Genomic DNA, 72,089 nt, shown 5'->3' with positions numbered 1-72,089 from the left:
GAATCGTCCGGATCAGTGTCAAAGCTTGCATCAATGTAACCTTTTACGGTGAGCTCTTTGTCACCTCCATATACGAGAAACATATCCTTAGTCCTTTTCAGGTATTTCAGGATGTTCTTGACCGTTGTCCAGTGATCCACTCCTGGATTACTTTGGTACCTGCCTGCTAAACTTATAGCAAGGCACACATCAGGTCTGGTACACAGCATTGCATACATGATAGAGCCTATGGCTGAAGCATAGGGAACATCTTTCATTTTCTCTCTATCTTCTGCAGTGGTCGGGCATTGAGTCTTACTCAATTTCACACCTTGTAACACAGGCAAGAACCCTTTCTTTGCTTGATCTATTTTGAACTTCTTCAAAATTTTGTCAAGGTATGTGCTTTGTGAAAGTCCAATTAAGCGTCTTGATCTATCTCTATAGATCTTAACGCCTAATATGTAAGCAGATTCACCGAGGTCTTTCATTGAAAAACTTTTATTCAAGTATCCCTTTATGCTATCCAGAAATTCTATATCATTTCCAATCAGCAATATGTCATCCACATATAATATTAGAATGCTACAGAGCTCCCACTCACTTTCTTGTAAATACAGGCTTCTTCGAAAGTCTGTATAAAACCAAATGCTTTGATCACACTATCAAAGCGTTTATTCCAACTCCGAGATGCTTGCACCAGTCCATAAATGGATCGCTGGAGCTTGCACACTTTGTTAGCTCCCTTTGGATCGACAAAACCTTCCGGTTGCATCATATACAACTCTTCTTCCAGAAATCCATTCAGGAATGCAGTTTTGACATCCATCTGCCAAATTTCATAATCATAAAATGCGGCAATCGCTAACATGATTCGGACGGACTTAAGCATCGCTACGGGTGAGAAGGTCTCATCGTAGTCAATCCCTTGAACTTGTCGAAAACCTTTTGCGACAAGTCGAGCTTTGTAGACAGTAACATTACCATCAGCGTCAATCTTCTTCTTAAAGATCCATTTATTCTCAATTGCTTGCCGATCATCGGGCAAGTCAACCAAAGTCCATACTTTGTTCTCATACATGGATCCCATCTCAGATTTCATGGCTTCAAGCCACTTTGCGGAATCTGGGCTCACCATTGCTTCTTCATAGTTCGTAGGTTCATCATGATCTAGTAGCATGACTTCCAGAACAGGATTACCGTACCACTCTGGTGCGGATCTTACTCTGGTTGATCTACGAGGTTCAATAGTATCTTGATCTGAAGTTTCATGATCATTATCATTGGCTTCCTCACTAACTGGTGTAGGTGTCACTGAAACAGTTTTCTGTGATGTACTACTTTCCAACAAGGGAGCAGGTACAGTTACCTCGTCAAGTTCTACTTTCCTCCCACTCACTTCTTTCGAGAGAAACTCCTTCTCAAGAAAGTTTCCGAATTTAGCAACAAAAGTCTTGCCTTCGGATCTGTGATAGAAGGTGTATCCAATAGTTTCCTTTGGATATCCTATGAAGACACATTTCTCTGATTTGGGTTCGAGCTTATCAGGTTGAAGCTTTTTCACATAAGCATCGCAGCCCCAAACTTTCAGAAACGACAACTTGGGTTTCTTGCCAAACCATAGTTCATAAGGCGTCGTTTCAACGGATTTTGATGGTGCCCTATTTAACGTGAATGCGGCCGTCTCTAGAGCGTATCCCCAAAATGATAGCGGTAAATCAGTAAGAGACATCATAGATCGCACCATATCCAGTAAAGTACGATTACGACGTTCGGACACACCATTACGCTGTGGTGTTCCGGGTGGCGTGAGTTGCGAAACTATTCCATAGTTTTTCAAATGTACACCAAACTCGTAACTCAAATATTCTCCTCCACGATCAGATCGTAGAAACTTTATTTTCTTGTTACGATGATTTTCCACTTCACTCTGAAATTCTTTGAACTTTTCAAATGTTTCAGACTTATGTTTCATTAAGTAGATATATCCATATCTGCTTAAATCATCTGTGAAGGTGAGAAAATAACGATATCCGCCACGAGCCTCAATATTCATCGGACCACATACATCGGTATGTATGATTTCCAACAAATCTGTTGCTCTCTCCATAGTACCGGAGAATGGTGTTTTAGTCATCTTGCCCATGAGGCACGGTTCGCAAGTACCAAGTGATTCATAATCAAGTGGTTCCAAAAGTCCATCAGTATGGAGTTTCTTCATGCGCTTTACACCGATATGACCTAAACGGCAGTGCCACAAATACGTTGCACTTTCATTATCAACTCTGCATCTTTTGGCTTCAACATTATGAATATGTGTATTACTACTATCGAGATTCAATAAAAATAGACCACTCTTCAAGGGTGCATGACTATAAAAGATATTACTCATATAAATAGAACAACCATTATTCTCTGATTTAAATGAATAACTGTCTCGCATTAAACAAGATCCAGATATAATGTTCATGCTCAACGTTGGCACCAAATAACAATTATTTAGGTCTAATACTAATCCCGAAGGTAGATGTAGAGGTAGCGTGCCGACCGCGATCACATCGACTTTGGAACCGTTTCCCACGCGCATCGTCACCTCGTCCTTAGCCAATCTTCGCTTAATCCGTAGCCCCTGTTTCGAGTTGCAAATATTAGCAACAGAACCAGTATCAAATACCCAGGTGCTACTGCAAGCATTAGTAAGGTACACATCAATAACATGTATATCACATATACCTTTGTTCACCTTGCCATCCTTCTTATCCGCCAAATACTTTGGGCAGTTCCGCTTCCAGTGACCAGTCTGCTTGCAGTAGAAGCACTCAGTTTCAGGCTTAGGTCCAGACTTGGGTTTCTTCTCTTGAGCAGCAACTTGCTTGCCGTTCTTCTTGAAGTTCCCCTTCTTCTTCCCTTTGCCCTTTTTCTTCAAACTAGTGGTTTTGTTAACCATCAACACTTGATGCTCCTTTTTGATTTCTACCTCCGCAGCTTTCAGCATTGTGAAGAGCTCGGGAATAGTCTTGTTCATCCCTTGCATATTATAGTTCATCACGAAGCTCTTGTAGTTTGGTGGTAGTGATTGGAGGATTCTATCAATGATGCAATCATCTGGAAGATTAACTCCCAATTGAATCAAGTGATTATTATACCCAGACATTTTGAGTATATGCTCACTGACAGAACTGTTCTCTTCCATCTTGCAGCTATAGAACTTATTGGAGACTTCATATCTCTCAATCCGGGCATTTGCTTGAAATATTAACTTCAACTCCTGAAACATCTCATATGCTCCATGACGTTCAAAACGTTGTTGAAGTCCCGATTCTAAGCCGTAAAGCATGGCACACTGAACTATCGAGTAGTCATCAGCTTTGCTCTGCCAGACGTTCATAACATCTGGTGTTGCTCCAGCAGCAGGCCTGGCACCCAGCGGTGCTTCCAGGACGTAATTCTTCTGTGCAGCAATGAGGATAATCCTCAAGTTACGGACCCAGTCCGTGTAATTGCTACCATCATCTTTCAACTTTGCTTTCTCAAGGAACGCATTAAAATTCAACGGAACAACAGCACGAGCCATCTATCTACAATCAACATAAACAAGCAAGATACTATCAGGTACTAAGTTCATGATAAATTTAAGTTCAATTAATCATATTACTAAAGAACTCCCACTTAGATAGACATCCCTCTAATCCTCTAAGTGATCACGTGATCCAAATCAACTAAACCATGTCCGATCATCACGTGAGATGGAGTAGTTTCATCGGTGAACATCATTATGCTGATCATATCTACTATATGATTCACGCTCGACCTTTCGGTCTCTGTGTTCCGAGGCCATATCTGTATATGCTTGGCTCGTCAAGTATAACCTGAGTATTCCGCGTGCGCAACTGTTTTGCACCCGTTGTATTTGAACGTAGAGCCTATCACACCCGATCATCACGTGGTGTCTCAGCACGAAGAACTTTCGCAACGGTGCATACTCAGGGAGAACACTTCTTGATAATTTAGTGAGAGATCATCTTGTAATGCTACCGTCAATCAAAGCAAGATAAGATGCATAAAAAAGATAAACATCACATGCAATCAATATAAGTGATATGATATGGCCATCATCATCTTGTGCTTGTGATCTCCATCTCCGAAGCACCGTCATGATCACCATCGTCACCGGCGCGACACCTTGATCTCCATCGTAGCATCGTTGTCGTCTCACCAATCTTATGCTTCCACGACTATCACTACCGTTTAGTAATAAAGTAAAGCATTACATCGCGATTGCATTGCATACAATAAAGCAACAACCATATGGCTCCTGCCAGTTGCCGATAACTCGGTTACAAAACATGATCATCTCATACAATAGAATTCAGCATCATGCCTTGACCATATCACATCACAACATGCCCTGCAAAAACAAGTTAGACGTCCTCTACTTTGTTGTTGCATGTTTTACGTGGCTGCTACGGGGGGGAGAGTGTTGTCTACGTACCCAACGCAGACCGACTGCGGAAGCGATGACACGACGTAGAGGAAGTAGTCGTACGTCTTCACGATCCAACCGATCAAGCACCGAAACTACGGCACCTCCGAGTTCGAGCACACGTTCAGCTCGATGAAGATCCCCGGACTCCGATCCAGCAAAGTGTCGGGGAAGAGTTCCGTCAGCACGACGGCGTGGTGACGATCTTGATGTACTACAGCAGCAGGGCTTCGCCTAAACTCCGCTACAGTATTATCGAGGAATATGGTGGCAGGGGGCACAGCACACGGCTAAGGAATAGATCACGTGGATCAACTTGTGTGTCTAGAGGTGTCCCCTGCCTCCGTATATAAAGGAGTAGAGGGGGGAGGCTGGCCGGCCAAGGAGGAGGGCGCAGGAGAGTCCTACTCCCTCTAGGAGTAGGATTCCCCCCCCCCAATCCTAGTCGGAATAGGATTCGCGGAGGGGGAAAAGAGGAGGAGGGGGCCGGCCACCTCTCCTAGTCCTAATAGGACTAGGGGAAGGGGGAGGTGCATAGCCCATCTAGGGCAGCCTCTTCTCTTTTCCACCAAGGCCCACTATGGCCCATATAGCTCCCGGGGGGTTCCGGTAACCCTCCCGGTATTCCGGTAAAATCCCGATTTCACCCGGAACACATCCGATATCCAAACATAGGCTTCCAATATATCAATCTTACGTCTCGACCATTTCGAGACTCCTCGTCATGTCCATGATCACATCCGGGACTCCGAACAACCTTCGGTACATCAAAATGCATAAACTCATAATATAACTGTCATCGTAACCTTAAGCGTGCGGACCCTACGGGTTCGAGAACAATGTAGACATGACCGAGACATGTCTCCGGTCAATAACCAATAGCGGGACCTGGATGCCCATATTGGCTCCTACATATTCTACGAAGATCTTTATCGGTCAGACCGCATAACAACATACGTTGTTCCCTTTGTCATTGGTATGTTACTTGCCCGAGATTCGATCGTCGGTATCCAATACCTAGTTCAATCTCGTTATCAGCAAGTCTCTTTACTCGTTCCGTAATACATCATCTCACAACTACCATATTAGTTGTAATGCTTGCAAGGCTTATGTGATGTGTATTACCGAGAGGGCCCAGAGATACCTCTCCGACAATCGGAGTGACAAATCCTAATCTCGAAATACGCCAACCCAACATCTACCTTTGGAGACACCTGTAATGCTCCTTTATAATCACCCAGTTACGTTGTGACGTTTGGTAGCACCCAAAGTGTTCCTCCGGCAAACGGGAGTTGCATAATCTCATAGTCATAGGAACATGTATAAGTCATGAAGAAAGCAATAGCAACATACTAAACGATCGGGTGCTAAGCTAATGGAATGGGTCATGTCAATCAGATCATTCAACTAATGATGTGACCTCGTTAATCAAATAACAACTTATTGTTTATGGTCAGGAAACATAACCATCTTTGATTAACGAGCTAGTCAAGTAGAGGCATACTAGTGACACTTTGTTTGTCTATGTATTCACACATGTATTATGTTTCCGGTTAATACAATTCTAGCATGAATAATAAACATTTATCATGATTATAAGGAAATAAATAATAACTTTATTATTGCCTCTAGGGCATATTTCCTTCACTTGTATCATCAATGCGAGAGTGTCAAATGAGGAATCAAGCGATCTCAGCAATTTCTTCACCATCACATGGTCAGTGATGTCAGTGGCACCGAGTGCTTGAAGCTCATTTGAGATGTCAGTGAGGCGATCGAAGGTTTGTTGAACATTTTCATTGTCGAGTCTTTTGAAGCGGTTGAAGAGATTGCGAAGAACATCAACTCGAGAGTCACGCTGAGTTGAGACTCCTTCATTCACTTTGGACAACCTGTCCCAGATAAGCTTCGCTGTTTCCAAAGCACTCACTCTGCCATACTGTCCTTTGCTCAGATGGCCACATATGATATTCTTCGCTTGAGAGTCGAGTTGCTTGAATCTCTTCACATCGGCAACATTCAGAGAAGGTGTGACTGAGGGAACACCATTTTCCACAACATAACAGAGATCGTTATCAATTGCTTCAAGATGCATTCGCATCTTATTCTTCTAGTAGGGGTAGTCCGTCCCATCGAAGGTAGGACACCCAGCAGAGACCTTGATCATACCTGCGGTCGACATAACTAAAACTCCAGGTGGTTAAACCAAAATCACACAGAACAAGGGAGTACCTTGCTCTGATACCAATTGAAAGTGCGTTATATTGACTAGAGAGGGGGTGAATAGGCGATTTTTATGAAATTCTTCACTGAGGAATTTGCCAGTGAGGAAATTCCTTAGCGAAGAACTACTAGCAGCGGAATAAGTACTCAAAGGTAAACACAACAGAATACAAGCATAGTCATCATGATGAAATGAAGACAGGCACAGAGTACAGGAAGCGTAATCACAGGATAACACAGGATGAAGACAAACAGACTGAAGAAATTGAACTAAGGAAATTGAGAAAGTCTTCAGTCAACGTCTTCAAACACAGATATGAACAAAGATACAACAGAGTTATGAGGAAATGAAAGAGTTGAGGAAATAGAACCAGTAAGCTCGGTGAAGACAATGATTTGGTAGACCAGTTCCAACTGCTGTCTCAGTTGTACGTCTGGTTGGAGCGGCTGAGTATTTAAACTCGAGGACACACAGTCCCGGACACCCAGTCAAGGACACTTAGTCCAAGACACCCAGTCCTCACCGTATTCTCCTTGAACTAAGGTCACACAGACCTCGTCCAATCACTCGTGGTAAGTCTTCAGGCGACTTCCAAACCTTCACAAACTTGGTCACTCGGCGATCCATAATTCCTCTTGGATGCTCTAGACCATGACGCCTAACCATCTGGAAGAAGCACAGTCTTCAAAGGTAACAAGTGTCGGATCCACTCAGGATCAATCTCTTAAGTGATGCTTAATCACTTGGGGTTTGTAGGTGTTTGGGTTTTGGGTTTTTGGTTTTTCCTCACTTGATGATTTTCGCTCAAAGTCCTCAGAGGATGGGTTGCTCTCAAATGACAAGTGTCAGTTTCTCTCGGAGCAGCCAACCAGCTAGTGGTTGTAGGGGCGGCTATTTATAGCCTAGGGAGCAGCCCGACATGATAAGACATAAATGCCCTTCAATGATATGACCGTTAGGTGGATAGATATTTTGGGACAACTAGCGCATAGCACAGCAACGATCGGAATTTTGAGTAGTAGAATCCTTAGGGCTATCATGTTCCTCACTGTGTAGGCAATCCGCACTGACGAATTCCTAACTCCTCAGTCAGGACAAATTCCTCAGAGACCAGAAGAACTTCGTCTCTGTCACTGAAGAAATTGGCTGAACTGTATGAGATTTCCAATGGCTTCACTCGAAGGGATTGGTAGGTGTAGGATTTTGAGTTGAGCATCACATGGAAATTTTTCCTTAGTATTTCCTCGACCCCCTTTAACAGTACGGTGTTTCCTATGACTCAAGAAAGAGAAAAACAAAACTATGGAAACTAAAGTATTCAAGCTTCATATTCCTCGCATGGATATCAAGTCTTCACGGACACACCAATTTCTTCACTTTCAAAGTCTTCATGAAAGTCTTCAGAAATACCAAAATCTTCAGTCGAAGATGTTCATTTTTAGGGGTCGACTTTTCCTGTAAATATCAAACTCCTCATAGACTTATAGACCTGTGTACACTCACACACGCATTAGTCCCTTAACCTATAAGTCTTCAATACACCAAAATCACTAAGGGGCACTAGATGCACTTACATCATCCAGAAGTTGTAGCACTACCAAAGAGAATGTTTGGCTTCCATCTAGCTTCAGCTTCAAGAATGAGAAATTTGGTGGAAAGGATCTATTTGATTGGTTGAGGGGGGAGAAACGAAGGGGTATCCACTTACTGGTGGCAGTGGTGGGTAATTTCCACCCAACTCCAGCTTCTATAGTTTTTTGGAGCACCCCCTGAAGAGCTTCATAAGAAACTGGGAGTTGCGCCTTAGATTCTAGTTTTTTTGTGGAGCGGCATATCGTGGAGCTACCCCGTTTGGCTTGTGTTTCCTGAAGCAAAGCTGAATTTTAAGGAGCAGAGCAGTCCCAAACAGGCTCTTAGTTTTATCATTATCATTACCTTCCCACTGCCCTGAGCTCCAGATAGTGCGACTACTCCCATTCCACATTAACTTTCTGATCTTTAAAGTTTAAACCCAGCAAGAAAAGAATCTGTCGCAGAAAATGCGTGTGACGGAGGAATTGAAACTTGTTGGCTTTTGCCCAAGAATCAACCTCACTCACACATCAAAAATAGAGCAAATTTGGGGCAACTTTTTCTCTACCCTTTTCTTCAAGTCCAAGGATTATTACAAGACTTAGGTTTATGTTGTACCCACACGATACATACAGACTGAATGCTCAACTTTATGAATGCAACTTGTCTTGGATTCTTATTCAACCTGCAATTCAAACATTGCCTTGACTCTGAAAGTACATACCCAAACACAAGCATCCAAACACTACCAGAAATATATTAAGTTATTAACTAATTTGGCAAGAGTCCTAAAATAGTACAGTGTAATAATATTTTCTAATTCGCAGGACAAGGCAGTACCATACATGGTGAGTCACATACATTGTGCTACTCAAATGAAATGTTTTTCCTCCTGATGCACCCGCTTCTTGCTTCCTACTGTAAGTTGTGGTGCTTGCATCTTACAGCTGTTGGGGAACGTTGCAGAAAACAAAAAATTTCCTATGGTTTCACCAAGATCCATCTATGAGTTCATCTAGCAATGAGTGATCGGATTGCATCTACATACCTTTGTAGATCACGCGCGGAAGCGTTCAAAGAACGGGGATGAGGAAGTCGTACTCGACATGATCCAAATCATCGGAGATCCTAGCGCCGAACGGACGGCACCTCCGTGTTCAACACATGTACGGTCAGCGTGACGTCTCCTCCTTCTTGATCCAGCAAGGGGAAGGAGAGGTTGATGAAGATCCAGCAGCACGACGGCGTGGTGGTGGATGCAGGGGTCACCGCAGCAGGGCTTTGCCGTTCTACTGCGAGAGGGAGAGGTGTAGCAGAGGAGAGGGAGGCGCCAAGACTCAAGGGTGCTGCTGCCCCTCCCTCCCCCCTTTATATAGGCCCCCTAGGGGGTGCGACGGCCCTAGGAGATGGGATCTCCTAGGGGGGCGGCAGCCAAGGGTGGAGTGGCCCCCAAGGCAAGTGGGGCGCCCCCCACCCTAGGGTTCCCAACCCTAGGCGCATGAGGTGGGCCAAGGGGGGTGCACCAGCCCACTATGGGCTAGTTCCCCTCCCCACTTAGCCCATGGGGCCCTCCGGGATGGGTGGCCCCACCCAGTGGACCCCCGGGAACCTTCCGGTGGTCCCGGTACAATACCGGTGACCCCCGAAACTCTCCCGATGGCCGAAACTGCACTTCCTATATATAATTCTTCACCTCCGGACCATTCCGGAACTCCTCGTGACGTCCAGGATCTCATCCGGGACTCCGAACAACTTTTGGGTCACTGCATATTCATATCTCTACAACCCAAGCGTCACCGAACCTTAAGTGTGTAGACCCTACGGGTTCGGGAGACATGTAGACATGACCGAGATGGCTCTCCGGTCAATAAACCACTGCGGGATCTGGATACCCATGTTGGCTCCCACATGCTCCTCGATGATCTCATCGGATGAACCACGATATCGAGGATTCAAGCAACCCCGTATACAATTCCCTTTGTCAATCGGTACGTTACTTGCCCGAGATTCGATCGTCGGTATCCCAATACCTCGTTCAATCTCGTTACCGGCAAGTCACTTTACTCCTACCGTAATGCATGATCCCGTGACCAGACACTTGGTCACTTTGAGCTCATTGTGATGATGCATTACCGAGTGGGCCCAGAGATACCTCTCCGTCATACGGAGTGACAAATCCCAGTCTTGATCCGTGTCAACCCAACAGACACTTTCGGAGATACCCGTAGTATACCTTTATAGTCACCCAGTTACGTTGTGACGTTTGGTACACCCAAAGCACTCCTACGGTATCCGGGAGTTACACGATCTCATGGTCTAAGGAAAAGATACTTGACATTGGAAAAACTCTAGCAAACGAAATATACGATCTTGTGCTATGTTTAGGATTGGGTCTTGTCCATCACATCATTCTCCTAATGATGTGATCTCGTTATCAATGACATCCAATGTCCATAGTCAGGAAACCATGACTATCTGTTGATCAACGAGCTAGTCAACTAAAGGCTTACTAGGGACATGTTGGTGTCTATGTATTCACACATGTATTACGATTTCCGGATAACACAATTATAGCATGAATAAAAGACAATTATCATGAACAAGGAAATATAATAATAATCCTTTTATTATTGCCTCTAGGGCATATTTCCAACAGTCTCCCACTTGCACTAGAGTCAATAATCTAGTTACATTGTGATGAATCGAACACCCATGGAATTCTGGTGTTGATCATGTTTTGCTCTAGGGAGAGGTTTAGTCAACGGATCTGCTACATTCAGGTCCGTATGTACTTTACAAATATCTATGTCTCCATCTTAAACATTTTCACGAATGGAGTTGAAGCGACGCTTGATGTGCCTGGTCTTCTTGTGAAACCTGGGCTCCTTGGCAAGTGCAATAGCTCCAATGTTGTCACAGAAGAGTTTGATCGGCCCCGACGCATTGGGTATGACTCCTAGGTCGGTGATGAACTCCTTCACCCTAATTGCTTCATGTGCTGCCTCTGAGGCTGCCATGTACTCCGCTTCACATGTAGATCCCGCCACGACGCTCTGCTTGCAACTGCACCAGCTTACTGCCCCACCATTCAAAATATACATGTATCCGGTTTGTGACTTAGAGTCATCCAGATCTGTGTCGAAGCTAGCGTCGACGTAACCCTTTACGACGAGCTCTTCGTCACCTCCATAAACGAGAAACATTTCCTTAGTCCTTTTCAGGTACTTCAGGATATTCTTGACCGCTGTCCAGTGTTCCTTGCCGGGATTACTTTGGTACCTACCTACCAAACTTACGGCAAGGTTTACATCAGGTCTGGTACACAGCATGGCATACATAATAGAACCTATGGCTGAGGCATAGGGGATGACACTCATCTCTTCTATATCTTCTGCCATGGTCGGACATTGAGCTGAGCTCAATTTCACACCTTGCAACACAAGCAAGAACCCCTTCTTAGACTGATCCATATTGAACTTCTTCAATATCTTATCAAGGTATGTGCTTTGTGAAAGACCTATGAGGCGTCTTGATCTATCTCTATAGATCTTGATGCCTAATATATAAGCAGCTTCTCCAAGGTCCTTCATTGAAAAACTCTTATTCAAGTAGGCCTTAATGCTGTCCAAAAGCTCTATATCATTTCCCATCAAAAGTATGTCATCTACATATAATATGAGAAATGCTACAGAGCTCCCACTCACTTTCTTGTAAACGCAGGCTTCTCCATAAGTCTGCATAAGCCCAAACGCTTTGATCATCTCATCAAAGCGAATGTTCCAACTCCGAGATGCTTGCACCAGCCCATAAATCGAGCGTTGGAGCTTGCACACCTTGTCAGCATTCTTAGGATCGACAAAACCTTCCGGCTGCATCATATACAATTCTTCCTTAAGGAAACCATTAAGGAATGCCGTTTTGACGTCCATTTGCCATATCTCATAATCATAGAATGCGGCAATTGCTAACATGATTCGGACGGACTTCAGCTTCGCTACCGGTGAGAAAGTCTCATCGTAGTCAACCCCTTGAACTTGTCGATAACCCTTAGCGACAAGCCGAGCTTTATAGATGGTCACATTACCATCCGCGTCTGTCTTCTTCTTAAAGATCCATTTATTTTCTATGGCTCGCCGCTCAACGGGCAAGTTAGTCAAAGTCCATACTTCATTTTCATACATGGATCCTATCTCGGATTTCATGGCTTCCAGCCATTTGTCGGAATCCGGGCCCGCCATCGCTTCTTCATAGTTCGAAGGTTCACCATTGTCTAACAACATGATTTCCAAGACAGGGTTGCCGTACCACTCTGGTGCGGAACGTGTCCTTGTGGACCTACGAAGTTCAGTAGCAACTTGATCTGAAGTTTCATGATCATCATCATTAACTTCCTCTCTAGTCGGTGCAGGCACCTCAGGAACATTTTCTTGAGTTGCGCCATTTTCCGGTTCAAGAGGTAATACTTCATCAAGTTCTACTTTCCTCCCACTTACTTCTTTCGAGAGAAACTCCTTCTCTAGAAAGGATCCATTCTTGGCAACAAAGATCTTGCCTTCGGATCTGAGGTAGAAGGTATACCCAATAGTTTCTTTAGGGTATCCTATGAAGACGCATTTTTCCGACTTGGGTTCGAGCTTTTCAGGTTGAAGTTTCTTGACATAAGCATCGCATCCCCAAACTTTTAGAAACGGCAGCTTAGGTTTCTTCCCAAACCATAATTCATACGGTGTCGTCTCAACGGATTTCGACGGAGCCCTATTTAAAGTGAATGCGGCAGTCTCTAAAGCATAGCCCCAAAATGATAGCGGTAAATCGTTAAGAGACATCATAGATCGTACCATATCTAATAGAGTGCGATTACGACGTTCGGACACACCATTACGCTGAGGTGTTCCAGGCGGCGTGAGCTGTGAAACTATTCCACATTTTCTTAAGTGTGTGCCAAATTCGTGACTCAAGTATTCTCCCCCACGATCTGATCGCAAGAATTTGATTTTCCTGTCACGTTGATTCTCAACCTCACTCTGAAATTCCTTGAACTTTTCAAAGGTCTCAGACTTGTGTTTCATTAAATAGACATACCCATATCTACTCAAGTCATCAGTGAGGGTGAGAACATAACGATAACCACCGCGAGCCTCAACACTCATTTGACCGCATACATCATTATGTATGATTTCCAATAAGTTGGTTGCTCGCTCCATTGTTCCTGAGAACGGAGTCTTGGTCATTTTACCCATGAGGCATGGTTCGCACGTGTCAAATGATTCGTAATCAAGAGACTCTAAAAGTCCATCTGCATGGAGCTTCTTCATGCGTTTGACACCTATGTGACCAAGACGGCAGTGCCACAAGTATGTGGGACTATCATTATCAACCTTACATCTTTTGGTACTCACACTATGGATATGTGTAGCATTACGCTCGAGATTCATTAAGAACAAACCATTCACCATCGGAGCATGACCATAAAACATATCTCTCATATAAATAGAACAACCATTATTCTCGGATTTAAATGAGTAGCCATCTCGTATTAAACGAGATCCTGATACAATGTTCATGCTCAAACTTGGCACTAAATAACAATTATTGAGGTTCAAAACTAATCCCGTAGGTAAATGTAGAGGTAGCGTGCCGACGGCGATCACATCAACCTTGGAACCATTCCCGACGCGCATCGTCACCTCGTCCTTCGCCAGTCTCCGCTTATTCCACAGCTCCTACTTTGAGTTACAAATGTGAGCAACTGCACCGGTATCAAATACCCAGGAGCTACTACGAGTACTGGTAAGGTACACATCAATTACATGTATATCACATATACCTTTCGTTTTGCTGGCCTTCTTGTCCGCTAAGTATTTGGGGCAGTTCCGCTTCCAGTGACCACTTTCCTTGCAATAAAAGCACTCAGTCTCGGGCTTGGGTCCATTCTTTGGCTTCTTCCCGGCAGCTTGCTTGCCGGGCACGGCAACTCCCTTGCCGTCCTTCTTGAAGTTCTTCTTACCCTTGCCTTTCTTGAACTTAGTGGTTTTATTCACCATCAACACTTGATGTTCCTTTTTGACTTCTACCTCTGCTGATTTCAGCATTGCAAATACTTCAGGAATGGTCTTTTCCATCCCCTGCATATTGAAGTTCATCACAAAGCTCTTGTAGCTCGGTGGAAGCGACTGAAGGATTCTGTCAATGACCGCGTCATCCGGGAGATTAACTCCCAACTGAGTCAAGCGGTTATGTAACCCTGACATAGTGAGTATGTGCTCACTGCCAGAACTATTTTCCTCCATCTTATAGCTGAAGGACTTGTCGGAGACTTCATATCTCTCGACCCGGGCATGAGCTTGAAAAACCATTTTCAGCCCTTCGAACATCTCATATGCTCCGTGTCTCTCAAAACGTTTTTGGAGCCCCGGTTCTAAGCTGTAAAGCATGCCGCACTGAATGAGGGAGTAATCATCGGTACGTGTCTGCCAAGCGTTCATAACGTCTTGTTCTGCAGGGAGAGCAGGTGCTTCACCTAGCGGTGCTTGTAGGACATAATCTTTCTTGGCAGCTATGAGGATGATCCTCAGGTTCCGGACCCAGTCCGTATAGTTGTTGCCATCGTCTTTCATCTTGGTTTTCTCTAGGAACGCGTTGAAGTTGAGGACAACGTTGGCCATTTGATCTACAATACATGTTGTAAAGATTTTAGACTAAGTTCATGATAATTAAGTTCACCTAAATCAAATTATTCAATGAACTCCCACTCAGATAGACATCCCTCCAGTCATCTAAGTATAACATGATCCGAGTTAAATAGGCCGTGTCCGATCATCACGTGAGACGGACTAGTCAACATCAGTGAACATCTTCATGTTGATCGTATCTTCTATACGACTCATGCTCGACCTTTCGGTCTTCTGTGTTCCAAGGCCATGTCTGTACATGCTAGGCTCGTCAAGTCAACCTAAGTGTTTGCATGTGTAAATCTGTCTTACACCCGTTGTATGTGAACGTTGGAATCTATCACACCCGATCATCACGTGGTGCTTCGAAACAACGAACTATCGCAATGGTGCATAGTTAGGGGGAACACTTTCTTGAAATTATTATGAGGGATCATCTTATTTACTACCGTCGTTCTAAGTAAACAAGATGCAAAAACATGATAAACATCACATGCAATCAAATAATAATAGTGACATGATATGGCCAATATCACACAGCTCCTTTGATCTCCATCTTGGGGCTCCATGATCATCTTGTCACCGGCATGACACGATGATCTCCATCATCGTGTCTCCATGAAGTTGCTCGCCAACTATTACTTCTACTACTATGGCTAACACGTTTAGCAATAAAGTAAAGTAATTTACATGGCGTTTCTCAATGACACGCAGGTCATACAAAAAATAAAGACAACTCCTATGGCTCCTGCCGGTTGTCATACTCATCGACATGCAAGTCGTGATTCCTATTACAATAGCATGAACATCTCATACATCACATATATATCATTCATCATTCATCACAACTTTGGCCATATCACATCACAAAACACTTGCTGCAAAAACAAGTTAGACGTCCTCTAATTGTTGTTGCAAGTTTTACGTGGCTGCAATAGGGTTCTAGCAAGAACGTTTTCTTACCTACGTGAAAGCCACAACGTGATTTGTCAACTTCTATTTACCCTTCATAAGGACCCTTTTCATCGAATCCGCTCCAACTAAAGTGGGAGAGACAGACACCCGCCAGCCACCTTATGCAACTAGTGCATGTTAGTCGGTGGAACCGGTCTCACGTAAGCGTACGTGTAAGGTTGGTCCGGGCCGCTTCATCCCACGATACTGCTGAAGCAAAATAAGACTAGTAGCGGCAAGAAAGTTGACAACATCTATGCCCACAACAAATTGTGTTCTACTCGTGCAAAGAGAACTACGCATAGACCTAGCTCATCATGCCACTGTTGGGGAACGTTGAAGAAAACAAAAAATTTCCTACGGTTTCACCAAGATCCATCTATGAGTTCATCTAGCAACGAGTGATCGGATTGCATCTACATACCTTTGTAGATCACGCGCGGAAGCGTTCAAAGAACGGGGATGAGGAAGTCGTACTCGACGTGATCCAAATCACCGGAGATCCTAGCGCCGAACGGACGGCACCTCCGCGTTCAACACACGTACGGTCAGCATGACATCTCCTCCTTCTTGATCCAGCAAGGGGAAGGAGAGGTTGATGAAGATCCAGCAGCACGACGGCGTGGTGGTGGATGCAGGGGTCACCGCAGCAGGGCTTCGCCGTTCTACTGCGAGAGGGAGAGGTGTAGCAGAGGAGAGGGAGGCGCCAAGACTCAAGGGTGCTGCTGCCCCTCCCTCTCCCCTTTATATAGGCCCCCTAGGGGGTGCGCCGGCCCTAGGAGATGGGATCTCCTAGGGGGGCAGCGGCCAAGGGTGGAGTGGCCCCCAAGGCAAGTGGGGCGCCCCCCCAACCCTAGGGTTCCCAACCCTAGGCGCATGGGGTGGGCGGTATCTGGATACCCATGTTGGCTCCCACATGCTCCTCGATGATCTCATCGGATGAACCATGATGTCGAGGATTCAAGCAACCCCGTATACAATTCCCTTTGTCAATCGGTACGTTACTTGCCTGAGATTCGATCGTCGGTATCCCAATACCTCGTTCAATCTCGTTACCGGAAAGTCACTTTACTCGTACCGTAATGCATGATCCCGTGACCAGACACTTGGTCACTTTGAGCGCATTGTGATGATGCATTACCGAGTGGGCCCAGAGATACCTCTCCGTCATACGGAGTGACAAATCCCAGTCTTGATCCGTGTCAACCCAACAGACACTTTCGGAGATACCCGTAGTATACCTTTATAGTCACCCAGTTACGTTGTGACGTTTGGTACACCCAAAGCACTCCTACGGTATCCGGGAGTTACACGATCTCATGGTCTAAGGAAAAGATACTTGACATTGGAAAAACTCTAGCAAACGAACTATACGATCTTGTGCTATGTTTAGGATTGGGTCTTGTCCATCACATCATTCTCCTAATGATGTGATCTCGTTATCAATGACATCCAATGTCCATAGTCAGGAAACCATGACTATCTGTTGATCAACGAGCTAGTTAACTAGAGGCTTACTAGGGACATGTTGGTGTCTATGTATTCACACATGTATTACGATTTCCGGATAACACAATTATAGCATGAATAAAAGACAATTATCATGAACAAGGAAATATAATAATAATCCTTTTATTATTGCCTCTAGGGCATATTTCCAACAACAGCTTATCGTGTAGTCGTAGTAGGGTGGTATGCGAGACCTCCATGCAAGAGCCCCAAATCGCTCATGTGGCGATTGGGGGCCGTCAGTATCTTCCATGCTAGGTGGGTTATTCTCACGATGAGTGGACTCCTCTCATCATTCACGATAAATTTTCTTGGGGCAATCTTCACAACTTAATTGGAGACCCCGAAGCTTGCCTGGAGCTTTACACCACAATGATTGAGCTCCGCAACACGACCAACCATCTAGGGTGCCCAAGCACCCAAGAGGCACAAGCTCTAGGGTGCTGAAACACCCAAGAGTAATAAGCTTCTAAACTTTCACTTCCACGTATCACCGTGGAGAACTCGTATCGATGCAACTAATACAATGGCAAGAACACACGAAGTGCTCAAGTCCCGCATTCTCAAATCCCACCAATGCAATGAAGCTATGGAGGAATATGAGAGGAAAAACAAGGAAAACACAAAAGAACTCCAAGATCCAGATCCACAAGGTTCCCCTCACTTAGAGGAGATATGGATTGGCGAAAATGTAGATCTAGATCCTCTCTCTCCTTTCCCTCAAAAAGATGCAAGATTCATGGGAGGATTATAGAGAAAACAAAGCTTTCGGAGGTCGATAATGGAGGAGAAAGCCTACAAATAAACGCTGGGGCAATGGGGAAGAAGACCCCCTTTTATAGAGGGGGCTCAAATCCAACCGTTATGCACATAGGTCGTGCACCAACGGGACTACTGCTCGGGGAAGCAGTACTACTGCTTAGCCCGGTCAACACAACCCAACGAGTACTGAAGTACTAGAATGGTAGTTTCGTTAGAACCAGCATAGCCAATACATCACCAGAGCGGAAGTACCGCATGAAGAGGTACTACAATATAGTGCTAGCAATACTACCATAACTTGGCAGAGAGCATACAGAAGACTCAACTCAAGCGGAAGTAGCTGCGGTACTACCCAGCAGAAGTACCGCTTAAGTGGTATTACCGCCATAAGACAAGCGGTACTACCGCGAGTAGTCGAGGGGCAACTGAAGACTCCAGCCAAGCGGAAGTAGCGCGGTACAAGCCAACGGAAGTACATCCGAAGTTGTACTACCGTGGGCACCAGTGGTACTACTGCTTGGTCTCTGCCAAAAGACCAATGCACAACAGATGAAACAAGTAAGATCAAAACTATCATAACTTCTGCAAGTGAACTCTAATTTTGACGAACTCAAGCTTGATAGAAAGCTAACGATAAGAGCTGTCAAATCATGAATTGAAATATGCCAATGATATAGAAGTGTGAAACCTCCACCAGTGAAGAACCGACAAAAACTCCAACATTGAAAATACAATAGATGATGCATATAGGAAATCCGTTTTGGATGAACTTGAGCTTGTCATGAAGATGACCACAAGCTCCAAAACTCACATAGAGAAAAGCCAAACAAGAACCAAGAAAGATGATGCCAAGGATGCAATGGTTTGAGCTCTCTATGAACGATACAATCTATTCACTCGAGAGCCCCCCTTGATAGTACGGGAAACAAACCTATAACCCGGTCTCCCAACTAGCACCATGAGACCGGTAAAATAGAAAACCTATCAAGGTCAAACCTTTCCCTTGCGCATAGTTCACTTGAGGTAGATGATGACGATCTTGACTTCCTCAAGTTGGACCACCTTTATTGATAGCGTACACTCGATGAAGACTACTAGATTGCTCCCACATACTCCAGTATGAGTGAGCCTCTCTTAGGCACATCTTCACATGTCCATTATCATGAGAATGGATGGCAAGCTTCAAGTCCGATCTCTTCGTGATGCTACACTTGAATTTGCACACCGCAACCTTGATGATGATCACCACTTGATGTCATCCTCCATGGGTTATATGATATGTTTTTTTATATATCAACCTTGATGACACCTCAACCTTTCGCGTCCAAAGCACGAAAAATCCCAAACTAGGTCATAAATGGAAGTTTATTCGCCATGCACCACCTGTGTCCGCGTTCCCGAGGGCACCCGTCTCTTTCAAGAGGATTCGCGGCATGTCAAGCCCTGGTGAATATTGCGTATGATAAATAGATTTATTTTAAGGGAAAATTTTGTTTTTGTCACTCTAGATTTTGCCAATTTTCCTTATGCCACTCTAGATTTTGACATTTCACTTTTGCCACTCTTAGTTTTTGATAATTATCACAATTGCCATTCAGTTGCAAAAGCAAAATAATTTTATTTTGTTTTTGCTACTCTTAGCTTTTGACAATTATGACAATTGCCACTCTGAAAATTTTGATTTTGCCACGGGAATGACAATTGTGATAATTGTCAAAAACTAAGAGTGGCAAAAGTGAAATGTCAAAATCTAGAGTGGCATAAGAAAAATTGGCAAAATCTAGAGCGGCAAAAACAAAATTTTCCCTTAGGAAATAACATTTGGGCTGGGCCGGTCCTGGCTCAACTTGAGATTCTCAGACGTACATTTTTTTTTTAGAATCAGACGTGCATTGTTTAGCCCGGCCCGGGGTATGATCAGGTCAAGGTCCACCTAAAGCCCAGCCCAAAGGAAGGGGAAAAGGTCCAACTTCCTGCTGACTCTGGCTGGTACCTACTCATTTTATTGCTCACCGCCGGCGACAAATCCCGCGCGGCGCCGGCGGCCGGCTCGCACGCCCTCCAACCCATGGCGCACGACCTCCTCAGCTAGCACTTGTGCGTTTGCACGGCCGGCCCTCCTCGATGCCAGCATAACCCACTTCGGCGGACCCGGCATTCCCGCCGCTGACTGGCCGCTGACTGGCTCCCGCCCCCGCCCACCAACACCCCCACACTGCTTCTCCAATAGCCAATCTGAGTATTCCCTGCAGTTCTCATTGCTGAACCCTTGTTCTTTCAGTAACATTCCATGGGGATTCTTTCAGTCCTGTGTTCAATATTCAGATAAATTTCAAGTACTTGCCCAATATTTAGACAACTTGTTTTTGACTCTAAACTTGACTCTGAAAGCACAATGTACTACTACTACATGCCTGGTGTCTACAAATGTTCTTTCTCGTGATATTTTGTTACCCAAAATATTGTTTTGTCCGAGTCAAAAGATACAAAATGCAGCTCAGTTCATTGGATGATATACAAGAAACCAACAACTTAGTTTTATCTTTATCATTACCTTCCCACCGCCCTGAGCTGCAGGTAGCGCTAATACTCCCATCCCATTCCAGATTAACTTTCTGATCTTTTCACCCAGCAAGAAAAGAATCTGTCGCAGAAAATGCGTGTGACAGAGGAGTTGAAACTTGTTGGCTTTCGCCCCAAGAATCAACCTCACTCACACATCAGAAACAGAGCAAATTTGGGGCAATTTTTTCTCTACCCTTTTCTTCAAGTCCAAGGATTATCACAAGGCTTAGTTTTATGGAGTACCCACATGATACGTAGAGACTAATAAGTGCTCAACTTTATAAATACGACTTGTCTTGGATTCTAATTCAACCGGCAATGCGAACATTGCCTTGACCCAAACACAAGCATCCAAACGCTACAAGAAATATATTAAGTTATTAACTAATTTGGCAGGACTCCTAGATGCAGCGTAATAATACTTCCTATGATGTGAGCCACAGACAACATGGTTATTCAAATCAAATGTTCTTCCTCCTGATGCGCACGCTTCTTCCTTCCCACAGTAAGTTGTGGTTCTTGCATCTTACAGCTTACCATGTAGTTGTAGTAGGGAGGTATGCGAGACCTCCATCCAAGGGCCTCAAATTGCCCACGTGGTAGTGTACCACCATGTCCTAAGATGATGTCCTGCACACTGATCTTCGGGACTTCCTCACTGGAACCTAACTGACAAGTGTTGCAACCCAAGAAATATTTGCTGCTGCTCGCCAATCTCCAACCATACACCGGTGCATCTTCCCGCATACGAAGGTATGGGTGCTGGCCAAACATAAGGAGATGTGTCTGTTTAAATGCTCTCACACAATCAAGAATTGTGCTCCAGAATTGAGCATTGAAGTTATCTCGCAGCATCCCAGCAATGATATGCGCGCTTGCGAAACACTGTTTGTGTTCCAAAGCGATCTCCATGGCCATCGATGCCAGTTTTGGCTCTTCATCAGGGCTTCTGCTTCCGAATGCAAGCGACTTGAAATAATGCCAATAAGCTTCCTGAGAGAGATAGTCCAGTCGAAGTGCTTCTGTTGTTCCCAGATTCACTACTCTATCCGAGCGACTGGTGATTATGATTTTGCAGCCACTGCAAGGTGTGATGAAGGTTGCGGAAGATTTCAGGCTTCTCAGTGTTTCCTCGCTAATGCCCTCGGCTATTTCAACAATAATCAGCAACCTGTTTTGAGAAGCAAAATTCTCATGTCTGACTAGACTATTCATAATGTTCCCTTTCAGGTCGACCACTCCTTCATCCTTGAGACTGCCTTCTGGAAAGAACATGATCATGGAGAAGCCATCACGCACACTCTCATCCCTACAGATGTACTCAACAAGGGTGCTCTTCCCTACTCTTCTTGGACCAATGATCGGAAGTACAGCCAAGTCTGAAGTAGCACTGGGACAAAGCAAGAAATTCAGGACCCGCTCCCGTTCCGTTTGGCGACCAAACATGCAATTGTCCAATACCAAATATGTGCCATAAGGTTGGCGGTGTATCCGGGGATATGACTCCAAGAAGAAAATAAACTCCTTCATGCCAGACACGGTCTCTTCAAGGGTATCAACCATCCGTTGCAGCTCTTCCCTCATGTTGCTGTTTGTGCCAAACAACAGCGCTTCTCTGTTGCTGCTGCCACTGCCGGCGCGAGAGAAACAGAGCCGTTTGGCTGGACTATATTTACAGAGCGCAGATGATGAGTGGCTTACCTCCTCGTCGAGGGCCGCTTGGAATCTCGAGGCATCAAGAACATAGCGGCCTCTGTACATTCCTTGCCTCAACATCTTGAGCTGACGGAGCATCCCCTGGTTGGTGATGTCCCGCGCTTCGGCCTCCTCGGCGATGATGTCGATTCTCAGTAGGACTCTCTGTAGCCTCTGTTGAATCTTGTTGAGGTCAGGCTGCTGCTGGAAGTATTTGCTGATCATGAACGATGCAGACCTACTGATGAAGTCACCTACGATTGCAGAGACGAGGATATCCATTGATTGCAAACCACCTTGACTCAGAGCTCAAGTGGTGCAATGGAAGAGGGATAAAATTAGCAGTGAGTGACACTAGCTACTTGGGAGTCAAGCCATGGGGGTGTTGCTCAATTTTGACTCAAGACCGAGCCACCAGGGTAGGTGTTGTGGATGGAAGATTTCAAGGTTAACCATGGCAAAGTAGTGTGAGTCACTGAGACTACTGCTGGATATTATATGCTGTGGTGGTGCCCTGGTAAATTTTTGAGCGAGTCTTGGGCTGCCATGTGAATTGAGTCTGACTTGACTCGTTGCAAAACTATGCCAAAACAACACTGCTTTTGTTTCCTTCCTTTACATTTATCTTATTTTATACCTCTGGGGCATCTGCATCTAGATGATAGATGATGCACACAAGCATAATTTATTACTCCCTCCGTTCCTAAATATTTGTCTTTCTAGAGATTTCAACAAGTGACCACATATGGAGCAAAATGAGTAAATCTACACTCTAAAATATGTCTATATACATCCGTATGTGGTAGTCCATTTAAAATCTCTAAAAAGACAAATATTTAGGAACGGAGGGAGTACAAGTCAAGATGTCACATCAGAACTAACTAACTGGTGCCCTTTTTCCTTGTAGAAATTTCTTCTTGACAGGTTATACAAGTTGGACTTAATTTGGGTAGACTGTTCTACAAAGTGCTGGTTTAGTCAAAAACCATAAATGAGACATGAGAAAAACCATACCGTTTATTGACCGGAGGGTTGAATTTTGATAAAAGACTCAGAAATGGGTGGCAAAACAGTCTACAAGGGATTTTGGCCTTTGGCTCCAGGAATAGTTGAATTTGCTTTGGTTTCTACTGTTCAGTGAGAGAAATATCGTCAGATACCAGTTCTCCTTTTACCGCTGATAGTAGTATATTTTTTTTGCCAGGACACTTATACTGTAGTTAGCAGTAACTTGGTAACTAAACCGAGTTAACGACAACAGCAGCAAACTCAGAGGTCCGTTAACCCCATCCATTCTTTCTTTCCGTTAACTGAATCTGCACCTGCACCTTCAGTTTCAGGTGTTGATATGTTCAGATTAGGGACAATTCCATTTCTCCCCCTAACTTGAGCCACCACCTGGCATTTGCCCCTAATTTTCAGGTATGCTAAAAAATACCCCTCTTCCGTCAATTCACCTTATAGAAATGCCATTGCCGTCCGGTCAAAGGGCTTTGACCATCTGGTGAATAGTAACATGATGAACAGTAAATTCGAGAAAAATAGCAAAAATATCAAAAAAATCTGAAATTTTGTGGGATCGAAGATACTCAAGGGCGCAAGGTGCATGCAAATTTTCCTGCTATTTGGACATTCCAGGAACTCGTGGCAAAGGAAAAAAATATAAATCTATACGCTATGAACAGTAAATTCAAAAACAATAGCAAGAAAATTTTAAAAAATATGAATTTGTTTGGCATCAAAGAGGCTTGGGTGCGCAAGGTGCTTGCAAATTTTTGTGATCAAATGACATGCGAGGTGCTCTAGCAAAAAAAAAACAGTGCATTTTTTTCAAAGTTTTTTTCTGTGCCAGATTTTGTTTTTTTCTCCACGAGCTCCTACAGTGTCGAAACACAACAAAATTTTGCACGCACCCCAGCCTCTTTGATGCCAAAAAATTTCATATTTTTTTGAATTTTCTAGCTATGTTTTTTGAATTTACTGTTCACAGCGTACATTTTAAAGTTTTTCCTTTGACACAAGCTGCTGGAATGTCCAAACTACGCGAAAATTTGCAAGCACCTTGATCCCTTGAGTATCTTCGATCCCACAAAATTTCAGATTTTTTTGATTTTTTTTTCGAATTTACTGTTCACCATGTTACTATTCACCAGACGGTCAAAGCCCTTTGACCGGACGGTAACGACACAGAAGGGCATTTCTGTAAGGTGACTTGACGAAGGAGGGGTATTTTTGAGCATAACTGAAAATTAGGGGCAAACGCCAGGTGGTGGCTCAAGTTAGGGGGAGAAATGGAATTGTCCCTTCAGATTAGCGGGAGCTGCACCACCTGGCCTCCAGGTAATGCCACTACTCCTGATCCAGCTTATCTTTCTGATCTTTAAATCCAGCAAGAAAGGAATCTGTCACAAAAAAATAAATGTGACAAAGGAATTGAAACATATTGGCCTTTTGCCCAAGGATCAAACACACGCGTACATGGGAAACAGAGCAAATTTGATGCACTTTTCCTTACTCTTTTCTTCATGCCCAAAGATCAATACATGTGTGATAGCAAGGCTTAAGTTTATAGGTTATATATAGTATCCTGATCACTAGGATACAGACTCAAGCACTCAACTTTATAAATACATTTTGTCTTGGACTCTGATTTAACCGGAATGCTAACACTGTATTGAATCTGAAAGTACAGACTTATGCTACGAGGATAGAAGTCCGGCATGCCTACATGTTAATAGACATATATGTTAACTAACTTGGCAAGACTCCTGAGTAATAATATTTCCTAATTCACAGGACAACATGGTAGTATACATGATATGAGTCACAGACAGTGTGCTGTTCAAACAAAATGTTCTTCCTCTTGACGCACACGCTTCTTCCTTCCTACTGTAAGTTGTGGTGCTTGCATCTTACAGCTTACCCTGTAGTTGTAGTAGGGCGATATGCGCGACTTCCATGCAAGAGCCTCAAATTCTCCACAGGGTAGTTTACCACCAGATCCTAAGACGATGTCCCTCAGATTGATCTTAGGGACATTCTCACTGGAATCTGACTGATGATAGTTGTGAATCAAGAAATATCTGCAGCTCTTCACCAATCTCCAACAATACACCGGTGCATCTTCCCGTAAACGAAGGTTTGGGTGCTGGCCAAACATATTGAGATTTGTCTGTCTACTTTCTCTTACACATTCAAGAACTGTGCACCAGAATCGAGCATTAAAGTTATGTCGCAATATCCCAGAAGCGATATGCGCGCTTGTGAAACCCTGTCGCAGTTCCAAAGCGATCTCCATGGCCATTGTTGCTAGTTTTGGCTGCTCATCAGGGTTTGTGCTTCTGAATACAAGTGACTTGAAAAAATGCCAGTAAGCTTCTGGAGGGAGAAAGTCCAGTCGAAGTGCTTCAGTTGTTCCCAGATTCACAATTCTATCTGATCGACTGGTTATTATAATTTTGCTCCCACCACACGGTGTCATGCCGGTTGTGGAGGATTTCAGCCTTCTCCATGTTCCTTCATTAATATCCTCAGCTATTTCAACAATAATCAGCAACCTGGTCTGAGAAGCAGAGTTTCGATATCTTACTAGACCATTAATATTGTTTCTTTTCAGGTCAACCACCCCTTCATCCCTGAGACTACCTTGTGGAAAGAACAGGATCATCGAGAAGTGACTGCGCACACTCTCATCCCTACAGACATGTTCAACAAGGGTGCTCTTCCCTACTCTTATTGGACCAACAATCGGAAGTACAGCCAAGTCTGATGTAGCACCAGGACTAAGCAAGAAATTCAGAACCTGTTCCCGTTCCATTTGGCGACCAAACATGCAGTTGTCCAATAGCAAATACATACCATAAGGTTGGCGGAGGATCCGAGGATACAGCTCCATGAAGAAAAGAAACTCCTTCATACCAGCCACGGTGTCTTCAAGGGTATCAACCATCCGTTGCAGCTCGTCTTGTATGTTGTTGTTTGTGCCAAACAACAGTGCTTCTCTGTTGCTGCTGCTGCTGCCACTGCGGGTGCGAGAGAAACGAAGGCATTTGGTTGGACTGGATTTGGACAGTGCAGATGACGAGTGGCTCATCTCCTCCTCGCCGCGGGCGGCTTGGAATCGCAAGGCATCGAGAACATGGTGGCCTCTGTACATTCCTTGCCTCAACATCTTGAGCTGACGGAGCATCCCCTGGTTGGTGATGTGCCGTGCCTCGGCCTCCTCGACGAAGATATCGATTCTCAGTAGGACACTCCATAGCCTCTGTAGAATCTTATTGATGTCAGGCTGCTGCTGGAAGTATCTGCTAATCACGAACGATGCAGACCTGCTGATGAGGTCACCCACGATTGCAGAGACGAGGATATCCATTGATTGCGAACCACCTCGACTCAGAGCTCGAGTGGTGCAATGGAAGAGGGATAAAATTAGCAATGGGTGATACTAGCTACTTGGGCGTCAATCCATGGGGGGTTGCTCAATTTCGACTCAAGACTTGTTAAGGCTTGGTAAGCTTTTAAAGTTTTAAATGTTATATGTATATTTTGAAATAAATAATGGAGCACCAATCTAATGCAATAAGATGATCAGCTGCTATATATATGATGGTGGTGGCGCCCTGCTAATTTTTGAGCGAGTCTTAGGCTGCGCAATTGAGTCTGACTTGACTCGTTGCAAATCTATGCCAAAACAACACTACTTTGTTTCCTTCCTTTACTTTTATCTTATTTTATACCTCTGGGCATCTGCATCCAGACGATAGATGATGCACACAAGCATAATTTATTACAGGTCAAGATGTCACATCAGAACTAACTGGTGCCCATTTTCCTTGTAGGAATTTCTCCTTGACGTGTTATACAAGTTGGGCTTGATTTGGGCAGACTGTTCTACAAGGAGTGGTGGTGGAGTGAAAAAACATAAATGAGGCGCGGAAGAGAAAAACCATGCCGTTTGCTGACCGGGTGGGTTGAATTTTGACATAAGAGTGAGAAATGAATGGCAAGGCAGTCTAGAAGGGATTTTGGCCTTTGGCTCTAGGAATAGTTGAATTTGCTTTGGTTTCTACTGTTCAGTGAGAAATATCGGCAGATACCAGTTCTGCTTTTACTGCAGTTAGCAGTTTTTTTTTTTTTTTTGCCAGAACACTCATACTGCAGTTAGCAGTAACTTTTGGTAACTAGACTGAGTTAACAACAGCAGCAGCAAACTCAGAGGACCGTCAATCCCAGCCGTTCATTCTTTCCTGGCAGTGACGCGCACCGGCCGTTAACTGAATCTGCACCTTCAGTTTCAGGTGTCGATATATTTGGAGTGGCTGGAGCTGCACCACCTGGCCTCCTTAGGGCCGCCGGCGAGCGCTTCTACGGCCAGCCTACAAACTCACCGTCCCTTCCTTCCCAGGCTTCATTATGAACCCCGTATTCCCTCCGCCGTCCGCTGAGCTCCAGGTACTGCAGCTTTCCCCCATTCAAGCAACAATATGGCCAGGCCAGTTTAGATCCTGTGCTTGTCAGGTCCAGTCCAGTGCAAGAGCAAGAGCAAGGGTTCAGCTCAGGATCTGTGTCTCTTCACCAATCTCCAACAATACACCGGTCCAGTCTACTTAATGAAATCCAGCAAGAAAAGAATCTGCCACAAAAAATAAATGTGACAGAGGAATTGAAGCATGTTGGCTTTTGCCCAAGGATCAAACAGAGCAGATTTGGTGCACTTTTCCCTATTCTTTTCTTCATGTCCAAAGATCAATATATGTGTGATAGCAAGGCTTAGGTTTATAGATTACCCATAGTATCCAGATCACTAGGAGACGGACTCAATCATCCAACTTTATAAATACATTTTGTCTAGGACTCTGATTTAACCGGCGATGCAAACACTGTTTTGAATCTGAAAGTACTTGCCCAAACAACAGCATGATGTACTCGACTTGCAAACTTATGCTAGGAGGATAGAAGCCCTCCATGCCTACACGTTAATAGACATATATGTTACCTAACTTGCCAAGACTCCTAATTAAGGCAGAGTAATAATATTTCCTAATTCACAGGACAACACGGTAGCATACATGATATGAGTCACAGAAGTGTGCTACTCAAACAAAATGTTCTTCCTCTTGATGCACACGCTTCTTCCTTCCTACTGTAAGTTGTGGTGCTTGCATCTTACAGCTTACCATGTAGTTGTAGTAGGGCAGTAAGCGAGACCTCCATGCAAGAGCCTCAAATTCTCCACAGGGCAGTTTACCACCACATCCTAAGATGATGTCCCGCAGATTGATCTTGGGGACATTCTCATCGGAATATGACTGCTGATGGTTGCAAAACAAGAAATATCTGTGTATCTTCACTAATCTCCAACAATACACCGGTGCATCTTCCCGCAAAAGAAGGTAGGTGCTGGCCAAACATAATGTGATTTATCTGTTTACTTTCTCTTACACATTCAAGAACTGTGCGCCAGAATCGAGCATTGAAGTTATGTTGCAGTAACTCAGCAACGATACGCGCGCTTGTGAAACACTGTGTCTGTTCCAAAGCAATCTCCATAGCCATAGTTGCCAGTTTTGGATGCTCCCCAGGGTTTACGCTCCCGAATGCAATTGACTTGAAAAAAATGCCAATAAGCTTCTTGAGAGAGATAATCCAGTCGAAGTGCTTCCGTTGTTCCCAGATTCACAATTCTATCTGACCGACTAGTGATTATGATTTTGCTCTCACCGCAAGGTGTCATGCAGGTTGCAGAAGATTTCAGCCTTCTCGATGTTTCCTCGTTAATATCCTTGTCTGTTTCAATAATAATCAGCAACCTATTTTGAGAAGCACAATTCTGATGTCTGAATTTAATATTGTTATCTCTCAGGTCGACCACCCCTTCATCCTTGAGACTGCTTTCTGGAAAGAAGAGGATCATCGAGAAGCGATCACGCACACTCCCATCCCTACAGACATTCTCAACAAGAGTGCTCTTCCCTACTCTTATTGGGCCAACGATCGGAAGTACAGCCAAATCTGGTGTAGCACCAGGACTAATCAAGAAATTCAGGATCCACTGCCGCTCCGTTTGGCGACCAAACATGCAATTGTCCAAGAACAAGTATGTGCCGCAAGGTTGGCGGATCATCCGAGGATATAACTCCAAGAAGAAAAGAATCGCCTTCATACCATCCATGGTGTCTTCAAGGGTATCAACCATCTGTTGCAGCTCTTCTCGTATGTTCCTATTTGTGCCAATTAGCAGTGCTTCTCTGTTGCCTCTGCTGCTGCCGGTGCGAGAGAAACAAAGCCATTTGGCTGGACTGGATTTCCAAAGCGCAGCCGATGAGTGGCTCACCTCCTCCTCGTCAAGGGCGGCTCGGAATCTCAAGGCATCAAGAACATAGTGTCCTCTGTACATTTCTTGCCTCAACATCTTGAGCTGACAGAGCATACCCTGATTGGTGATGTCCCTCCCCTGGGCCTCCTCGACAACAATGTCGATTCTCAATACAACACTCTGTAGCCTCTGGGCAATCTTGTTGATGTCAGGTTGCTGCTGGAAGTATTTGCTGATCAAAAAGGACATCGACCTGCCGACAAGGTCGCCTACGATTGCAGAGATGAGGATATCCATTGATTGGGTACTGCCGAACCTCCTCAACTCTGAGCTCGAGTGCTGCAATGGACAAGGGATAAAATTAGCAGTGAGTGGTACTAGTCATGGGGGTGTTGCTCAATTTCGACTAGAGACCCGGGCATGTGTTCTGGATGAAAGGTTAGAAGGTGGCTGACTATGTCAAGGTAGTGTGAGTCTTTGCCTGCCGTGTGAAATTGGGTTTTACTTAACGTGTTGTGTTGGAATTGCTACTTCCTTTTCTTTTATTTACTTGTAGGGTTAATTTTTTTGTGGAAATACTTATAGGGTTTATTTGGTACATGTCACTGCCAACTTCGTGCATTGAAAAATGCCACTGCAAAAAGTGAATCAAGAAAACTGCCATTGTAAGAAAAGGGTTAATTCGATATAGGCCACTGCCCCATTGGCATATTTTAAATTAGTTTATAAGTTGCATGTGGAGTGGTTTGGATAAGAGGATAGTTGGATGTTGATCCTGATTTTTAGAAATGTGTCTGAGATATTTAAGTTTCTTTTTACCAACCAACTCACTCGAGTGCACATTTTTCTTTGGTTTTGGAGGTGTTGTGGCCATTACTTTTTCTAGCATGAAAGAGTACCTTTTTATTACATGAAAAAAAAGAAAATAGAGTTATACATCGATAGATGATGCACACAAGCATAATTTATTACATGTCTTTTCAAAAATAATATTAATTTATCACATGTCATGGTGTCACATCAGAACTAACTGGTACCCCCTTTTTCCTTTGAAGAATCTCTCTTTGACGTGCTATATTAATTTGTGTGGACTGTTCTACGAGGAGTGGTGGTTTAGTCAAAGAGCAGCAGTGACACACGGACGGGGTAGAAAAACCCTGCCGTTTCTTGACCGGCCTAGAGGGTTGGATTTTGGCCCATCGATCCCAGCCATTCATTTCTGCTTTGCTAGCTAGCACAGTGACCCGCACTGTCCGATTGACTGAATCTGTACCTTCAGTTTCAGGTGTTGATGTATTCAGAGTAGCCGGAGCTTGTCAGCTGTTCCAAACCTAACTGAATTCAGTTTCAGTTTCGGTTCTTAGTAGTTTCAGTTTTTGTTCCAGGTTTAGTTCTGAATACTCCAGTGCATAGTGTTGATCAAGTAGCATATTTGGAGAGAGAAAGTTTATCAGATTATCATATTTCATTTCACAAAGATGTCTGAACTACCACAGTCACCAATGACATTCAGCTTCTCCAAAAACTTGCAGACAGTATGGTGGGCCAACCTCGACCCAGCAAGAAAATAATCTGTCAGAGGGATTGAAACTTATTTTCTTTCGCCAAGGATCAAACACACGCACACTTGAGAAACAGAGCAAATTTAGGGTACTTTTCTCATCATGATCAAGGGCTATTTTAAGGCTTAGATTTATTTAGTACCCTCACAGGTCAATAGGATACATACAGACTCAGATACTCAAATTTATAAATGCAACATGTTTGGACTCTATTTTATCAGACATGCAAACATCGCCTCGACTCTGAATGTACTTACCTGAACACAAGCATAACATACTCGACATGCAAACACTTGTACTACTAGGATACAGCGACTCCATGCCTAGAGCCTGCACACTAACAGACATATGTGTTTAAACTTGGCAAGACTTCTAAAGTCAGTGTAATAACATTTCCCAATTTGCAGGAAAAGGCAGTAACATACATGACGTGTGTGGCAGACTTTCAAATAAAATGTTGTTCCTCTTGATGCACGCGCCTCTTCCTTCCCACTGTAAGTCGTGGTGCTTGCATCTTACAGCTTACCATGTAGTTGTAGTAGGGCGGTATGCTAGACCTCCATGAAAGAGCCTCAAATTCTCCATAGGGTAGTGTACCACCACGTCCTAAGAGAATGTCCTGCATACTGATCTTTGGAACACTCTCGGTGGAATCTGACTGATGATAGTTGCAAATCAAGAAATATCTGCGGCTCTTCTCCAAGGTCCAATAGTACACCGGTTCATCTACCCGCAAACGAAAGTATGGGTGCTGGTCAAACAAAAGGAGATTTGTCCGTTTATATGCTCTTACACATTCAAGAATTGTGCGCCAAAATCGAGCATTGATGTTAGCTCGCAGTATCCCAGCAACGATATGTGCGCTTGTGAAATCCTGTCTCTGTTCCAAAGCAATCTCCATGGCCATTGTTGCCAGTTTTGGCTGTTCATCAGGGTTTGTGCTTCCGAATGCAAGCGACTTGAAAAAATGCCAAAAAGCTTCTGGAGGGAGAAAGTCCAGTCGAAGTGCTTCTGTTGTTCCCAGATTCACTATTCTATCTGACCTACTGGTGATTATGATTTTGCTCCCACCGCAAGGTGTCATGCTGGTCGCGGAAGATTTCAACCTTCTCCATGTTCCTTCATTAATATCCTCAGCTATTTCAACAATAATCAGCAACCTGTTTTGAGAAGCAGAGTTTTGATATCTTACAAAACCATTATTATTGTTTCTTTTCAGGTCAATCACCCCTTCATCCCTGAGACTACCTTCTGGAAAGAACAGGATCATCGAGAAGCCATCGCGCACTCTCTCATCCCTACAGACGTACTCAACAAGAGTGCTCTTCCCTACTCTTATTGGCCCAACAATCGGAAGTACAGCCAAGTCTGAAGTAGTACCAGGAGGAAGCAAGAAATTCAGAACCCGTTCCCTTTCCATTTGGCGACCAAACATGCAGTTGTCCAACAGCAGATACGTGCCATAAGGTTGGCGGAGGATCCGAGGATATAACTCCAAGAAGAAAAGAAACTCCTTCATACCAGCCACGGTGTCTTCAAGGGTATCAACCATCTGTTGCAGCTCTTCTCGCATGTTGCTGTTTGTGCCGAACAACAGTGCTTCTCTGTTGCTACTACCACTGCAGGTGCGAGAGAAACGAAGGCGTTTGATTGGACTGGATTTTGACACTGCAGATGACGAGTGGCTCATCTCCTCGTCCCCCTCCTCCTCGTCGAGAATGGCTTGGAATCTCAAGGCATCAAGAACGTAGTGGCCTCTGTACATTCCTTGCTGCAACATCTTGAGCTGACGGAGCATCCCCTGGTTGGTGGTGTGCCGCGCCTCGGCCTCCTCGACGATGATGTCGATTCTCAGTAGGACACTCTGTAGCCTCTGGAGAATCTTGCCGATGCCAGGCTGCTGCTGGAAGTATTTGCTGATCACAAATGACGCTGACCTACTGACGAGGTCACCTAGTATTGCAGAGACGAGGATATCCATTGATTGCGAACCTCCTCGTCTCAGAGCATGAGCGGTGCAATGGACGAGGGATAAAATTAGCAATGAGTACTGGATGGAATATTATCAATGAGTAATATCTATGTGGGAGTCAAGTAATGGGCGTGTTCTGTATGAGATATTAGAAGTGAGGCAGTGGGGCTAGCGCTGGATGGATCAGCATGCAATACATATATGATGTGATGTGGTGGTGCCTTACCAATTTCTGAGTGGGTCTTCGCCTGCCTTGTGGAATTGAGTCTGACTTGTCGAATTTCTCCTTTGAATATAGTTATAACTTGGACTTAATTTCAGTAGACTGTTCTACAAGGAGTGGTGGTTTGTAAAAAACCGTGGCCTAGTCAAAAACTACCAGTGAGACAAGGAGTGCTTTTCGCTGAATGGAGGGTTGAATTTTGACAAAAGAGTGAAAAGTGAATGGCAAGGCAGTCTAGAAGGCTTTTTGGTGTTTGGATCCAGGAATAATTGAATTTTTTTTGCTTTCTATGTACAATGTCGGAAAGCACCCGTGTTTCTTCAGAAGAGAGATGTGACCGAAATATTGCCGATACCAGTTCTTTTTTTTTTACCACGGCTAGCGGTGTTTTTGTGTCACTCATACCACACTTAGCAGTAACTTGGTTATTAAACTGAATTAACAACGAGAGAAGCCATTCATTCTTGCTTTGCTAGCAGTGACGCGCACCATCCGTTAACTGAATCTCTACCTTCAGTTTCAGGTCTCATGTATTCAGAGTAGTTGGAGCTCATCCTTCGCAGACCTCCGCGCTTACTGCTGCCAGCATGGCCTCCCCCAGGAGCCACCGGCTGGCCACTGGCCTTGCTGTCGTCCCCTGAGTTCCAGGTACTGCAGCTTTGTTCTCCCCATTCAAGCAACAGTGTGGTCAGGCCGTGGTCGATGTCAAGTTGGGGATGGCCGGTGTCGAGGTAGTCGCCGTGGAGCCGCGGGTGCAAGGCGCCGTGTTAGTCATTGGTGCAGTGGTGCACTGGGAAGAAGACGGCATTGACGAGGCGACGCGCCGGGTTTGCCAAGCCTGGGGACACCTCGCCGCCCCTTTGCTCCAGGTACGGCAGCTCCCCCCCGCCTCCCACGACACATTCAAACAGCATGGGGTCCAGTTCTTCCCGTTCTTTCAGGAACAGCCATTGGGTTCTTTCACTGACAGTTGCATTCTGCTGGTAGCTCTGTATGTTGTTCACTGCTGTGTTCAATATATTCAGGCAAAACTTGAAGTGTACCAGCAGCATTTACAATTGTTCTAAAAGTTTCTGACAAACTCGCGCGCCTTCTCCACCAGTTCTTAACTTCTGATCAATGCACACTCATTATATCCACACATAATTCGTTATGTTGTTCTAGTAATTTCTGATAAGATCACAGTTCGCGACCAGTTTCTACATGGCCACACATTTCTCACAAACTTCTTGGTGATTAGTTAGGTGCAAAGAGAATTGCAACTGTTTGTACAGTTCGTCCAGGGGATATAGCCAATTTGGAATTATCAGGATACAATATTAGCATTGCAGAATCCTCTGAGGAGGTCCACAGGTAACTGCGACTTGGAGATTTTTAATATTTTTAGACTGTCTATAAGTTTCATTGAGCATTAGAGAAGTTGGTATGTAGTTTGCTTATACCCCATTTATGGCCTTTGTCTGTTGCTACTCGAACTAGAACACGGGTTGCAAAACTCAATCTAGTTTTTCCCTTCTCCCCATTGATTTATTTTTCTCCGAGTCAAAAGGTAGAGAATGCAGCACAGTTCATGGGATGATAGACAAGAAACCAACAACTTATTTTTTTTATCTTTATATTGTCATCTCCTCACCGCCCTGCACTCCAGGTAATGTCCTACTCCAGTTCCAGCTAATCTTTCTGATCTTTGAACCAAACAAGAAAATAATTTGTCATGGAAAATACTTGTGACAAGGAATTGAATCTTGTTTGCTTTCGCCCAAGGATCAAACTCACACATAGTAGCAAGTTTGGGGCACTTTTGCTCGTATCTTTTCTCCACGTTCAAGGATTATTACAAGGCTTAGGTTTACATAGCACACATAGTATCGAGATCAATAGGATATGGACTTCAGTACTCAACTTTATAAATACAACTTGTCTTGGACTTTACTTTTAACTGTGAATGCATACATTGCCTTGACTCTGAAAGTTACTTACCCAAACACAGACATGCAAACACTTGTATTACTAGGATACAACGACTCCATGCCTAGTCCCTGCTAAGAGACATAACTTGGCAGGACTCCCAAAGAGTAAATGCAATATAATAATATTTCCTAATCCGCAAGACAAGGCTGTAGCATACATGATGTGAGCCACAGACAACACATTACTCAAATTAAACGTTCTTCCTCCTGATGCGCACGCTTCTTCCCTCCCACTGTAAGATGTGGTTCTTGTGTCTTAAAGCTTATTGTGTAGTTGTAGTAGGGAGGTATGCGAGACCTCCATGCAAGAGCCTCAAATTCTTCACAGGGTAATGTATCATCACATCCTAAAATAATGTCCTGCACACTGATCTTAGGGACATCCTCAGTGGAATCTGACTGATGATAGTTGCAAATCAAGAAATGTTTGCGGCTCTTGTCTGTTCTTCGACTGTACACCGGTTCATCTTCCCGCAAAAGAAGCATTGGGTGCTGTTCAAGCATAAGGAGATTTATCTGTATAGATGCTCTCGTACGTTCAAGAGTTGTGCGCCAAAATCGAGGATTAAAGTTATCTTGCAGTATCCCAGCAATGATACGCGCGCCTGTGAAACTCTGCCTCTGCTCCAAAGCCATCTCCATGGCCATCTTTGCCATTTTTGGCTGCTCATCTGGGTTTGTGCTTCCGAATGCAAGCGACTTGAAAAAATGCCAATAAGCTTCTTGCGGGAGATAGTCCAGTCGAAGTGCTTCTGTTGTTCCCAGACTCACAATTCTATTTGATCGATTGGTGATTACAATTTTGCTCCCACCTGGTGCCATGCTGCTTGCGGAAGATTTCAACCTTCTCCATGTTCCCTCATTAATATCCTCAGCTAGTTCAACAATAATCAGCAACCTGTTTTGAGAAGCAGAATTTTGATGTCTGACTAGACCACTAATATTGTTTCCTTTCAGGTCAACAAGTCCTTCATCCTTGAGACTACCTTCTGCAAAGAACAAGATCATCGAGAAGTGATCACCCACACTCCCATCCCTACAGACATACTCAACAAGGGTGCTCTTCCCTACCCTTCTTGGACCGATGATCGGAAGTACAGCCAAGTCTGGTGTAACACTGGGACAGAGCAAGAAATTCAGGACCCATTCCTGTTCAGTTTGGCGACCAAACATGCAGTTGTCCAAGAGCAAATATGTGCCGTAAGGTTGGCGAAGTATCCGAGGATACAATTCCAAGAAGAAAAGAAACTCCTTCATACCAGCCACGGTGTCTTCAAGGGTATCAACCATCTGTTGCAGCTCTTCTCGCATGTTGCTGTTTGTGCCAAACAACAATGCTTCTCTGTTGCTGCTGCCACTGCCGGTCCGAGAGAAACGGAGCCGTTTGGCTGCACTGGATTTAGAGAGCGCAGATGATGAGTGGCTTACCTTCTCCTCGTCGAGGGCTGCTTGGAATCTCAAGGCATCGAGAACATAGTGGCCTCTGTACATCCCTTGCCTCAACATCTTGAGCTGACGGAGCATCCCCTGGTTGGTGATGTCCCGCGCCCCGGCCTCCTCGACGACGATGTCGATTCTCAGTACAACACTCTGTAGCCTTTGGACAATCTTGTTGATGTCAGGCTGCTGCTGGAAGTATTTGCTGATCACGAATGATGCAGACCTGCTGATGAGGTCGCCTACGATTGCAGAGATGAGGATATCCATTGATCGCGAACCACCTAGACTCAGAGCTCGAGTGGCGCAATGGAAGAGGGATAAATTAGCAATGAGTGACAGTAGCTATTTTGGACTCGAGACCCAGCCACCCGGGTAGGTGTTCTGGATGGAAGATTTCCAGATTAACTATGGCAAAGTAGTGTGAGGCACTGAGGCCACTGCTGGATATATATGTGTTGGTGGTGCCCTGCTAATTTTGGAGTGAGTCTTGGGCTGCCATGTGGAATTGAGTCTGACTTGACTCGTTGAACTACGTACTTCTGTTTGCTTCCTTTAAATTTATCATCTTATTTTATTTCTCCTTGCATCTACATCTAGTCTCATATCAGAACTAGCTAACTGGTGCCCTTTTTCCTTGTAGAAATTTCTCCTTGACGTGTTATATAAGTTGGACTTAATTTGGGTATACTCAGTGGCGGTGCCAGGATCCAAATCTTGTGTTGTCAAGCTTTGAAACATTTTGTAGGTAAATTAAACAGGAACACAAAAAGATCATACTTTATTTGATACATATTTGCTGTAGCAGCCTTTTTTTATCATATATATTTTATCTTAAACATGTTTTCTAATATAAAAAATCTTAAACATTTTTATAATAACAACGCTTTGACAAATTACCAAACTTAAGACCTAGCAAATGACAAAACAAGGTTTTGCTGAAAGAAACAAGATCTGGATTTCGTATGAGAATAGAAAATTTCAAGAGAAAGAAGACAGAGGCTTACAAACAGAAAAGGAAGGGCCTCGTCCTATACACTCGCCCGTCGCCGGAGGTGTAGAGTACTACGGCGATCGGAGACTGCCAGAGCAGCGGAGGAGGCCGTGCTCATGGTGGTGATTCCAGGCAACGGCGACCTCGGCGGTCGGTGAGCAGCATGGGCATCCATGCATGATGTGCTTCACTGCTCCTCCCCACGGCGTAGTGCCCGATTGGATTATACACAGGAAGGTGAAAAAGGAGAGAGGTCGAAGGAATAGTCACGGGACTTGAGGATACGATTACCAAGTTGTTTTGGAAGACGATTAGGAAAGTTAATAATGATGTCGGTAGCTTCCTTTTGCTATGTGGCCAGCCAAGTCTCACGAAAAACTGATACCAACTGGGCATGTGTTAGTTAATTTCCAGAACCTGTTTATTTGGTGGTGGGGTACCCTGTCACGGACTCACGGTAGTGTTCGAGTACCAAATTCATGTGTAGTCGCTTGACAACACAGTCATAGCCTGGCTTCGCCACTGGGTAGACTGTTCTACAAGGAGTGGTGATTTAGTCAAAAACCATGCCGTTTGCTGACCCCCCGGGGGGGGGGGGGGGTGAATTTTGACATAAGAGTGAGAAATGAATGTTAAGGCAGTCTAGAAGGGATTTTGACTTTCTACGTCCAGCGAGAGAAAGCAGTCTCGTTTTTCTTCGAGAAGAGCAATATGACCTACTTCTGTTTTTACTGCGCTTAGCAGTACTTTTTTTTTACACTCATACAGTAGTTTTTTTTAAAAGGACTCATACTGTAGTTAGCAGCAACTTTCTAAGTAAACTGAATTAACAACGAGAGCAGCAAAGTCAGGCCCATCAATCCCAGCCATTCATTGCTGCTTTGCTAGCAGTGACGTGCACCGTCCGTTCACTGAACATGTGCCTTCAGTTTCAGGTGTTGTTGTACTCCGAGCAGCTGGAGCTGCCCTTGGCCTCCTCGACGAGCGCTGCGGTTCCTCCTTCCCAGGCATCCTTGCTTGCTGCTGCCAGCACGACTCCCCTCAGGAGCCGCCGCAGTCCCTTGAGCTCCTGGCACTGCATCTTCCGCGCATTGAAGCAACTATATGTGGTCAGGCCAATAAAATTCCATGTTTTGTCCAATGGGGATGCGGTGATAATAAATTAATAATCCCCTCTAGTGCTGACTACTGACTTCTGAATCCACATGGAGCATATTTGGAGACAAAGTTCTACCAGATTACCATTTTTCATTCCATAAATATGTCTGAACTACAAGTCGCTACCATTAACATTCAGCTTCTCCAAAAACTCGTATGGTAGGCTTCACCTTCAACTTTTATGTCAGCTAGTCACTCAGTTGCCATATCTAGCTGCTCCTTGATCTGCTGCTGATGGAACCGGCTTACTGGACGGGCAACAGCTGCACAGTGCATCTTTCACATATAGGTAATAACTTTTTGTATGGTAAAGATCACCCCGGCTCCTCCCCGGCAGGCTACAACTCATATCGTTGATTTGATACTGAATCGTGGAAATCTGATACTTGTTCGAGCTTGTGTTATGCATTTTATGAAAATTACAATCATTTCTATACTGTCTAAGTTCTAAATGGATATCATAAAAAAAATTGTAAGGCACCTGGGCATTAGATAAGTTGCCATGTTGTTTGCTTGCACCTCTTTTATGGCCTTTATCTGTTGCTACTGGAGCTAGAACATGGATTCCGCACACACACAAAATAACAGAACATGGATTGCAAAATTCAATCTAATTTTTTTTCCTCTTCGTCATTTATTTCTCTATTATTATTTCTGTTTGAGTCGAAAGACAGAAAATGCAGCTCAGCTCACGGGATGATAGACAAGAAACCAACAACTTAACTTTATAAGTCATGGGGGTGTTGCTCAATTTCGACTAGAGACCCGAGCATGTGCTCTGGATGAAAGGTTAGAAGGTTACTGACTTAATCGTGTTGTGTCGGTCTTTGTCAGCTGTGTGAAATTGGGTTTGACTTAATTGGGTTGTGTGAAATTGTTACTCCCTCCGTTTCAAATTACTTGTCGTGGTTTTAGTTTAAAACCACGACAAGTAATTTGGAACGGAGGGAGTACTTCTGTTCCGTTCTTTTATTTACTTGCAGGTTTGATTTTTGCGAAAATACTTATAGGGTTAATTTGGTACATGTCACTGCCAGCTTCATGTATTGAAAAATGGCACTGCACAAAATGACTCAAGAAAAATGGCATTGTAAAAAAAGGTTTAATTCGATATAGGCCACTGCCCCATTGGCGTATCTTCAATTAGTTTATAAGTTGCATATGGAGTGACAAGCGGATAGTTGGATGTTGATCCTGATTTTTAGAAATGTGTCTGAGATATTTAAGTTCCTTTTTGCCAACCAACTCACTCGAACACACATTTTCTTTGGTTTTGGAGGTGTCGTGGCCATTACTTTTTCTAGCATGAGAGAGTACCTTTCATTACATGATAAAAAAAGACTTTTATATCGATAGATGATGCACACAGGCATAATTTATTACATGTCTTTTCGAAAATAATATGAATTTATTACATGTCATGATGTCACATCACATCAGAACTGACTGATACCCTGTAGAATTTCTCCTTGACGTGCTATATAAGTTGGAATTAATTTGGGTAGACTGTTCTACGAGGAGTGGTGGTTTAGTCAAAGAGCAGCAGTGACACATGGGGTAGAAAAACCCTGCCGTTTCTTGACCGGACACAAGAGTGAGAGTGAGTGGCTCCAGGAACAGTCGAATTTAACTTGGTAATTAAACGACGCAAGCAGGAAAGTCAGGCCCATCTATCCCAGCCATTCATTCCTGCTCTGCTAGCAGTGGCGTGCACTGTCCCTTGACTGAATCTGTACCTTCAGTTTCGGGTGTTGATGTATTCAGTTTCAGTTCCAGTTTCTCTCCCTAGCAGTTTCCACACATTCAAGCAACAGTGAGATCAGGCCACTTAGATCCCGTGCTTTTCCAAATGGGATGGGGGTAATGATAATCCCTCTAGTGCTGACTGCTGAACCCTTCTTCTTGCACCAGACCGGACTAACAAGAAAGAGTAAAACCTAGCGTCGAACCGGGATTTTTTTGCACATCAGTTGACCAACAAAAGTGAGCAAATATAACCATAGTTTTGAATAGTGGTTATCAAGTAGCATATTTGGAGAGAAAAGTTTATCAGCTTATCATATTTCATTCCACAAAGATGTCTGAAATACCAGTCACCAATAACATTCAGCTTCTCCAAAAACTTGCAAACAGTATGGTGGGCTTCACCTTCAACTTTTCTGCCAGCTAGCCACTCACTTGCCCCTGATCCTAGCTATATCTAGTTGTTTCTCTTCGCTGTCTTGTCAATGCAAAATGCTGGAGAATGTGATTCAACCTGATGAGCAACCGCTGCACAGTGCATCTTTCACATATGGTTACAAGAGATAACCCCGCCTCCCCCCGGGCAGGTTTCAACTCATGATTGATTCAATACTGAATGAGTTGCTGAGGATAGAGGCGGTGGCATTGTGCCCTACAGGAACCATGAATCATGGAATCACTGATTTCTTGAACCAGAACAGTGAGCTCTGCACAGCAGGTGGTAAATTCATCTAGCTATGATTTTCAGTTTTTTTTTGTTGAATCATGGAATCATGAATGCGGACTAGCAGTTATTTCCATTATAAGTACCTGATATGAAATAGATGTCGTGTTAACTGACTATTTCCATGATCACCTTCTCCACCATTAATAAGGTCTTTGTTCCCTCATTATGGATAAACAGAGCAACGGTGGTACTTCGGGCGTCAAGTTTTTGGAGAGATGCTCAAAATCGAGCAGTTTTTTGACTTTGACAAAGGATGTCCAAGAGACTCTTTTTGGTAGTATTTGTCAGCTAGGAATGGAATAGCTGTCATTCCAGTGATTTTTTTTTATCATTCTCGTGTTTGTTCGAACTTGTCAGTGCTTGTTAATTAACAGAATTCATTGTTCAAAGATTGCAAACCCCTACTTCTCCATATATCTGAACTGCAAGTCGAGACATCATTTGTAAAATTCGGGTTACATATTCCTTCAAAATTTGGCATATGACAACTTAACTGAAATCTAGTTTCTATCATCAGAAATCTTAGAGCACTGCACACTTGGATCAGTATTTTTTTCCTAGACAAAGGAAGAGATATATTCTTTGGCCTTGCATGGTTGCCAGTGTATTCCGATTGTCTGCATCATTGTATCTCGACAGATTACTAGAGTATGAACTGTACGGATTTCCCCCCTTTCTTAATCAAGCCCATTTGTGCGCCATCATTTTTTGCGGCATGGTTCATGATCTTCTCAAGTATATGGATAAGACTTCAAAAAATAGCGCATGGCTCAAACATATGTCTAAAACTTAGCAATCGCAACCAATAAATAACAAATTTCCCCGCAACTAAAATAATTAAGTAACATATTTATAGGACAGGAGACTGTGCAAACACAATATAATATCCCATGTTTCAAATGTAAATGATAGAGATGAGAAGACATACAACCTTCTCAAGTACCAGTAACACATAAAAAGGTTTTGGTGCTTAACTACAAGACACAATGGACTTGTAGTGTCACTTATTGTAATTGAAATGACTAACACACCGAGTCTTTGGAACTTTTATTCTGTATGTTTATAGGTTTTTGTAACTATAGCAAATAAATTGCTGCCAGTTGATTACTCGCGTGATTCATCTTGGCTCCCTGCTGCACCTGGCTGGAGTGGTCCAGTTGCGCTAGTATCCGCTGGAATCTGGGGTGCTGTAGAGGAAAACCCAACCTCCACTTCAAATTGTGCTTCAGCTTCTAGAATTGCAGCAGCGTTACGAAACGAGCGTGCAAGCTGCAGAAAACAATACAGGTAAGGTAAGACTGATAGCTTGACCAGACATCTAGCAAGAATGATCAATACGACATGAAGTAAAGCCTTGATGTTTGCAAAATTGTGGTGTGCAATGTGAAGAAATCGAGGCAAGAATAATTAACAAAGCAGGCCACATGCAACTATATATTGATTCTTGAAACATGAATCAACTTTGGTGCATAGACCCCAATGAATTCTGTACAGTCGTTTTTTCTATCTCAAATATTTTGGATTGTAGGAAATATGCATTTGCTATTTATGCTATGCACTTTATTAGGACCTGAAAGTTTGAAGACGCGGCCAAGTTTTGTAGCCAATAGAACAAGCCATTAGATAGAGTGCACTTAGCAGGAAATAAAGAACTGAATGTAGCTTGGACTGATCATGTTAATTAATTTGAAGAAAACCATATATAGCAGCATGTTGGCAAATGGAGATGTGTCTCGCGCTAGATACAAAAGGACTAGTTTGGCTAAAATTATCAAAACAAGCCTACATTGTAGTTCGGGGCACACACTAGTAGGCTTACAAAGCCCACTTAGATACACAAGATGTTATCTCCAACTTTTTGAAGCATGTGATATCATCTTCGAAGGTAGGGACAGAAACAAAAGAAGCTCATAGCTTAGTTAAATTTTCGGTTTCTCTCAACCAGGGTCGCCACTTGTGGCTGGGCTATCCACATGACCCTTTTTGTATTCCTTTGAACTTCCCAATTAATCAATAAAGTGTCCTTCACCCATCAAAAAAAATCTCCAATTTATTTCCCATTGATATCAAAATGTGACAGCCAATCCAATATGTTGCGGTAGCTAGAGAAGCCAAACCAACATGTGCTACCAATGTGAGTGACTGAGTGTAGAGCTATGGCCATCCTAACATGTGTCCACCCGCACCTACAACCGTTGAGTAGGCAATAGTCTAGTTTCTGAAAGCACACAAATACAACATGCACACACATACACATGCGCACCATCACCCACATCATCACCACAAAGGGCCTACTGAATACCATAGTGCAAAATTTTAAGATTGACGAAATTACCACAGACGCCTCATTATCTATGAGAACATCGTCTCCCACCGAAAGAATATTCCTTCTTTAACGAGACATTGGACGTTAAACCTAGGGTTTAATCTCTGGTGAACCAGGGGTACAACCACCCGCATAACCATTCAACCACATATTGATTCTCTAGGCTAGTGTTTTTATGGTACACCTACACCATTAGGCAGTTGCATCTTTGATTTGACTTCCCCGAAAAACTCCACGGGGTAGGATAGTAAGAAGCTGGTTCTAGGGAAAGCTAGGATTTCACTTTTCCTATTGACACAATATCGATGACAATGGCTGAATGACATTAATAGACGATGAGAATTGATGGATGCATATCCCTAGTAGTGTGTCAAATTTATCCTGTTTACATTGTCATCTTTGTAAATGATGGTGATGCTAGCTTGTCGATGACTCAACATGTTCTATCTTTGGTTTCTACTCATTTAAAAAAATAGAATATGTTGGTCTCAATTAGTGAAACAAGACCAAGGTTTTGCCTCTGGTTAAAAAAACACATCCCTAACAAGGTATATTGAATTTCCTTCAATAATAAATATTTACCAAGGAAGGTACTTATTATGTTTTTTGTGTGTGCTCAATTTATTGCCGACAACTATTTCAAAAATAGTAAAGTTATGGATTTCAGTCGTAAGTAGTATACTAGAAACAAGAACACAACACTAACATACTAGAGCAACTATAAAGTGATGTATCTTTGTTTTGGACAATTGATAATTAATGCATAACTTCATTCCTTCAAGGGAATAAAAGAGCATTTTATATGTAGTGCTCTTAATTTATGGGTATGGATATTTCTCAATATGTCTTCGTCGTGTTTGAAATATAGTAAGTTAATTTATACCTATCTAATTGAATACTTACTTTCATAATCTATATCGGACAAACGTCTTCACTCTTCATTGTTTGATTGGACTACATGTTTTCATATATCTCCTCTAAAAACATTTTACATTGAATTATATGTTTGTTGAGTTTTGAAGTAGAAATTATATAATAATAAAAGTCTAAACTGGTATGATGGTTTTGTGCTAAAAACATTGTGTTCTCAAGCTTCAGTTTCTCATTTTTCTTCATTTATGGATTGCTTATGTGCTGAATTCTAAGTTTTTAAACATGTAACTACGTAAATATTGTGGTAATAATAACGAATATTCAAAATATTTTATGTTTATTGATTGGGCGGTTATTCAATCAGAGGCAACATCTAAGTATATCGAACTGCAATAACCAACCAAAATGAACCTCTCGCAAAGTAAATGTGTTAAATTTTGTATAAACACTTAACAGTAGTCTCCACACACATACACAATTAGTAATATCTCTAGAATCATATTTTCCATCTATGCTGGTGTAGTTTTTAGATCCTATATTATCAAGATTCTGGTTAGTATTGTTTGCAGTTGGGCATATTTGGTGCAACTAAATATAAATTTCTTATTTATTCTGTGATCAGTAGTCAGAAGTGGCGAACATACTGCCACTGCCCCCCCCCCCCCCCCGGCCACGCACGGGGAAAGCATTTGGTGTATGATATATCGGGTGTTGAAATTCACTTTCCCGTTATACAGGGTGCTACTTTTAGTAAATGTTGACAATTTTTTGCTATTTTCGGAAATACTACTGATCCATGTGATGGTAGGAGGCTAATGCTTAATCCAGATCTTAAATTTTACTCCTAGCCAAGAAATGTCGAATGTGCTACATGGTCACGTTATTGGGTCAACTAGGAAGCAAAATATATTTCCTTATTTAACCGTTTTGTGGAATATAAACATTTCTTTAGATGCACATTAAAATGAGTGAGACTACTTCATAAACCATCTACATGCTGACATGGGTGCAATTTGTTCGACTTGAACATGTAAATAGCACACACTTTTGCATTATATTTCAAATTCCATGTATCTATCGTCATGTTGGCAGATTTTCTTTCACACATTTTTGTAATGTTTTCGTGTTATTACAATGCAAGAATTTTAGCCGTTGGGCATTTAGCTATTCAATATGATAGAAATATATTATTTAGTTGTCAATATTCTATGTCTAGTAATAATATTTTCTAGTCTTGATTTAGAAATAATGCATGATAGAAGTGTTATAGTATATCGTTGTATGTCTTGGATCTACTTTGGCAAACCTCAGCTTTCAGGCAGGCATTTTCAATCTTCAAGCAAGCAGCACATCGGTATGTCCTCAACTCCTCGCGCATTTTGTGGTTCTCTATCGCCAGTATTTTGTTCTCAATCTCCAGACGTTCATTTTGTTGCTTGATGGAGAGCTTCTGTGATGAATATCACTAACTAGTTTAGTATATTGGTAGTATTATATTTAACTATGATAATATGCTAAATATCAATTTTTATTATTGCAATCAAGACTACATAACAACAATAACATCGTGGCATATCTAAAAATATATTATACACTTGATAAGATTAAAGAATTTTGCATGATAAAAAATCACATAAATGTTTGTTGGTGCCTAAAAGATTAAGATGACACAAATAAATTTATATGGTTTTGTGTTGTGACTTTGCGACCTTAATCTGAGGACCCATCCTCATGACCAACAACTTCGCTCGTTTTGATGAAGATCTTGAGTTTCCATCCATTTGGTTGATACCGATGAAATGCTCTCCAATATGACTGTAGAACCAATAAAGTGTATGTATTAAAACAAATAATACCTTTGGAATAATATGATGTTCTATTGTGTGGAAAGAAACAAACTGCCTCCTATATAAATATATAGATGAATAACTATAAGTGTATACACGTATATTTTAAGCCTCGGATGACTATACATATATGCAGATACATAAGTCTATATGTGAACTTCACACTTCCAACTACTGCCACAAATTTATAGCATGTAAATAGAAGTTTCTTTTGTTTTTAGAGTGGTGTGAATATTATAACAAAAAATGAATATTTATTTTGAACAAAAATAATAATCTGTTATCAACCATGACACAAATGTGGGAACAAACATGTTATATATTCCAAAGTATTCCTAGTTTTCCAAAAGTGAAAACTAAACTAACTAGGAAAAAGCAATGGCAAGAAAGAGAGTATGTTTCAGAGAAATAACATGGATGGATTAGTTTATATGTAAAATACATGGTCTTACTTGTTCTAATCCTTTAGTGACCATGTGAGCGTTTTCTCTATTGAACAAGAAAGGATCTTCTACTTTTAGTCAATCAAGTTAAAAAGATCTTCCACTTTACAAGAGGGAAAGTTTTGATTAACTGAGCCATTTGAGGATAATTTTTCTATAATCTAATAGAAATTTCTAAAAATTGTTCAAGTTCTTGTCATATATAAAATATGAAATTTCAGTCATCCTTTTTCTTCAAATCGACTATTTTTCATTCAACATCCCAACATAATAAAACTGAACAAATAGAACACAATAATGCACTGATGTATACTTGAAAACATAAAATAAATAACCTACTTTGAGTACTTCTCAAACATAATTGGTTATCTACCATCAAGGACCCTATGATGTGCAAGACCAAGAAAAAAATGCTCAAACATATATAGTATGTAGGGGAAGAAAATAAGTTCGGGAACCTCGCCAACAAAGACAAACAACAATCCTTTCTTTGGTGCGAGCATGTACCGAAAAACAAGCTATGATTTTTGAAAATACAAAATACAAGAACTCATAATTTCAAGTCATGCATAGTACGCCTAGAAAATTTCAATGGAAGAATGCCCTTTATAACTATGAAAAGCATACCAGATAGCCTCGTTGCTCTGTGAGTCCTCTTAGATCATAGGGGTCAATGCTTCTTTCTTTGTGCAGGCAACAAAGGGGTGCTTTATAGGATGATCACACAGAGCAATATCAATTTCTTGTCAGTACAACATCCATGCCCGGCATTTAAGTAGGATCGGTGCCTAAAGATGTATGCCACACTATAGATAGATATTTAGATAGATAGGGACTGCGTTATTTGGAATAATAGGAAATTGTGGGTCAAATCCCTTCGACCGCCTTTTCTGAATGATAGGGCACGCGTCGTAGAATGCATAAGATCATAAGAAAGATAGAGTTGAACATATGCATATCCTTTTCCCGACACACTTTTGGCGCATGGGAGACGTAAGAGCCTAAGAAAGATGGAGTTGAAGATATACGTATCCATTTTCTGACACACTTTCGGCGCATAGATAGACGGACCACTACTTTAATAAGTAATATATAAAAATGTCGGTCTAACTTCCGCTCTTGTCCTAGTAGCACCCACTGTACTCATCTAGTGATATGTGGTGTCGGTGTTAGGGTGTGGGCTGCCAGTTTGTGCACGTCTAGTACACGTAGTGTCGCGTCTAGGTTGCCATGGGTGGGCTCCTAGGAGGTTCCACAACTTTGAAGAATGACGTGCGAGGCTTCAATGTGTTGGCGGTAGGTCCTATAGGACCAATACTATATCGACCAGAAGGGGGTGAATGGGAGATTTTAAAATTCTTTTGAAACTTGAAAACTCTCGGTACAACACAATGGAAAATAAATCTAAGCAAGAAAAAAATCTAAAAAATATTATCACACTAGAAGATAAACTAGATAGAATAGAAAGATTAGACGAAGGACTCTATGAAAGAGATGATACCATCAAATTCTCTTCAGATTTTTGGGAGTTACGGGTCTTTGGGAACCAATAAAATTGAGTCCAGGGGTCATATTTCAACACCGAGAAAGGAGGAGGAGGAGGAGGAGGGGCATCTTCCCCCTCTCCTCCGGCTATGTCAGAATTCCTCTAGGGGCATTGCCATCATCTCCATTGCATTCATCGTCATCTCCACGGCAATCTCCTTCCTTTGTATTGGGGCTTCTCCATCACAAAGCCTCTCAATACTTAAGCAAACATGATTGTGTTAGGAATTATTTCCCCAATATTTATTTCATCTTTACCTCTATGTTTGATTAGTTACTTGTTTGATGGCACTGGCGAAATAGTATGAAGGTTGGTTGCACATATGTAAATTACTCATTCTATTTTTGTATACAAGGTCACTTTTTTTCATGTCAAACTTTGACTTATAATTTTGGTCAACGAGATATAGGTTATATGCCATAAAAATATATCATCAGAAAGTTCTTTGGAATGTGCATGCAGTGGTATACTTTTTGTGGCATAACTCAATTTTGTTGGTACAATTAATGGTCAAAGTTAGACATAAAAATATGAAGTGTCCTTATATAAAAAAGTGGAAGTAGTAATTTCTATGATATCCTTTGTGGCTTTTGTATGAGTGCACATGTGTATTAAGGGAACCCATATGTTTTCTAATGCATTATGATGAAGGATGAAGGGGATGCGCGAGTGATAGAAATCATATCACACTAGTACGGAGTTATAGCATATGGAAGTATGGGGACCCTTGATCTTTAAGCTATTATCGGTTTTTACCTTAATAATTTCCAGTTGCCAGGCATGTTGCCCCTTGGGAGTTTAGTCATAAGTACATGTGAGTCAATGCTTTTGCAACATGTAAGCTTAGGTTCCACCCAAGAAATAGAAACGAGATTCACTTGTGAGGGGAAACACATATTACATCTTACATAATGCCTTGTCTACCCCATTCTGTTATAGTACTCTACGGCCTAGTCCATGCCTCACCATTTTTTGCATTGAGGTGACATCGGAGAGAAAACACATAGGTATAATATAACATTGTCTTTTGCATTTCCATTAAAGCATTCTCTAATAGTGGCAACCGCTTTATCACAAAATAGTCAATTGCCTAGAACACTTGCTCCCATTGGATATCATTAATTCCTTCACAACCATAGCCCATTCGCTCTCTTTAGTTCTTTCAAACTATCTAATAACAACAAAAACTTTAATTGACTTGCCTCTACAAGATAAATAACACATATTCACTTGAATCTTTGTAAAGTAATCAATAAAATCTCATAAATAACATTCATAACTTTTAGAGCATTTTACATGAAGTTCCCTTAATTTATGGGTATGGATGTCTCTCAATATGTTTTCGTCGTTGAAATGATGTGGATGTCACCTAGAGGAGGCGGGTTAATAGGCGCTTTAAACCAATTATGGTTTAGGCTTGAATAAGTGAGGAATAAAACTAGCATTTAATTTGTCTAGCAGGAAACCTAAATATACTAGGCTCAACTGTGCGCACCAACAACTTCTGCTAAACAAGATAAAGAACTATGTGATAGCAAGATATATAACTTGAAGCACGAAGGCTATCACAAAGTAAAGTGTATAAGTAAAGGGGCTCGGCTAAGAGATAACCAAGTCACGCGGAGACGACGATGCATCCCGAAGTTCACACCCTTGCGGATGCTAATCTCCGTTAGAGTGGTGTGGAGGCACAATGCTCCCCGAAATGCCACTAGGGGGCACTCTATTCTCATCACGCCCTCGCACAATGTAAGATGTCGTGATTCCACTATGGGACCCTTGAGGGCGGTCACCGAACCAGTACAAATGGTGACCCTTGGGAGTGGTCATCGAACCCATACAATTTTCTTGGGGCAATCTTCACAACTTAATTGGAGACCCTGAAGCACGACCAACAGTCTAGGGTGCCCAAGCACCCAAGAGGCATAAGCTCTAGGGTGCGAAAACACCCAAGAGTAATAAGCTTCTCAACTTTCACTTCCACGTACCACAGTGGAGAACTCAAACCGATGCAACTAATGCAATGGCAAGAACACACGAACTGCTTGTTGGGTAACACAGTAATTTCAAAAAAAATCCTACCCACACGTAAGATCATGGTGATGCATAGCAACGAGAGGGGAGAGTATTGTCTACGTACCCTCGTAGACCGTAAGAGGAAGCGTTATGAAAATGCAGTTGATGTAGTCGTACGTCTTCACGATCGACCGATCCTAGTACCGAAAGTACGACACCTCCACGATCTGCACACGTTCGGCTCGGTAACGTCCCATGAACTCACGATCCAGCAGAGTGTCGGGGAAGAGCTTCGTCAGCATGACGGCATGATGATGGTGATGATGATGCTACCGAAACAGGGCTTCGCCTAAGCACCGCTACGATATGACCGAGGTGGATTATGGTGGAGGGGGGCACCGCACACGGCTGAAAACAATCAACTTGTGTGTCCTAGGGTGCCCCCTGCCCCCGTATATAAAGGAGCAAGGGGGAGGCCGGCCGGCCCTAGTGGCGTGCCAAGGGAGGAGGAATCCTCCTCCTAGTAGGAGTAGGATTCCTCCTTTCCTAGTCCTACTAGGAGGAGAAGGGGAAGGAAGGAAGGGAGAGGAAGAGGAGAAGGAAAGGGGGGGGGCGCCCCCCTCCCTAGTACAATTCGGACTCCCTATAGGGAGGGGCACGGCTGCCCCTTGTGGGATGCCTCCCCTCTTCCCTATGGCCCATGAAGGCCCAACTGTCCGGGGGGGGGGGGGGGGGGTTCCGGTAACCCTCCGGCACTCCGGTTTTCTCCGAAATCACCCGGAACACTTACGGTGTCCGAATATAGCCGTCCAATATATCAATCTTTATGTCGCGACCATTTCGAGACTCCTCGTCATGTCTGTGATCATATCCGAGACTCCGAACTACCTTCGGTACATCAAAATACATAAACTCATAATACCGATCGACACCGAACGTTAAGCGTGCGGACCCTACGTGTTCGAGAACTATGTAGACATGACCGAGACACGTCTCCGGTCAATAACCAATAGCGAAACCTGGATGTTCATATTGGCTTCCACATATTCTACGAAGATCTTTATTGGTCAAACCACATAACGATATACGTTGTTCCCTTTGTCATCGGTATGTTACTTGCCCAAGATTCGATCGTCGGTATCTCAATACCTAGTTCAATCTCATTACCGGTAAGTCTCTTTACTCGTTTCGTAATGCATCATCCCGCAACTAACTCATTAGTCACATTGCTTGCAAGTCTTATAGTGATGTGCATTACCGAGAGGGCCCAGAGATACCTCTCCGATACTCGGAGTGACAAATCCTAATCTCGATCTATGCCAACTCAACAGACACCATCGGAGACACCTGTAGAGCATCTTTATAGTCACCCAGTTACGTTGTGATGTTTGATAGCACACTAAGTGTTCCTTCGGTATTCGGGAGTTGTATGATCTCATAGTCATATGAACATGTATAAGTTATGAAGAAAGCAATAGCAACAAACTAAACGACCATCGTGCTAAGCTAACGGATGGGTCAAGTCAATCACATCATTCTCTAATGATGTGATCCCGTTAATCAAGTGACAACTCATGTCTATGGTTAGGAAACATAACCATCATTGATTCAACGAGCTAGTCAAGTAGAGGCATACTAGTGACACTATGTTTGTCTATGTATTCACACATGTACTAACTTTCCGGTTAATACAATTCTAGCATGAATAATAAACATTTATCATGATATAAGGTAGTATAAATAACAACTTTATTATTGCCTCTAGGGCATATTTCCTTCAGTCCTCAAGTTCCACACTCTCAAATCCTACCAATGCAACGGAGCTATGGAGGAATATGAGAGGAAGAACAAGGAGAACACAAAAGAACTCCAAGATCTAGATCCACAAGGTTCCCCTCACTTAGAGGAGATATGGATTCACGGAAATGTAGATCTAGATCTTCTCTCTCTCTTTTCCCTCAAAAAGAGAGAAAACAAAGGTTTTGGAGGTCAACAATGGAGGAGAAAGCTTGCAAATAACCACTGGGCAATGGGGAAGAAGACCCCCTTTTATAGAGGGGGCTCAAATCCAACTGTTATGCACATAGGTTGTGCACCAGCGGTACTACCGCTCGGGGGAGCGGTACTACCACTTAGCCCGGTCAACACAACCCAACGAATACTGAAGTACTAGAATGGTAGTTTCGCTAGAACCAGCGTAGCCAACACATCACCAACGCGGAAGTACCGCACGAAGCGGCACTACAATATAGTGCTAGCAATACTACCACATATTAGCACAGAGCATACAGAAGTTCGCCTAAGCGGTACTACCGCCATAAGACAAGCGGTACTACCGCGAGTAGTCGAGGGGCAATAGAAGACTCCAGCCAAGTGGGAGTAGCGTCGTAAAGCCAGTGGAAGTACAATTGAAGCGGTACTACCGTGGGCACCAGTGGCACTACTGCTTTGTCTCTGCCAAAAGACCAATGCACAACAAATGAATCTAGTAACGTCTGCAAATGAACTCTGATTTCGACAAAGTCAAGCTTGATAGAAAGCTAACGGCAACAGTTGTCAAATCATGAATAGAAATATGCCAGTGATATAGAGGTGTGAAACCTCCATAACTGAAGAACCGGTAAAAGCTCCAACATCGAAAACACAATAGATGATTCATAGGAAATCCGTTTTCGATGAACTCAAGCTTGAAGATGACCACAAGCTCCAAAACTCACATAGAGAAAATCCAAACAAGAACTAAGAAAGATGATGCCAAGGATGCAATGGTTTGAGTCTCTACGAACGATACGATCAAACTACTCACTCGAGAGCCCCCCTTGATAGTACGGGAAACAAACCTATAACCCAGTCTCCCAATTAGCATCATGAGACCGATAAAATAGAAAACCTATCAAGATCAAAACTTTGCCTTGCGCATAGTCCACTTGAGCTAGATGATGACGATCTTGACTTCCTCAAGTTGGACCATCTTTCTTAATAGCGTACACTAGATGAAGACTACTAGATTGCTCCCCCATTCTCCACTATGGGTGAGCCTCTCTTAGGCACATCTTCACATGTCCGTTATCACGAGAATGGACGACAAGCTTCAAGCTCGACCTCTTCATGATGCTCCACTTGAACTTGCACAACGCAACCTTGATGATGATCACCACTTGATGTCATCCTCCATGGGCTATATGATATCTTCCTTCCGATATCAACCTTGTTGATGACACCGCAACCTTTCCCGTCCAAAGCACGAAAAAGACCAAACTAGGTCACAATTGGCATTTTATTCAAATATTAGGTATGATAATATATTTATTTTAAATACACAGGAAGTGATTGAGCTAAATACTAGGAAATAATATTTGGGCTAGGCCGATCCTGGCTCAACTTGGGATTTTCATACGTGCATTGTTGAGCCCGACCGGGGGTATGATCAGATTATAGCTGGCCAAATGGGCCGATTTTTTAGGCCGGCCCGTGAGCATGCCGGCACGGCACGGGCTAAACGGGCTGGGCCTGGAGGCTGGGCACGCGAGCCGGCACGGCACGGCCTGATTAAGTTTATTTTTATTTTTTATACATATATATGGCCTAACATGTAAAAATAGGCTAAAAAATGTTCAGTGCGTCAAATAATAGGATGAAAATATGCAGCCCACCGTGCTAAACGGGCCAACGTGCCGGCCTGTTTACTAACTGGGCCGTGCCTGGGCCTGGGGGCGCAGCACGCGGGCCGGCACAACACGGCCCGTATAGTAATCGTGCCCTGGCGAGCTGTGCTGGGCCAGGCACGATTACGATGGGCCGGGCCGTGCCGTGCCGGCCCGTTTGGCCAGGTATAGATCAGATCAAGGTCCACCTAAAGCCCAGCCCAAAGGAAGGGGAAAAGGTCCAACTTCCTGCCAACTCATTTTATATTCCCCTAAAAACACTCATTTTATTGGTCACCGCCGGCGACAAATCCCGCGCGGCGCCGGCGGCCGGCTCGCACGGCCTCCAACCCATGGCGCACGACCTCCCCCCACCATCAGCTAGCACTTGCGCGCTTGCATGGCCGGCCCTCCTCCCTGCCAGCTCAGCCCCCTACGCCGGGCCCGACGTTCCCGCCGCCGACTGGCCGCTGACATCGCCGCCCCTTCGCTCCAGGTACTGCAGCTACCCCCCCCCCCCCTCCCCCACTGCCCACCACACACACATTTAAACAGCAATAGTGGGGATCCCGTGCTTCTCCAATAGCTAATCTGAGTAGTCCTGCAGTGCTCATTGCTGAACCCTTGTTCTTTCAGTAACATTCCATGGGGATTCTTTCGGTTCTGTATTCTGAAGCCTATCCAATGTTCAATGTTCAGACAAAATTGAAGTACTTACCCAATGTTCACTGCGGTGTTCAATATTCAGACAAATTTGAAGTACTTACCCAATGTTCACTGCTGTGTTCAATATTCAGACAAATTTGAAGTACTCACCCAATGTTCACTGTTTTGTTCAATATATGCAGACAACTTTATAAATACAATTTGTTTTGGACTCTTAACCTTGACTCTGAAAGCACAATGTACTACTACATGCCTAGTGTCCGCACGAAAACGGACAAATATGTGAACTTGGCAAGACTCCTAAAGACTGTGTAATAATATTTCGTAATTCATAAGAGAAGGCAGTAGCATAGATGATGTGAGTCACACAGACTGTGTTACTCAAATGATATTTTGTAACCAAAATATTTTTTAGTTCGAGTCAGAGATAGAAAATGCAGCTCAGCTCAGTTCATGCGCTACTACTCCCATTTCAGATTAGCTTTCTGATCTTTACACCCAGCAAGAAAAGAATCTGTCACAGAGGAATTGAAACGTATTGGCTTTCGCCGAAGGATTAATGTCACACACACATCAGAAACAGAGCAAATTTGGGGCATTTTTCTCTACTCTTTTCTTCAAGCCCACTTATTACAAGGCTCAGTTTTATCTAGTACCCGCACGATACGTACATACTAAGTGCTCAACTTTATAAATTCAACTCGTCTTGACTCTGACATCCAAACACTAACAGAAATATATTAAGTTATTAACTAATTTGGCTAGACTCCTAAATAGTACAGTGTAATAATATTTTCTACTCAAATGGTGAGTCACATACATTGTGTTACTCAAATGAAATGTTTTTCCTCCTGATGCGCCCGCTTCTTGCTACATCTGTAAGTTGTGTTGCTTGCATCTTACAGCTTATCATGTAGTTGTAGTAGGGTGGTATGCGTGACCTCCATGCAAGAGCCTTGAATTTCCACGTGGTACTGTACGGCCTAAGATGATGTTGTCACTAGTGATCTTGGGGGCTCAGAGTTCGACTGGTGCAATGGAAGAGGGATAAAATTAACAACGGGTGATACTAGCTATTTGGGGTGTTGCTCAATTTTGACTAGAGACCCGGGTGGGTGTTCTGGATGGAAGATTTGAAGGTGAGTCAAGGTAGTATGAGGCACTGAGGCTAGTGCTGGATGGATCAGCATGCTATATATATGATGTGGTGGCGACTTGCCAACTTTTGAGTGAGTCTTTGTCTGCCGTGTGGAACTGAGTCTGACTTGACTCGTTGCAAATCTATGCCAAAACAGCATCTGCAACTAGATGATAGATGATGCACATAATTATAATTTGTTACATGTCACGGTCTCATATCAGAACTAACTGGTGCCCTTTTTCCTTGTAGAAATTTCTCCTTGACGTGTTATATAATAAGTTGGACTTTATTTGGGTAGACAGTTCTACAAGGAGTGGTGGTTTAGTGAAATTAAAACCATAAATGAGACAAGGAAGAGAAAAACATGCCGTTTGTTGACTGGAGGGTTGAATTTTCACTTTTGACAAAAGACTGAGAAATGAATGGCAATGCAGTCTAGAAGGAATTTTGGTGTTTGGCTCCAGGAATAGTCGAATTTGCTTTGCTTTCTACGTTCAGCGAGAGAAAGCAGTCTCGCATTTCTTCGAGAAGAGCGATATGACCGAAATATCGGCCGATACTAGTTCTGTTTTACCGCGGTTAGCAGTATTTTTTTTTTGACACTCATACTGCCGTTAGCAGTTACTTGGCAATTAAACTGATTAACAATAAGAGCAGCAAAGCCAGGCCCATCAATCCCAGTCATTCATTCCTGCTTTGCTAGCCGTTAACTGAACCTGTACCTTCAGTTTCAGGTGTTGTTGTACTCAGAGCAGCTGGAACTGTGCCTGGCCTCCTCGGCAAGCACTGCACTTCCTCCTTCCCAAGCATCCTCGCTTGCTGCTGCCAGCATGGTTCGCCGCGGTCCCTTGAGCTCCTGGCGCTGCAGCTTCGCCCATTGAAGCAACTATATGTGGTCAGGCCAGTTAGATCCCATGTTTGTCCAATGGGGATGGGGTAACAATAATCCCCTGACCTCTAGTGCTGACTGCTGACTGCTGAACCCACATGGAGCATATTTGGAGAAACAAGTTTATCAGATTATCATGTTTCATTAAATAAAAGATGTCTGAACTACCATGGTTACCAATAACATTCAGCTTCTCCAAAAACAGTATGGTGGGCTTCACCTTCAACTTTTATGTCAGCTAGTCACTCAGTTGCCCTTGATCATAGCCATATCTAGCTGCTCCTTGATCTGTTTGAGCGGCAATTAATATGGGACGGAGGTAGTAGGTAATAATTTTTTGTATGGTAAAGATCACCCCGCCTCCTCCTGGGCAAGTTAATAACTCATATCATTGATTCGATACTGAATCATGGAAATCTGATACTTGTTCAAGCTTGTGTTATGCATTTTATGAAAATTGTAATCATTTCTATACTGTCTAAGTTCTAAATGGATGCCATATTTTTTTTAATCTAAGGCACCTGGGCATTAGATAAGTTGTTATGTTGTTTGCTTGTACTCCTTTTATGGCCTTTAAACCCAGCAAAAAAAGAATCTGTTACAGAAAATAAATGCGACAGAGGAATTAAAACATGTGGGTTTTCACCCAAGGATCAAGTGCACGCACACATGAAAAACAGAGCAAATTTGGGACACTTTTCTGTACTCTTTTCTTCATGTTCAAGGATTATTGCAAGGCTTAGGTTTATACAGTACCCATAGTATCCAGATCAATCGGATATGGACTCAAGCACTCAACTTTATAAATACATTTTATCTTGGACTCTGATTTAACCGGCAATGCAAACATTGTTTTGATTCTGAAAGTACTTGCCCAAACACAACCAGAATGTACTTGACATGCAAACTTATGCTACTAGGATAGAAGTCCTCCATGCCTACATGTTAGTAGACATATATGTTAACTAATTTAGCAAGACTCCTAATTAAGGCAGAGTAATAATATTTCCTAATTCACAGGACAACACGGTAGCATACATGATATGAGTCACAGATAGTGTGCTACTCAAATAAAATGTTCTTCCTCTTGATGCACACGCTTCTTCCTTCCCACGGTAAGTTCTGGTGCTTGCATGTTACAGCTTATTGTGTAGTTGTAGTAGGGCGGTATGCGAGACCTCCATGCAAGAGCCTCAAATTCTCCACAGGGTAGTGTACCACCACATCCTAAGAGAATGTCCCGCAGATTGATCTTAGGGACATTCTCGCTGGAATCTGACTGATGATAGTTGCAAAGCATGAAATATCTGTGGCTCTTCACCAATCTCCAACAATACACCGGTGCATCTTCCCGCAAACGAAGGTATGGGTTATGGTCAAACATAAGGAGATTTGTCTGTTTACTTGCTCGTACACATTCAAGAACTGCGCACCAGAATTGAGCATTGAAGTTATGTTGCAGTAACCCAGCAACAACATGCGCGCTTGTGAAACACTGTCTCTGTTCCAAAGCGATCTCCATAGCCATAGCTGCCAGTTTTGGATGCTCGCCAGGATTTATGCTTCCAAATGCAATTGACTTGAAAAAATGCCAATAAGCTTCTTGAGAGATATAGTCCAGTCGAAGTGCTTCCGTTGTTCCCAGATTCACAATTCTATCTGACCGACTGGTAATTATGATTTTGCTCCCGCCACAAGGTGTCATGCAGGTTACGGAAGATTTCAGACTTCTCCATGTTTCCTCGTTAATATCCTTGGCTAGTTCAATAATAATCAGCAACCTGTTTCGAGAAGCAAAATTCTGATGCCTGAATTTAATATTGTTTTCTCTCAGGTTGATCACTCCTTCATCCTTAAGACTTCCTTTTGGAAAGAAGAGGATCATCGAGAAGCGATCACGCACACTCTCATCCCTACAGACATTCTCAACAAGAGTGCTCTTCCCTGCTCTTATTGGACCAACGATCGGAAGTACAGCCAAATCTTGAGTAGGACACATCAAGAAATTTAGGACCCGTTCCCGTTCTGTTTGGCGACCAAACATGCAGTTGTCCAACAGCAGATACGTGCCATAAGGTTGGCGGAGGATGCGAGGATATAACTGCAAGAAGAAAAGAAACTCCTTCATACCAGCCACGGTGTCTTCAAGGGTGTCCACCATCCGTTGCAGCTCTTCTCGCATGTTGTTCGTGCCGAACAACAGTGCTTCTCTGTTGCTGCTACCACCGCGTGTGCAAGAGAAACGAAGGCGTTTGATTGAACTGCATTTAGACAGTGCAGATGAGGAGTGGCTCATCTCCTCCTCCTCCTCCTTCTCGTCGAGGGCCGCTTGGAAGCTCAAGGCATCGAGAACGTAGCGGCCTCTGTACATCCCTTGCCTCAACATCTTGAGCTGACGGAGCATCCCCTGGTTGGTGATGTCCCGCGCCTCGGCCTCCTCGACGATGATGTCGATTCTCAGTAGGACACTCTGTAGCCTCCGCAGAATCCTGTCGATGCCAGGCTGCTGCTGGAAGTATTTGCTGATCACGAATGAAGCTGACCTGCTGATGAGGTCGCCTACGATTGCAGAGACGAGGATATCCATTGATCGCGAACCACCTCGACTCAGAGCTCGAGTGGCGCGATGGAAGAGGGATAAAATTAGCGATGGCGATACTAAATATTTGGGGTGTTGCTCAATTTTGACTGGAGACCTGGGCTGGTGTTCTGGATGGAAGATTTGAAGGTGACTGGCTATGGACTATGGCACTGAGGCTTGGTGCTGGATGGGGCGTGCTATATACATGTATATATGATGTGGTGGTGCTCTACCAATTTTTGAATGAGTCTTTGCCTGCCGTGTGGAACCGAGTCTGATGAGTCACTCGTCGCGAATCAATGCCAAAACAGCACTAATTTTTCTTACTTTATACCTCTAGTTAGTAAGTGGCGAATCATGATCTGTAATGCTTTTGCGATTCTCGATTGAATAAGTTCTGTTGTGGATTTAATGGAATGTTAGCGTAACTTTTAGTTTATAACTTCTATATGTGCTAATGGCATTTAGAAATGTGTCTCAAGTCGAATACATATCTCCTTCTGTTTTTTGAGGTGTGGTGGTCTTCAACTTTTTTGTAGGGTCAAAGTGTACTTTTTACAAACCAAAAAACGGGGCCTCTGCATCCAGACATAGATGATGCACAGGAACACTATTTATTACATTTAACTTGGACTTGGACTTGACTTCTACGAGCAGTGGTGGTTTAGTCAAAGATCATCGGTGGACACTGATGGCTGAATGTTGACAGAAGACTGAGAAATGAATGGCAAGGCAGTCTAGAAGGACCACTCGGCTGGCAGGCTGGTGAAGTTTCATGATGGATCTTTGTCGACACCGCTCGGTCCCGACGTCCATGGACCTGCGTTCTCCAGTGTCCTTGACCTGCCGGCGTCCTCTACCGGTGTGGTTTCGGCCCCGGCGCACCTGCTCTTGCCCCCCTTCTAGCTTCGGTTCGCCGGTGTTCTGGTGGCTCCGTATCTGGCAGCACGGATCTAGGTTCCGTTCCGGCTTCAGATTGTTGGCGGTGTCGGCTGCCATCCTCCCATCTGCGTCGGCTTTCTACCTTGCTGACCCCGTCCATCCACACGTCATGTCGGTTCCGAAGCTCGCGGTTTTCATCGGCGGCAGGTGCAAGCCACCCTTTCCGAGGTAGCAGTCGCCAAGCAGGTTGGCTCCAGCATCTTTGAATCCTTGATGGGCATATGCTGGCAGCCACCGTCGGCATAGCCTTTGCCGACGGCTTTGATTCCTGTAGTGACTTGCTATAAATTTGTGCCATCAAGGGCACCTCTTGTTGAGAAACGTAGTAGAAAACAAAAAAATGCCCTACGGTCAACCAGGAACACTATGAGGATGCAATAACGGTTTGGATCAAATCATTACCAACTCCGAGTTACAGCGGAAGAAGATGAGTCAGTGTAGATCGTACTTGAAGTCCCTCCAACCATCAATGAATATAATGATCCCTCGAAAGGAAGACCGAAAGCACGACCTCTCCACAGTTTGCCAGCGTACGGTCTTCACGATCTAGCAGTGCTTCGCCGTCCAAAGCTAATCATTGCCGGAGAAGTAGAGGGAGGATATTAGAACCACACTAGACTTCTAATTATGAGGATTGGAGGGTCTAGGTCTAGCTCTAATTGGATCAACTAGAACTAGCTAGAGGAGGCTCCAAAAACTTATGTATCCAAAAGTGCCAAAACCTCTAGTATATATAGGTCGGAGGAGGGGGCGCCACACAAGAAGGGGGAGTTTCTCCCCCTTGGTTGGCCATGAGAAGGGGGGAACCCCCTCCAATTCTGCCTCCCCCTTCCTTACAAGGGGGGAAGGGGGGTCACCTCTATTGCACAAATGGCCCAATATGCTTTCCACCACTTGGCCTTTTAAGCCTTGGTGATATTTAAATAAATATAAAAGCCTCCTAATCATATTTAGAGCCTTTTAATATTAACTTAACATCACCTGAAACTATTTATACCTATATATAATTTCTTGGTATTACGAGGTAAACCCCGAAACCCTTCTAGTGACACCGAAACTCTTCCCGTTCCTCTCGAAACTATTTCAAATATTAATGAAACAATTTCATAAATATTTTCTTATTACTGCTATCCTACAAACACTCAACAGATCATGACTACCTTAAACTTATGACCTTATAGGTTCAGTAAAACATGGACATGAACAAAACCCCTTTCATCCAATGACCGATAGCGGAACCGTGAACGTCCATATCGTTCCCTATGAGCACAGGAATGACATTTGAGTGAACCTTTGGTTATCATGTGCTATTCGCTTTGCTTCATGATACTTTACAGAAGCCGGTGTGAGATGTATTGGTATCCTCTTGAGTCATACACATGCTCACTATATCGATCTCCTCGTTACATGTTTTTTTTCTTTCTTGTTGACATGTTCCGACATCCCCGTGACCTAATCAACTGTGTCTGCCAGACGATGATGGATGCCGTCACACCAAGAGGGCCTTAAAAATATCTCTCCATTGTCGGAGGAGAAAATCCCGCTCTTGAGCGATCTAGTCTCTTGTCAAATTTTCCGATGAACCTGTAAGTTGTCGTTATGATCATCGTGTTACAGATGACGTCTGAGAAACCCCAAAGGTTATCATACGGTAAGAAGTGACTATGATACTCTCATGTTCTAAGAAATACTTCGTGTTATAACAATTGACTTCTGATGATTGTATCTCAAAGTATAACAAACAAGTTTGGGTTGATTCAATATGACCGTTCTTCCAACGTCATACTCTCAAAGTTGTTTATGACTGTCATTATACTTAACGATATCCTAAGATCCAGAAAACATGATCACCTACAACATTTGAGATTTCAGCTAGTCTCTTAGAGGCGAGACTAGGAAATCGTATTTTACCGTTTATCATTCCACACCTGCATACGAGTTTTCCACTGAAGCGCACATTCCAAGATCATATCAGTTATAGCATATAATATAAACTCTTAATTATGAATATGAAAATAAAGTAATACAATATTATTGTGCCTCTAGGGCATATTTCCAACACCTCCTTCAAACATTTTAAATATACCTTTGATATTGCGTATTATGGTGATGTTATGATAGTGCCGCGTTTAGTTTGTAATAATCCCTTTCCGTTGCTTGTGGGGGGGCGGGGGGGGGGGGGGGGGGGGGGCTCCATTGGTGATGATCCAACAACTGATGCTTCATTACTGACAAAAAAAATCTAAGGAGATTTCCACATCTTCTCTCTCTATATATTATGAGAGCATACTGCATATGAACAACCAAGAATACCTTTCACGATTCAGGCCCCAATTCTTTTTTACTCTCTGTGGTCCTAAAGGTAGAGGATACACGATATTTACTGCATTTTTATGGGTGTCTTCATTGTTGTACACACTTTGCTACCTCTCAATAATGGAATGTATTTTCGAGAAAGATATCTATACCTACAAAGGACATATCTACAAATACGCTCATTTTAAATGATACTTCAGTCTGCCTGTTGTTTGCCAAGTTCTATTTTCACTTTATCAAGCTTTAAATTATACAACCACTATGTTTGACATGTGTTCAAGTTACCAGCCATGGTATTCATCTCCTTTCTTCTTTTTTGGTGGATTTTATTTTAATGAGCAGAAACATACTTGGTTCTTTTTATCTATATTTTGTTCGACAAAAGTAACGAGCGAACGTTCGGAATTAGGGAATAGATCCGAACGATCTGACTGCTGTTCGATCCTGATTCCCCGCGCGATAATTTCTCCCTCGCTCGCCGCCCGATCCGTTTCTGGCGCGGGCCCAACCACCCGTTATGCTTCCCGCGCGTGAAAAGATATGGCAAAGAAAAAAGTGCACCTCTAGGGAGTCGAACACGCGCGCTGCTCCATGGGATACCAGTGCACCACCACCTGGGCTAAGACTGGCTTTTGTATTTTATGTACAGGTCAGCTGATATTTATTTATTCAAACGTGGGAAAACAACAATGCTTTCCACAATGAGAAGAACCATCTGGACCAAGTTTTTTAAGGAACGATGTGTTGTGTTTGTACTTGTCTTCTTTTTGTACAGATGATCATTTTTTAGAGAAATAAATGTTTCGCCTCCTAGACTTATATAACTTCTTTTTGTAAATATGATGATAATTTACGCACAGCAAGACTGATAACTAATTTACGCACAGCAAGACTGATAACTTAGATACAAATATTGTGATAAACTTTGAACGAGGGACGGGGTATTGTTGAAATAGAGTTGATAACTCATGTGTATTAGCATGGTAATGTACGCACATCAGAGCTGATAACTTATTTAGCCCAGACGTGGTAACTATTGTGACTCATGGAAAAACCCGTGACTCATGTGTGCTAGCACGGTAATATATGCACAACAGAGCTTATCATTTATTTAGCCCGGACGTGGTAACTATTTGACTCGGGAAAAAGTTATTGAAAAGCACCATCGATAACTCATGTGTATTAGCATGATAATATAAGCAGAGCAGAGCCGATAACTTACTTAGCCAAGGCGTGGTAACTTTTTGATCTGGAAAAAAGTTCTTAAAAAACATCATGACAACTCACGTGTAAATGACATGGTAATATATGCACAACAAAGTTGATAAATTACTTAACCCAAGCCTGGTAACTTATTTACCAAAAACTCATCGAGGATATACCAACATGGAACCTACTTTCGAATTTCCCGTCACGTAAGATTTTTTATGTTAAAACGACTTTTTGATCAGACCAACGGTTTTTTGGATAAAAAAATTGAGTTTCGAAATAGGAGAATGTAGGACGACATTAGCTTTTTATGTCCTCTAGTGTATGCATGCATGTGGGGAGAAGGTAAGAGAAATCATTTTTATGCCCCGGTATTTTTTGTGGAAATAAGCTGATAACTTATGTACCACAGATGTGATAATTTACGTAGTATAAGCATGGTAACTTTTTGTCCGTAAAAAGTCGTCGAAATATACCGGGGAAAAATGTTGTTAAAAAATACCTCCATAACTCATGTGTAAACAACATGATAATACACGCACATAAGAGCTGATAACTCATATAGAAATATCGTGGTAATTTTTTGACCGAAGGAATGAAAATTGTTGAAAAATATACCCCGATAACTTTTGTGCAACATGGTAATATAAACAACAAAGCCGATAACTCACTACAAACATCATAATCACTTTTTAACCCTGAGATAAAAGTTTGTTGAAAACATACAACGAAAAACTTTTGTGTAAATGACACGGTAACTTATGTATGACAGAAGTGATAACTTACGTAGTCCAAATGTGGTAATTTTTGGTCTGAAAAAAAGTTGTTAGAACATATTAACATGGGATCTAGTTTCGAAGATCTCGTCGAGACGATTTTTTTGTGAAGACGGTTTTTCAATCGGAGCGACGATTTGAACTACAAAACATTTTAAAGTTTGAAAAAAAGGAATTTAGGATGACATCAGCTTTTCGTCCTTTAGTGCATATATGCATGTAATTAGAGGGAGGAGTGCACGTGAAAGAAAAATTAGTCATTGTAATGCATGCATGTATATAATTAAAGTGAAAAAAGAATCGTTCTTGCCTATTGCTAAAATCCGAACGTTTGGTAGTTATAAAAATCTTATTTTGTTTGCCTCTGTAGCTTATATACTTCAGGTTTTCACTACATAGTGTTGTGTCGCTTTCTAGAAAGCCATGGAAACCGTGTTGTGCTTCGTGCACTACTACCTTAATAGTTGGCCTTCAAAAAGGGACTGGATCTATGTTCATCAAAAGTAAGCTAATTTTCCTGATGCTCTTTTGTTCTATTTGTTGGGACAAACCCACCGGCGACATACGCCGAACAGCCCTCTGGTGATGAACACCGGACGAAGATAGAAGAAGATGAACAGAATTTTCCGGCGACGAACGCCCCGAACGGCCTGTATGTTGGCTTCTATTCAACTCAACTATTCAAACACACATACATAAAGGTACACACGCACACACGCAGCACAACCCCGAAAGAACTCTCACGTCGACCGGGAACACACCACAGTTCCGGCGGACACTATATCTTCCTTAGGCCCCTCCCCTTCATCTCGGCACATACCGTCACCATGGCGCGGCAACAGACCGGCGCACCGCAAACCGTACATCAGGGGGCCATTTTATACCCCGACTGCACACATAGGCCAGCGCCACACACCTCACGCACGCACCGGCCACTATCACATGAGCCGGCCACTAACCAACTAACTAAGCTACATGCACGTTCATATCCATCGGATGCATGCGACTAGCTCACACACAACGCAGCGCTCACGGCAGCCCGCGCATGCATCCGATCCGGTCTTCTCGTGATCGTGAGCCTGGTCCGCTTGTCCGCACGACCCGGATGCCAGGTTACTCGTTGCGCCTGCTGCACACCGTCGTGACACATCCGTGGTTTATTTCCTAACACTATTATCTGTCCATAAACTGCTCTTTTCAGCACGAGAGGAAGGTATAAGGCCTTATACAATGGAAGATGCTTAGAAAAATAAACCGTGTTTTTCTGAAACACCGGTGCTTATTTCTACAAGAGAGATGCTTAGTTAAACGTCTATCCTGTATAAATAAGCACCGGTGCTTAAGAAAAACCTAATTTATTTCTCTAACCATCTTACATTGTACAAGGCCTAAGTACGAGAGGTGCCCATCCATCCGATGCCATCTTGATTGTTTGCTCTGCCTGTGCGCGTGTGCGTAGCTGGTGGTTGCCGCGCGGTTGCCGTTTTCCCTTATTTTTATTCGATCTCCTGCTTCCTAATTGTTTCTGCATCCTTGGTCTTCCAGTTGAAAATTAGCACCACTGGCCATCCAGTTTTATATTTTTTTTGTTTTGCTTCACCATTGTTTCCGTGCTTCTAACTGGAGAAATATTTGACTCGATTCTTCCTACTTATTAATGTTGGACCACAGACAACGATCTGCAATGCAGGAGACTTGGTTATTTAGTGATTTGTCCCTAATTTAATTATATATGGTGGCATAATGGGTACTCCTATTGCAATTCCACATCTTCCTCCTTTACTGAGCTTAAGCAATTTTCTCAATCCCGCAAGAAATGATAGTGCATGCGGCATGTATAATTAGTGCATTTTCAACTCAGCATATTATATGGGCCCTTAGTCTATTATTGTAAATGCTTTTTTTTCTTAAAAAAAGGAGGATCACCCCTGACCTCTGCATTTGGGCGATGCATACGACCACTTTATTAATTATTCTCACAAGACCTTACAAAGTCATACAGCAGTAAGACTAAAGCCACTGTCTAAGCAACAATTGTCGCTACACCTATCCAATTGATGAAGGGGCGCTGATAGCCTGGGCCTAATACCAAACAGACATCGCAGCCAGACCTAACATCTAAGACTTGAGGTCCCAACCAGGACGTCTGCCGGGTATGGGCACCCACCAGTCCGGCGTGCTCCTCAACCAGGACGCCTGCCGGGTATGAGGCCGCCGCAGCCACATGCCACCAATGCATCTTCAAAGCTGTACTGATGCATCTACCTTGCACGGTCTAGCTACCGTCGACGCCACCACGACGCCAGGTAGCTTCCTCCTGCGCGAGTCCATCTCCGCGCATCGGGCGCCGAGTCCCCACTGCGCCATGCCGCCGAGACCCACCGTCGATGATACTGTTGATGCCACACCGCTCCACCTACATGCCATCTCGCGCCGACTCCGAACTACCAGCAACTCCACCACCATGAGCAGTCCTCGGCTGACGCCTATAAGAAGGAACACAACGCCAAAGTGCCATCGTCGCCCAAACAGAGGAACAGAGGCTTTCGCCTGCGCTCATGGCAGAGGTGGGGGCGTATGATCCACACCGAAGCCTCCAGGAAGGGAATCGGTGCCGAGGGCGTCGACTTTGGTGCGGCCGCCATGCCGGCCTGGAGTTGCCCCCGGATCCATGCCCGCCCGCCAGATCCATCCAGGCAGTATTGGCGTCGACCGTAGTCGCTACCGTAGCCAGCACGAACCGGAGTAGATCGAGTCGGAGACGACGCCTCCCATGGAACTCCGGTCGGCCATCGAGGAGCCGCCGTAGCGCCGCCGCCTCCACGCCACCCACGCAGCCGTGGAAGGCCCCCCATATGCACCCGCGGGTGCCGCCCGCCAGGCAGGCCGCACCGCGCGCCGCCGATCGAGGCCGCTGCCCCGAGATCCCCGCGCCCCCCGAAGCACCGGCGGTCAGATCAGAAACAGATCGACCACGGCCACCATAGGAGCGCCCCGAACCCCCCCCCCCCCCCACGTGACCACCGGGGGAAGCAGCTCCTGTCGTCGCCCCCTGAGTTCTCGCCGGCGCGCCCCGCGTCGCCAACGCACCGCCAACCGCCGCCGAACGCCACCCACGCCAGGTCCGGCCGCTGCGTGGAGGAGAGATCCCGCCGCCGCCGACACCAACCGGGCTTTGCCCGGCAACGCGCCCCGGTGACGGCGGGCAAGAGAGGTGGGAGAGGGAGCCGAGGGCTTGGCGGCACTAGGGTTCCCCCTGGTCGCCGCGCGGGGGCGACCCAGTGGAGAGGTGGGGAGGAGGCACTTCTGATGTACTACTGCGCACTAAATTTGAACATGCTTACTATGCTCTAGGAGTTCTCAAAACTAAAATTATATGATAAAACTTGATATATTGTAATATTTATGTGGAACACAAATAGGATTTGTAATCTTAATCTCAAATTTCTAAATTACTTTAACTAATATCAGTATGGTCGTATTATCGATCACAGTGAAATGAATCTTCTATTGTATATTTGACTTGAGTCTCGACATGCATTGTCATGAAACTGATTTGCCTTTCCGTAGGTTTTTAGGTCTCTGAGTTTCTAACCCCCCCCCCCCCCTAATTACAGCAACATAAATAATTTTCCAGCAAAAGTGTACCAAGGTGTGTATTTCAAACATTCCCTTTCAAAAAAAATTAGAGTATGTTAATGCTTATTTTTTTATCGTTTAGGTAGATCCCAACACCGGTGTTTACCTATTTTGTTTTAGATAAATATGATTCTTCATACTTAGTTGATTCTTTAATTTTTTGGGAAACTATAATTTTCATCCAATCAATTATTTAATTGTTTTCATAAGCTTTTCAACTTTTGCATGTCACAAGAATATTGTGGGTAATGGTCTTTTAGTTGTCACTTTAGCTTTCAATGTTTCGTCATTCATTGCTATTACACGAGAGTGAGAAGTGGTGGCACCCGGTTTCGGCATCATGTTGGATTAGGTACGTGTGATTTTTTTCTCGTGGAATGCACCGGCATGTTTCCTGGTTGAATATGAAAATTTATATCATGATGAATCTTTTGATACTCATTTTGTCTTATAAATATTTATATTTTTCTCCAGAAACTGGATCAAACGTATACAAGTTTGACTTTACAAAAATAAATACACCTTATATTTTGAAACAGATGGAGTAATTTATTACATGTCATGATGTCACGACAGAACTGACTAATACCCTGTTTTTTCCTTGTAAAATTTCTCCTTGACATATTATATTGGCTGGGAAACATCATGGAGTCTTTGGTGGGAATCGAGTCTGAGTTGATTCCGCAAACATAATTTATTTCAGTTCACAAAGTCACATCAGAACTACTCCTTTAACTGACCCTTTTTCCTCCTAGAATTTCTCCTAGACGTGTTAAATTGGCTGTGAAACATCATGGAGTCATATATGATACTACTGTATTTTGATAGAAAATACTACAATTCTCGTATGATTTTCAGAATTTATTGTGATGCATATGATACTACTGTATGATACTACCTCCGTAATGGATAGTATCATATATTAGTACCTTAGATGATCTTATTTATTGCCATACAAGACATATATTAGTTAATATTTATTAACGATACTCAACCCTCTCTTTATTCATTAAATTCTATGTCACCTCATCAAAATTGTCTAGTTGATATGCATGATACTAACTATGATATTCCCATTATGGGTAGCCTGATGGATCTAGCGAATTGCCAAAGTCTGGGTATGCCATTAGTCAAAGCTTTTTTTTAGCAACCGGCAAACCTCTTATATTCGAACCTGCTGCCTATCATTAAGAAGAAGAAAAATTGACCAGTTAGTAAGAAAAACCTACTAAGTGATACTACCGGCACATATTCCAGGACCATTCAATTCAAAATTGGAAACATCCAAGACTGGACCAGGGACCACGATTCTAAAAATTCACTCTCATTTTAGTAGTCACTCCCAATCTTTTGTATTTTTATGAAACATATGATCATGTTGGTATCAAACCAACATGGTTTCACTCGATAAGTCTTCTGAACATTTTCATGCGATTGACATGTGTAATTTCTTATAGAACAATATATATAGTAAAGCATAACGTAATAAGGAAAACAAAACTTGATATACAATGATAAGGTGCAAAGCGCACGTATGCTTCTAGTTTACATCATTGCTCCGGTTTAACCAGAGGCAGCGAACCGGGCAGCAGCTACTCCGACTTGGTCCTAGTCTTTGAGCATCTAAGGAGTGATCCGCGCCCGTGATAAGAAACCTCCAGAGCGCAAGCGTACGACACGTCCGACCCACGCCGATCTTCTTCTTCACGCGTTTGTTGGCGGAGGTGGCCTAGGGCCTGCTCTAGCCGAGATTCCGGTCGCAACCTGTCTCTCCCTTCGGCATTGCTCCAAGAACGGGGAAAGAGGACAGAGAAAGGGGGCTCGTACGGCGAGAAGCGCCAGACAATGAAGTCAAGAGCACAGGAAGATAAAATGGATCTGCGGCGGAGGTGGGCACGTCGGGAAGATGCCCTCCCCCCCCCCCCCTCTATATATCCCTCGAGGAAACATAAATAACGGCCTCAATGGACTGCAGCATGTCCCATTTCCTATTCGGTTTCCCATTTCACGAGATGTGGGTGCGGAATCCAGGCATTATCATCATGATGCGCTTGTTGAGACAAAACTAACAGGTACTCCCTCCGTCCCAAAATAAGTGACTCAACTTTATACTAGTATAAAGTTGAGTCACTTATTTTGGGACGGAGGGAGTAGCTCACAAGTCTTCTTGCCAGTAATGATGGGATGGGACGAGGTGTGGGTTGGTGATGCCTAGGTATCCGTGGCACGAAGTACAGTCCAGCGCGTTTCGAACCACGAAGCTGTGATGCATGAAGCCGCCTAATCTCAAGTTGGCAAATTCCGGACCACGAAACTGCAGAGCTTGGAGCCGCCTAATCTCAAGCCGATTTTGGATCGTGAGGCCATATATCTTGAAGCCGCAGAATCTCGAGCCATGAAGGGTGAATCCATCGCGACACGTGCCGCAGAGATCGGCGGTGTCGCAGCATTGAGGTTGTGGAGGCCGGGCGGTTAGCAGCGAGAGCTCGGGCAGGCAACAATGGTGATGTAGAGGCAGGGGAGGCGGAGGAGCGGGAAAGAGAGAGGTGTTCGCGTGGACACGCGGTACATAACTGGCCGGACAAGGCGGCGCGGTGCGGTTAATATCCCATTGTACATCGAGTGCCGTTTGGTGGACAGTTTTTTTTTGCGGGAAACAAAACGTTTTCAGCTTTTAGAAAAAAAAGGGAATTATGTAAGCAGTGTCTTCCGAGAAAAATGAAATCAAAAATATTCCAAGATGGCAAATATTCGAAGATGACTATGAAAACACAATTACACCGAGTGTTGTTTGGTGGACAGTTGGCTTATTAAGGAAAACAAAACATTTTCAGCTTTTAGAAAAGAAAAGAAACTGTATTTTGTAAGCCGTGTGTTCCGTCGGGAGCACGCGGTTTATACTGCCCGCTGCCACAGAGACTTCAGTTGCGAGGAGTATGGTCACATGGAAGGAGAGTACACCGAGTGTACCCCGAAGGCTTATCTACGCCGAGTGTTTTGATGGGCATTGTGGATGTACAGAGCTATAAGGTGAGAGCCTTTTGTTTGCCATGGGTTTTAAATAGGAGTATTAAACTCTTTGGGTATTAATCACATAGCGATGTGAACTAGATTATTGACTCTAGTAAACCCTTCGGGTGTTGGTCACATGACAATGTGAACTATTGATGTTAAATCACATGGCGATGTGAACTAGATTATTGACTCTAGTGCAAGTGGGAGACTGAAGGAAATATGCCCTAGAGGCAATGATAAAGTTATTATTTATTTCCTTATATCATGATAAATTTTTATTATTCATGCTAGAATTGTATTAACCGGAAACATAATACATGTGTGAATACATAGACAAACAGAGTGTCACTAGTATGCCTCTACTTGACTAGCTCGTTGATCAAAGATGGTTATGTTTCCTAACCATAGACATGAGTTGTCATTTGATTAACGGGATCACATCATTAGGAGAATGATGAGATTGACTTGACCCATTCTGTTAGCATAGCACTTGATCATTTAGTTTGTTGCTATTGCTTTCTTCATGACTTATACATGTTCCTATGACTATGAGATTATGCAACTCCCGTTTACAGGAGGAACACTTTGTGTGCTACCAAACGTCACAACGTAACTGGGTGATTATAAAGGTGCTCTACAGGTGTCTCCGAAGGTACTTGTTGGGTTGGCGTATTTCGAGATTAGGATTTGTCACTCCGATTGTCG

The 72,089-nt window shown here is 43.3% G+C and overlaps 6 protein-coding genes, 1 long non-coding RNA gene and 1 pseudogene across 7 annotated transcripts; 1 reads left to right on the top strand and 7 right to left on the bottom strand.

Moving 5' to 3' along the window:
• Positions 1 to 20,006: 20,006 nt before the first annotated feature.
• LOC125534995 (putative disease resistance protein RGA3) lies at positions 20,007 to 23,862 on the bottom strand. The gene has a single exon (XM_048698055.2). It carries the CDS (start codon positions 22,694 to 22,696, stop codon positions 21,176 to 21,178), a length of 1,521 nt encoding a protein of 506 aa, XP_048554012.2. The 5' UTR covers positions 22,697 to 23,862; the 3' UTR covers positions 20,007 to 21,175.
• A 474-nt stretch (positions 23,863 to 24,336) lies between these two features.
• LOC147982727 (putative disease resistance RPP13-like protein 1) lies at positions 24,337 to 26,918 on the bottom strand. The gene has a single exon (XM_087542659.1). The coding sequence runs from the start codon at positions 26,784 to 26,786 to the stop codon at positions 25,257 to 25,259; it is 1,530 nt and encodes a 509-aa protein (XP_087398785.1). The 5' UTR covers positions 26,787 to 26,918; the 3' UTR covers positions 24,337 to 25,256.
• A 339-nt stretch (positions 26,919 to 27,257) lies between these two features.
• Positions 27,258 to 30,310, bottom strand: LOC125534997 (disease resistance protein RGA2-like; annotated as a pseudogene).
• Positions 30,311 to 31,515: 1,205 nt separating this feature from the next.
• Positions 31,516 to 33,417, bottom strand: LOC125534999 (putative disease resistance RPP13-like protein 1). The gene has a single exon (XM_048698057.2). The coding sequence runs from the start codon at positions 33,270 to 33,272 to the stop codon at positions 31,737 to 31,739; it is 1,536 nt and encodes a 511-aa protein (XP_048554014.2). The 5' UTR covers positions 33,273 to 33,417; the 3' UTR covers positions 31,516 to 31,736.
• A 1,869-nt stretch (positions 33,418 to 35,286) lies between these two features.
• On the bottom strand, positions 35,287 to 38,162 carry LOC147982726 (disease resistance protein RGA2-like). The gene has a single exon (XM_087542657.1). It carries the CDS (start codon positions 37,161 to 37,163, stop codon positions 35,643 to 35,645), a length of 1,521 nt encoding a protein of 506 aa, XP_087398783.1. The 5' UTR covers positions 37,164 to 38,162; the 3' UTR covers positions 35,287 to 35,642.
• Positions 38,163 to 42,349: 4,187 nt separating this feature from the next.
• Positions 42,350 to 47,856, bottom strand: LOC125534696 (uncharacterized). Its single transcript, XM_087542658.1, has 4 exons — positions 47,632 to 47,856; positions 46,424 to 46,529; positions 46,021 to 46,164; positions 42,350 to 42,784 (listed from the first exon to the last, which is right to left on the bottom strand). The coding sequence occupies exons 2-4, from the start codon at positions 46,493 to 46,495 to the stop codon at positions 42,620 to 42,622; spliced, it is 381 nt and encodes a 126-aa protein (XP_087398784.1). The 5' UTR covers positions 46,496 to 46,529; positions 47,632 to 47,856; the 3' UTR covers positions 42,350 to 42,619.
• A 6,611-nt stretch (positions 47,857 to 54,467) lies between these two features.
• Positions 54,468 to 55,231, top strand: LOC125535001 (uncharacterized). The gene is made up of 2 exons (XR_007294572.2): positions 54,468 to 54,706; positions 54,847 to 55,231. It is a non-coding gene; the product is annotated as an uncharacterized LOC125535001 (long non-coding RNA).
• Positions 55,232 to 57,127: 1,896 nt separating this feature from the next.
• On the bottom strand, positions 57,128 to 59,967 carry LOC125535000 (disease resistance protein RGA2-like). The gene has a single exon (XM_048698058.2). The coding sequence runs from the start codon at positions 59,491 to 59,493 to the stop codon at positions 57,973 to 57,975; it is 1,521 nt and encodes a 506-aa protein (XP_048554015.2). The 5' UTR covers positions 59,494 to 59,967; the 3' UTR covers positions 57,128 to 57,972.
• Positions 59,968 to 72,089: the final 12,122 nt, after the last annotated feature.

The sequence above is a fragment of the Triticum urartu genome, chromosome 2A, assembly GCF_056163025.1.
Source record: "Triticum urartu cultivar PI428250 chromosome 2A, HENAU_Tu73, whole genome shotgun sequence".
In the NCBI taxonomy this organism is placed as follows: domain Eukaryota; kingdom Viridiplantae; phylum Streptophyta; class Magnoliopsida; order Poales; family Poaceae; genus Triticum; species Triticum urartu.
This window is presented reverse-complemented; position numbering and strand designations above follow the sequence as displayed.

Bases quoted from the DNA above. Each gene is read 5' to 3' on its own strand.
- LOC147982727 (XM_087542659.1), bottom strand. From the start codon at position 26,786: ATGGATATCCTCGTCTCTGCAATCGTGGGTGACCTCATCAGCAGGTCT.
- LOC125535000 (XM_048698058.2), bottom strand. From the start codon at position 59,493: ATGGATATCCTCGTCTCTGCAATCGTAGGCGACCTCATCAGCAGGTCA.
- LOC125534995 (XM_048698055.2), bottom strand. From the start codon at position 22,696: ATGGATATCCTCGTCTCTGCAATCGTAGGTGACTTCATCAGTAGGTCT.
- LOC125534696 (XM_087542658.1), bottom strand. From the start codon at position 46,495: ATGGATGGAAACTCAAGATCTTCATCAAAACGAGCGAAGTTGTTGGTC. The intron at 46,165-46,423 runs GTCGCAAAGTCA...TATTCATCACAG, and splicing joins GGATGGGTCCTCAGATTAAG to AAGCTCTCCATCAAGCAACA. The intron at 42,785-46,020 runs GTTTGCCAAAGT...TGTTTTCTGCAG, and splicing joins ATGCCTGCCTGAAAGCTGAG to CTTGCACGCTCGTTTCGTAA.
- LOC147982726 (XM_087542657.1), bottom strand. From the start codon at position 37,163: ATGGATATCCTCATCTCTGCAATCGTAGGCGACCTCATCAGCAGGTCT.
- LOC125534999 (XM_048698057.2), bottom strand. From the start codon at position 33,272: ATGGATATCCTCGTCTCTGCAATACTAGGTGACCTCGTCAGTAGGTCA.